The 70,305-nt window shown below is 48.1% G+C and overlaps 2 protein-coding genes across 7 annotated transcripts; one reads left to right on the top strand and one right to left on the bottom strand.

Moving 5' to 3' along the window:
• Positions 1-11,544: 11,544 nt before the first annotated feature.
• Positions 11,545-38,559, top strand: SLC25A42 (solute carrier family 25 member 42). Of its 5 annotated transcripts, XM_063147138.1 has the most exons (9): positions 13,725-14,029; positions 15,113-15,195; positions 23,851-23,975; positions 24,997-25,108; positions 27,762-27,787; positions 29,721-29,887; positions 30,750-30,866; positions 33,504-33,655; positions 34,649-38,559. In XM_063147138.1, exons 3-9 carry the CDS (start codon positions 23,889-23,891, stop codon positions 34,972-34,974), a joined length of 987 nt encoding a protein of 328 aa, XP_063003208.1. In that variant the 5' UTR covers positions 13,725-14,029; positions 15,113-15,195; positions 23,851-23,888; the 3' UTR covers positions 34,975-38,559. The 5 variants fall into 5 exon arrangements, with proteins under 5 accessions (XP_063003209.1, XP_063003208.1, XP_063003211.1 ...); XM_063147139.1 differs by lacking the exons at positions 13,725-14,029; positions 15,113-15,195 and adding an exon at positions 11,545-11,630; XM_063147141.1 differs by lacking the exon at positions 15,113-15,195.
• A 5,640-nt stretch (positions 38,560-44,199) lies between these two features.
• Positions 44,200-58,611, bottom strand: TMEM161A (transmembrane protein 161A). 2 transcript variants are annotated; one of them, XR_010026452.1, is made up of 13 exons: positions 58,531-58,611; positions 53,855-53,958; positions 52,603-52,683; positions 50,964-51,061; positions 50,221-50,377; positions 49,305-49,456; positions 49,164-49,224; positions 48,910-49,053; positions 47,532-47,645; positions 46,395-46,569; positions 46,194-46,290; positions 44,328-44,898; positions 44,200-44,291 (listed from the first exon to the last, which is right to left on the bottom strand). XR_010026452.1 is itself a non-coding variant. In XM_063147124.1 (12 exons), the coding sequence occupies exons 1-12, from the start codon at positions 58,531-58,533 to the stop codon at positions 44,618-44,620; spliced, it is 1,467 nt and encodes a 488-aa protein (XP_063003194.1). In that variant the 5' UTR covers positions 58,534-58,611; the 3' UTR covers positions 44,298-44,617. The 2 variants fall into 2 exon arrangements, 1 of the variants encoding a protein (XP_063003194.1); XM_063147124.1 differs by lacking the exon at positions 44,200-44,291 and having other exon boundaries at positions 44,298-44,898.
• Between the last annotated feature and the right edge of the window lie 11,694 nt (positions 58,612-70,305).

The following is a 70,305-nucleotide window of genomic DNA, read 5'->3' as shown; positions in this document are numbered from 1 at the left end:
CCACTCTGGTTGTAAGACAACTCTGTTTTATTGAGCATCATAGAGCTGCAGGGAGAGAGTCCTACAGACAAAGAACTTCTCAACTGGCGGTGTGAAAAGCAGGTCTATTTATACACAGAAGCACCTTAACCAATCAGCAGTTGGCAAAGTTCTAAAGCAAAACAAAGACACAGCAAAGAAAACTTCTTCATTAGACCTTATCAACAGGGGACCCATAACTCTTCTGGCCATGTCTGATTGACCTGGAGGGTCAGTCCTCCTTTTCCAGGTGATCACCAAGGTACACCATCCAGTCCCCAAAATTCTCAACCTAGCATACCCATGTGACATTACCCAGGGTCAGGTGACGCTCGGTTGTCACTGGCTGGAGTCCGGAAGTAAATGTAACAGCTAATGGTCTCATGTTCACCCTTTGATATCCCATGCACAGAAGGGCTGCCAAGCCTTTCTGTGGGGATGGCGTGGGAGATTATACAACAGGGGTGCCCAACGTTTTCGGCCCCAGGGGCCAGATGTCAAGGGGCCCCATGAGTGCACACATGTCTGCGATACCCATAGCCTTTTCCTCCCTAGTATTGCCGGTAATACTGGTACAAGAGATAAACAGTAGCGAGAGGTCCTGGGGGCCGGCAGTTTCTAAACCATACTGGGAGGGGTTCGGCCAAGAAATATTTTCAATCCCTGTTGTTTAAATTCTATTAATCCAGAATCAGAATATATGATCCTGTGGAAAGTCTGGCCTCTTGTTATCTATGCTCTGGGCTACTCCAGGTTAGACTACTGTAATGTGCTATCTGTGGAGCCGCCTTTGTAGACTGTTCAGAGAGTGTGGTTGGTGCAGAAAGCGGTGCCACATTACTAACTGGGAATAGGATTATGATATTATAATGTTTGTGTTGTGCCAGCTGCAATGACCTGCAGGCCTTTTCCGGGTCCAACGGGTTTGATTTTTTTAAGGCCTTCCTGGTTTAGGACCAGGACAGCTGAAGAATCGCCCGTCTCCCTGTGTATGTTAAGATTTTTCAACGAAAGGCCCTTTGCCATTGGGGGCGAAGTGGGTGGCGAACAGAGCCAGGGCCTTCTAAGTGGTGGCGCCACAGTTCTGAAGGCTCTCCCCAGAGAGGTCTGCGTAGCACCTACTACTATATCGTCCTTTGGGCATCAAGCAAAGGAAAGACCTTTTTAAAAACGTCTCTGTGGTTTTTAGATGCAATTTTAATCCACCTGTGTTTATACATTGGGGGCTTTTTGCTTATTTGTATGTTTTTATTTATATAAAGCGTAAACAGGGAGGGAGGGAGGGAGGAGCCACTGCTGGGCGCCCGTAAGCTGCTAGCCAACTGGCCACGCAGGTGGGGAGGAAGGTGGACGTGGCGGCGGAACGGAGAACAGCCAGCTGGCCATTCAGATGAGGAGAGTGGTGCAATCCGCCGCTCTTCCCATTCCGCACCGCCTGATACACCCACATCAGTCTGCTTCATTGTAGGGCCGGCCCTGCAAAGTATTTTGGGCCTGAAATGAATGCCATGTTTCTCACCCGCCCAAGGGTCTCGACTCCGTCTGTTTTCTCTCGCTGCCCCTCACGCCTGGAACTCTCTCCTGGAGCATTCGCAGACCACGAGTTCAATGACTGTTCTTTACAGCTCCGTTGAAAACCTTTTCTTTTTTCCTACCGCTTTTAGAACTTGGCTCTGTTCTTACTTTCAACACTGTTCGTTTTATTGTCCCCTGTGCCTATCTGGTGCGTTCTCTTCCCTCTCTTATTGTTTTATTATGATTTTATTAGAATGTAAGCCTATGGGGCAGGGCGTTGCTGTTTTATTCTTTTACTACGTACAGTGCCATGCACATTGACGGTGCTCTATGAATAAATAAACAATTGCTTTTGCAAAAGGCCTGCTCCTGGAGAGGAGGAAAACCGCTAGGACGCGTTTGTTGACGTAGGTCCACGCAATGGCCTGCGTTTTTTGGGACCGTCCTTGGCTTTGGGGACTGTTACGATGAGTGCCTGCACTTCCGAAATCGGCTTCCTTGGCTCAGCAGTTTTTGCACGTACCTCTCCCGCCGCCTCGGTGCTGTAGCAGCAGACGGTTAACGGGCCTGTCTTCTCCGGGCTCGGCGGCAGCGAACGCTGGTCGTGCAGCAGCGGCTTCAGTTCGGTCAACGTGGCCTGCTCCTCGTCCGCCAAGGTGCCTCTGTGCTTCCTCTTCTGAGGGGACTTTCTGGCCACGCCGGCCGGGGGCGGCAACTGCAAACTGTTCCGTGGCCCCGGGCCCTCTTTGGCAGGGCTGAGCCTGGCGCTCACCCTGGAGGGGGAGCTCCCAGGCGTGCGGGGCTTCAACGACCCCTCGTGCTCCTTCCGGTTTCCGCCAGCCTCTTGAGCGCCGTCTCCGTGGGGCCTGGCACGCCTGCTTCCAGGTCCTTCCAACTTCCTCCCCCCAGAGCCGGGCCTGGCGCCGCCGTGGGGCGGCCCTTGAGAGGAGCCGTGGAGGGCCGCCGCTATTTTAACCTCTCTCGAGTTATTGTTGGCTTCTGCTCCTCTCTTCTCCCTGACGGGGGATTCCTCCTGCGGGCACCCATCACACTGGACGCTGGCGTCGCAGGAGCTGCCTTTGCCCTGGGGCTGGCCGTCGGCATTGGGGAGCTGATAGCGGGGGAGCTCTACGTATGTTCGATAGCAGGGGAAATAGCCCGTGGAAGCGCTGGATTCTTGTAGGGGGGCTTCCTCGTCGCACAGATAGTAACCCTCGTTGTCCACGGGGCTGCTTTCGGGCCGGGCCGGATGGGAGACGCTGGTGCCTGGTGTGAGTTTTCCATTGGGCTCAAAGCTGTCTATCAAAGATACCTGGAAGAGAGAAGGAGAAGAGGTGATGGAGGAGGAGGAGGAGGAGAAGAGGAGGAGCACAAGAAGAAGAAGAGGTGGTGGAAGAGGAGAAGGAGAACCTCTCCAAAATGGAATTCAGCACCCCAGATTTAGTGACTGTCGCTAATACCCATTGAGAGACCTCCTGCTCCGACAACAATCACTTTTTAAAGCCATCTTTGCTAGCAACCGTTGCTGCATCTTGTTTCAGAGTTTATACCATTTCAGGCCATGGGTTCTGCCATTGCCCCGCGCTGTAGGGATCTGCTATGGATCCGTTCGTGAACAGGGGAGCGAGCGGGTCAGGTTTCTCAAGTAAAAAAGATGAGAAAAGAACAGCACCACGGAAATGCTCTGAGTGGTGGTGGGGGCTGGAAGCCTGACAGGGTTGTTTATATACTGCTCCAACAAGGAGCAGCTCAAGACGCAGCCTTAAGTAGCAAGTTGCATGACTTTAGTCTGTTTGGCTCTATGTCGGTATTGAGGCTTTGTCTCTTGAATGGGCCTGTCTTCTTTTTAGCCATCTTTGGCTTTGATAAAGCGGGAGAAACTGGGGTGTACCAATGTCCTCATGGCCTTGAGTCCTCAGAAATGGAGGACAGTAACATGACCTCCTTTGGATGCAGGGAAGCTGACTCCTGGTTTTTTTCCAGGGGAACTGGATCCTGGAGAGGGGAAAACCCCTCCTTGATCCATTAACTCTGGTGCCTCGTCTTCTGAGCACAATGCGTCGTGATCTTCTCAGGACAAGGGTTCTGGGTCAATGAGTGAGCTCTGTAAAAGAAAGATGGGTTTCTTACCTCGTTCACTCTGTGCTCCAGGTGTTCTTCCGTGTTGTCTGCAGGTGGGGGCCAAAGTCCTTCCTGAGCATCACACACGGAGTTCTTCGTGCACGTCCCTTGGCTGCTCACGTCTTCTAGCAAACTTCCGGTATTGTCTTGGTGAGCTGCTTCCTCCTCCTCTTCTTCCTTCTCCTGCAGCTGTGCGACCAAAATACAAAAACATGGAGAAGATTCAATAACAGAACACGATATGACAGTTGGATTCCCCAAACTGGTGCGCTCCAGATGTTTGGGAATTCAACTCCCATCAGTCTGTGCCTGCTTGATCCTGTGGTGGATGGACTCTGGGATCTGTCAATTCTGATGCTCCCTCCCCCTCTGACAAAGACTGAGTTCCCAGGGGTGGGGAGGATGATCTCTGCGATAAGCTCCTGGGAAGATTCCTCCTTGACTCCTGGAGAGTCTTGGAAGAATTTCCTCCCCCGCTTCCGATCTCGGCTGATCTTTTACTTCAGCCTCCGATTCGGAATCAACACCAGGGAGATGAAGAGGTGTCGTGTTTCCCAGAACGCTCGTACTTTCGATGGGAGGCAAATGACGAGGCTTGCTAAGTAATCCACAAAGCTTTTATTAAGCAGCAAACGTCTCTTCTACCTGAAGAGAGTCTAGCCTCTTGGAAACGTCCCCCTAGGCAAAACTAAGCAAACTAAGCAAGACAATTGTCCGTTCAAGAAGAAGAAAAAGCCACTTCCCAAATGCCCATAACTTCAGAGCACCTTGTGCGGAGGCCGGTTCTGGCATAATCAAACTGATTTTCTCACGCCTTCCTTCCGCCCCGTGTGTTTGAGCTTCCGGCGGACCCTAGCATCAGCTAGCTTGTCGGGATGCTCTCCTCCAGAAGAAGGCTTACTTCCCACCGAGAGTGTAGGATTTGGCCTTGAGGAGATAAGCTCTGGAGGGGGCTGACTTCCAGCTGGGGAATCGTCTGTGAGAGCTTCCTCCCCCACTGGTACAGGCTGGCTGGTGTCTGGCGCCGCTTCGTCTATTTCCAAATCTGATTCTGATTGAAGACCTGAACATCTTCTCCCAAAACAGGGGCAGTAGGGTTAGACATGACACGAATTAGCGCATGCAAGTGGCATGCTGATTTGCGTCCTACGGCCCCTGGCCCCAGAACATTTCATGGCCTGCCCTCCTCCCAATGGTTTTTGGGCACTGTGCGGCCGCTTACCCATCTAAAATCGAGCAAACTCATAAACTGTGGTTTCTGGTGCGGTTGACTGGATTCGTCTTCTTCCTTCGGGTCACTACCAGGCGCTTTCTCCGCCTCTTTGCCATAAACTTCTCCGCCGGGCCGACTTTCACCTTCAGAAGCCAACAGCTGGTACAGACGGGACGCAGCAAGGTGGGTGCGGAGAAAACCCCAAACGAAACCGGGAACGGAATGAAAAGGGAAGTTAAAGTGCCGGGAATGTTCTATCCCATCATCCCCTGGTTGATTTTTCCACATCATTGGCGCCATCAGATTATTTATTTAAACAGTTGTATCCCACCCTATTATCACTGGGATCTCTGGGCGGCGTACAGATAAAAATGAGAACAATCTAAACGTAAATAAATGACACAGCTGAAAATGGATTCAATTGTTAACAAATTAAAAACGGTAGGATTTTTTTTTTAAAAAAGCAAGACAGTTAAAAACAATTAAAACTATGTCTAATCATGGAGAATTTAGTCCTTCTGGACTGACGCCCCAGATGGTGGAATCAGTAAGAGGACCGCCCCCCCTCAATGCAGCAGGGCGTGTTTCGACGTTAAGTAAAGGGGTACGCATTGCCCCCTAATGTGGGGAGTGCTGTAAGAGCATTCAGTCCAGAGCCTAACGTCACCTAAATCATAGAATCATAGAATAGCAGAGTTGGAAGGGGCCTACAAGGCCATCGTGTCCAACCCCCTGCTCAATGCAGGAATCCACCCTAAAGCAGCCCTGACAGATGGCTGTCCAGCTGCCTCTTGAAGGCCTCTAGGGTGGGAGAGCCCACAAACTCCCTAGGTAACTGGTTCCGTTGTCGTACTGCTCTAACAGTCAGGAAGTTTTTCCTGATGTCCAGCCGGAATCTGGCTTCCTTTAACTTAAGCCCGTTATTCCGTGTCCTGCACTCTGGGAGGATCGAGAAGAGATCCTGGCCCTCCTCTGTGTGACAACCTTTTAAGTATTTGAAGAGTGCTCTCATGTCTCCCCTCAATCTTCTCTTCTCCAGGCTAAACCGGCCCAGTTCTTTCAGTCTCTGCTCATAGGGCTTTGTTTCCAAACCCCTGATCATCCTGGTGTCGGAGCGAGATCCCATTTGCAGATGTTAAGTGTTGCCTCGTAGAATCATAGAATAGCAGAGTTGGAAGGGGCCTACGAGGCCATCGAGTCCAACCCCCTGCTCAATGCAGGAATCCACCCTAAAGCAGCCCTGACAGATGCTTGTCCAGCTGCCTCTTGAAAGCCTCTAGTGTGGGAGAGCCCATGACCTCCCTAGGCAACTGGTTCCGTTGTCGTACTGCTCTAACAGTCAGGAAGTTTTTCCTGATGTCCATCTGGCTTCCTTTAACTTGAGCTCGTTATTCCGTGTCCTGCACTCTGGGAGGTTCGAGAAGAGATCCTGGCCCTCCTCTGTGTGACAACCTTTCAAGTATTTGAAGAGTGCTCTCATGTCTCCCTTCCATCTTCTCTTCTCCAGGCTAAACATGCCCAGTTCTTTCATGTCCCGCAGTGTCTCGTTTGCTGGTGAGGGGAGGCCTAAAACATCGGACATTGCATCTCAGCATGTTGCAAATAATAATAATAATAATAATAATAATAATAATAATAATAATAATTCTTACCCGCCTCTCCTATTGGATCGAGGCAGGGAACAACAGCAAGCATAAAATACAGATTAAAAACGTAGTATACACTGTTAAAAACATCCTAAAAGGAATATCTGCATGTTGCAAAGTGGATCACAGCTGATTCGGAAGCTCCGAATCGGCTTCTGAAATGGGAGTCCATGCACAGCCCTAATATAATATAATATCCGCCCAGTGGAGGCCAAAATGCTTAGCTTAAAACATATATTTTTAATACTCTCTTGTTAGACTTTCTGTCTCTCATATATATATATATATATATATATATATATATCGCTTTTATATTCAGTCTGTTTTTATACGTTGAGCAAAGTAAATATATTGCGTATATACAGCGGGTCTTCGTGGCGGTTGGATTTGTTTACTGTGCATCTGAGACCAGCCTAGAATTTATCCCAGAATCCTTTGCAACATTCGGAGGCTGCTTGGCAAAGACACAGATCTTGAGGTCCCAGGGTTCTTCTCATGAGAAGTGCGACGGTGGAATCAGCTACCCAGGGAGGTTGTGGGCTCTCCCACACTAGAGGCATTCAAGAGGCAGCTGGACAACCATCTGTCAGGGATGCTTTAGGGTGGATTCCTGCACTGAGCAGGGGGTTGGACTCAATGGCCTTGTAGGCCCCTTCCAACTCTGCTATTCTATGATTCTATGATTCTATGATTCATGTTCCTCTAAGTCAGCCTTGTTGAGCCCTTTTCAGGCTGAATTTGATTTCAGAGACATTCTAATGGCCAAAGGTAGAAGGGGAGAAGCCAAAAAACCCAGCATAGCTTAGGGCATTTCAACCTTTAAGAATGATGGGTGGGAGCATACAAGTGCTCAAAAACAACTAAATCAGTGGTTCCCAATTGGTGGTCTGTGTAACCACCCAGGGGGACCACGGCAACATTCACATATTCACCATTCATTTCTGGCGTCCACTGACAACGAATTCCCACCAGAAGTAAAATATAACATCCCTGAGCACCTGCGTGATTTAGCGACTAGCTTCAGAGATTCCTTCCCTGCACCTAATCCTGAAAACTCCTGGCTAAGGAATCCTTCTGAATGTGGTGATGTACAAACTAACAACTCTCTCTGCGGAAGAGCGAGATGCACTTGTTGACGTGACTTGTGGTGGTTCATTGAAATCATTTCCCAAAGAATATAGACTGGACCAATTCTGGGTGAAGGTTTCTCCTGATTATAAGAAGTTAGGTGAAAAAGCTTTGAAACATCTAGTTCCCTTTTGTTCCACATATCTTTGGGAACAAACATTTTGTTATATGAAGAACAAGCCTAGAAATCGGCTCGATGTTGATCCAGATTTGAGATTAAAAGTAGGAAATACTGAACCGGATGTGGAAGGGATTGTTCGGGACAAAAAGAGGCACGATTTCTCCCATCACATTTAGATTTAGTATCTGCTAGACAGGTCATAATTTGTTCAATTGTAAACGAGACGTTAGTAAAATTAAATTTGTCTTTATATTCCTAACTAAATCATTGTCATTTTTGCGTGGGAATATCATAAATTTTATAGGTCTGGTTTTTAGCATCCCTAAAATCCTTTGCTTATGAGGGGCTACCCCTTATTTTCTCCCAAAAATTGCTTCGCACAGGTAACTACCCTAGAGATAACAAATTTTTCAGAAGTAGGGGGTCCACAGCTTGGCATTTGAAAAACAAGGGGTCCGCAGCACTTAGCTAATTGGGAACCACTGCTCTAAATGACTAGTCAATGGGGCTAGTTCTGGCCCCTACTTGAGGTTCCCCACCTCTGCTCTAACATAGCTTAGACTTTCCACCTCTTGTGTTGCTCCATCCCGTACCTCCTTGAGTTCTGCCGAATCCGCCAAGTTGTCGCTGTCGCGGGATTCGATATCTATGCTCGGGGGACTCGCTGGCTTGACATCTCTTTGGGGAATGAGCTGTTTCTTTCCAGTTGGGGTCTTTTTGCACACATCCTCCGAGTCGCCGATATAAGTTTCGGGAAACTGCATAAAGGAAAAGTCGACATCAGCGGGGTTCAGAGATCTGGGGTGGCCGTTGGACGTGGCCTGTCCCAGAACTATATTCACACTGACTTTCAAAAGAATTTTGGCCTTGATTCTGCTCTGTTTATTTTATTTGTACCCTGCTTTTCTACCTGAAAATGGCAGATAAACACCGTTAAAACTGATCTTATAGGAATAATTCAAAGTCGGGGGTTAGCTGGTCATCCCTTTTTGACTGCCTTCCTGTTCAACCGATTCTCATGAAACACATTTCGTTGGAAAGCTCTTGACACTCGGATTCCACGAATAACAACGGCTTTCACTATAATTCACAGTTTGGCATTCCTCTACGTCCATAAAACAGTTTTTAAAAACAAGAATTAGGCTAGCTTCTATAACGATGTACTGTCAAGTTTTATTTTTAAGATCCAAAATGTCAAGTATAATGAAACAAACGTAATTCATTGCAAAATAAGGTATGAACACACAAAAAAGTCTCTGTTCACCTTTATAAACACAGGTGCAAGCCAAAGTATGTCGCTATGTCGGTTTACAGCTTGTAAAGAAATCACGAAGGGATTAAGAGACACCTACAGTTAAAAGTAGGGTGACCCGATGAAAAGGAGGACAGGGCTTCTGTACCTTTAACAATCATACTGAAAAGGGAATTTCAGCAGATGCCATTTTTATGCTTGCAGCCCCTGGTGAAATTCCCTCTTCATCACAACAGTGAAAGCTGAAGGAGCCCTGCCCTCTTTTGTATCTAGTCATGCTAGGCAGGGCTTCTGCAGCTTTAACTAGGCGGCGATGTCTCAATAGAAGCGAATGGAGCACACTTAGAGGGGAAGTATTCAATTCAAACCCCGTGGTCGCCCCTCTCCGCCCATGTAATACAGCCCATTGCAAACGTGCCAAAGAACCGATAGGTCTCTACCCTCAAGGAGCTTACAGTCTAAGACAAGGGTTAGCAGAAGGTAGATCTCGAAACTTTTTGGACTTTGACTTCCATAAGCCCCTGCCAGCATGGGCAAGTTCAGGGATGATGGGAGTTGTAGTCCAAAACATCTGGAGACCTATCTTCTTCCCAGGCCTGATCTAAGACAACAGAGAGGTCAAAAGAGAAGGATTACAGAGGAAAGAAATTGGGTAAATGCTGTTACATATACCTAAAGCTTCATGACAGCCCCATTTTGTGAACCACACAGAGAGCTTCGGCTATTGGGTGGTATAAAAATGTAATAAATAAATAAATAAATAAATAACAGTTCTAAGTATGGATCAAAGGGATAATCCTAAAGCCCCATAAAAGAGGTGGGCTTTCAGGAGGGATTAGAAGTAGGGAAGAGGCACGGAACCCCCTCACCCCGCAAACCAATTTCCAGATCCAAAGAGAGAAACATCCTTACCAATTTTCCAGCCATTAATCTGCCCTGATTTTCCTCTAACAATGCTACTATTGCTTTTCCTTCTTCTTTATATTTTAAGGTGGGCTTTTTTTGTTTTTGTTTTTGTTTTTTTAAATGTACCCCTTTTTCTCGGGGCCCCCAATGTTAAATTCTGCCCCACCAAAGCCAAGCCATCCGCTTCGCTGCTGACCCTCCGGCTGGGCTCCCAACTGAAAGGTAAAGCAAGATTCTGTACCGATGTCACAAACAGATTCTGGATCGGTCCTTAGGTGAAGGATCCGTCCCTACGGAGCTACTGTGGAAACCCACAAAGCTGGGGGGCGGGCGGAGGGGGGAGCCTTCATGGGTTACATTTCTTCAAAGGAACTGAGGATTTTCATCTTGTTCATAAATGATCTGGAATTAGGAGTGAGCAGTGAAGTAGCCAAGTTTGCCGATGACACCAAATTATTCAGGCGGGTGAAAACACAAAGGGATTGTGAAGAGCTCCCAAGGGATGTCTCCAAGCTGGGAGAGCTTCTTTACACAGCGCAGAGTTAAACTATGGAACTCACTACCACAAGATGTAGCGACGGCCACCAATTTGGATGGCTTTAATAGGAGGTTGGATCAATTCCTGGAAGAGAAGGCTATCCGTGGCTACTAGCCCTGATGGCTATAGGCGACCTCCAGTACCAAGGCAGTAAGCCTGGCTGCACCAGCTGCTGCATATTTTGCATATTGTTTTTAATGTTTTAATCTTTATAAACCGCCCAGAGAGCTTCGGCTATGGGGCGGTATAGAAATGTAAAATAATAATAAAAATAAAAATGTAATAATGGAAAACCAGTGTATAATAATGTAGTAATAGCTACAATATTGCATTAAATAATAATAATAATAATAATGGAACACCAGCATGATATAATAATAATGTAATAATATTGCAATAATAGTATTATTTATAATAATAATAATAATGGAAAACCAGTGTATAATAATAACAATATTAAATAATAATATTAAATATTATTTAATGCAATTAATATTGCATTAAATAATAATGGAACACCAGCATGATATAATAATAATGCTGTAATAATATTGCAATAATAGTATTATTTATAATAATAATAATAATAATAATAATAATGGAAAACCAGTGTATAATAATAACAATGTAATAATAACTAGAATATTGCATTAAATAATAATAATGGAACACCAGCATGATATAATAATAATGCCGTAATAATAATATTGCAATAATAGTATTATTTATAATAACAATATTATTAATAATAATGGAACACCAGCATGCTATAATAATAATTGCATTATTATGAATGCTCAACCTCTCTTTGCCCCGCCCAGCTCTGTGGGCGCGGCCTTCACCCTTGACAAGCCCCGCCCATTTCGCCTCGCCTCCTTCGGGACTCCTCTGCGCCCTCCCGCCTCTCTTTCCTCCCTCCCCAACCTGCTTCATAAACTTCGCTCTCTATTGGCTGCGGCCCCTGCCAGTCACGCGTACGCAGGTGTCCCGCCCATGCCGCGCCTGCCCTCCGTCCCCGCACTTTCCCTCCGCCCCCTTTTCTAATCCTCCCTCGCTGATTGGCCAAGACGGGGGGGCGTAAGGGGCGTGGCCCGAGGGGAGGAGCCCAGAGGAGGCAGCGACGACGGCAGCTGCGGCTGGACGAGCGAGCGCGAGAGACCCGAGGGGAGGGGGTGAGTACTCGGGGTGGCTGGTCGGTGGGGCGCGCGCATGCGCACTGCGTACCTGCACCCCTCCCCTTAAAGCGTGTGGGGTGGGTGGGGGGATCTCATATGGGTCTCTGATGTGGTTGGGGGAGGGGGAGGGGGAGGGGTTCTTAAAATTATTAAGGTCACGGGGAGAGTTGAAAGATTAATGCCCCCCCATATAGTCTGAAATAAGTGTGGGGTCTTAAAGACCCATTGCCCCCCCAGGCCTTAGTTTTATTTGGGGTGGGGGGGACCCTAAAGGCCCATTTCTCCCCCTCCCCACACTGGAGGGGGCAGGGGCAGAAGGCTACGGGTTAATTTTTGCCTCCCCCCTTCGTTTTGAAGTGGGGTGGGGGTCTTCTGCATTGCCCCCCTTCTGCCTTGGTTGTATTTGGCGTGGGGGGGACCCTAAATGCCCATTTCTCCCCCCTCCCCACACTGGGGGGGAAGGCCAAGGGTTAATTTTTGCCTCCCCCCTTCATTTTGAAGTGGAGGTGGGTTTTTTTTGCCCCATCTCTGAGATGGGGGGGCATGAATGCCCCCTATTTCTGAAATGGGGAGGGGGTTAAGTTATTAAGGTAGATAAGTGTGTGGTTTTTTTAAAAAAAAGCTTAATTGTTTCCTGCTACCTGAGAAAGGTGAGGTGAAGTTTAAAGGTGAATTTGCTCCTCTTTTTTTTTACACCTCCCCCTCCAGCTTCAGGGGGTGTCTAACCTCTGCCCCCCTCCTTGGAGTGGAGTTGGGGGGGACTTTTGACCATTGGCTAATATGCCTCTGAAATCAGGATGGTTTAAAGGTTAATCCCCCCTTCCCAGTTGACATTGACAGAGTTATTTATTGACCCTATATACCTAGGAGTGGGGAAAAGGTTGCTTATCCTCCCCCCCTCCTGCTTGAAAGGACGTGAGATCCTCCTTCTGTCTCTCCCCACCCTCCAAAAAAGCCAACCCAGGTTTAAACGACAAGATAAGAAACCTATAATTAAACTGGGGAGGTGGGTAAATAATAAAGCCTTAGCTTCACCCCCCCCCCCCTAAATAGGTAGACTAAAAACCCAGCTGTACCTGTGAAGGTGGGAGGCTAAGGGTTAATTCCCCCCCCCTTATTAATTATAACTTACTTGGTATAAAGCCGGGAGGGGAAAGGTTATGTTTGGATCTGACTCACCCCCAAAACATTTTTTTAAAAATATTTTTACTACCGCTTATTATAGTGGGAAATAAATATAATCAAATAATAAGTAAATATTATTTATTTCATTTCTACACCGCCCTATAGCTGAAGCTTTCTGGGTGATTTATAGCAAATAAGAAAAAATATGAAGAGCGTCCTGGTTTGAAATGTGTGTGTGTGTGTATGGGGGGAGTTCTTTGCCCTTCTCAGTTTTGGGGTTTTGGGAGAATAAATTGGGTTGCTTCCCCCCCCCCCCCCACACACACACCCTCCTTCAGTTGGAGAAAGGAAGCTGAAAGTTAACCTAAACCCCCCTAGTTGAATGGGGGAAAGAGGAAAAATAATAATCACACCCAGAGAATGAGGATGGATTCCCCAAAGTTTAATTGGTGGTCGTGGGGAGCTAAAATTTTAAGATCACAATCTTATGCCAGCTTAGACTGGGAAAAAATGTGGACAACTCCCAGGATGGCTGGCTGGGACATACTGGGAATTGTAGCCTCCCCCCCACACTTATTTCAGACTATATGGGGGGGCATTAATCTTTCAACTCTCCCCGTAAACTTGCATACGATTGCATCTTAAATGGATCTACAGCTTGAAAGGGGTGGGAGAAGCTTCAAGGGTAATCGTTCCCCACCTAGATATTAGGGAGAGGGAAGGGGGAGAGAGAAATATTAATTACCCTCACTTTTATTATTTATTTATTTATTACATTTTTATACCGCCCAATAGCCGAAGCTCTCTGGGCGGTTCACAAAAATACAAACCATTAAAAAGCGTAATAAAACAACCAACAGTCTAAAAAAAACCAAAACTTTTGCGGAAGGTTTGTAAAGAGGACACGCGGCTTTCCTTTCACCTACATTTCAAGGGGGAAATAACTCTTTCCATAGGGCCTGGAAGTCACCAGGGGGGTCATTGAGGTCCCTCCCCGTGGCTTGCAAGAGAGGAACTTTGGACCAAAATTGTTTTTTTAGTAGTTGGGCGGGGGGAGTTAAAGAAAAAAGTGTATTAGCTTTTTTTTCTCCTCTCTATTTCTCAAACGTTCTTCGATCAATCCAGTACTTGAACTGGAGAGTTGCTTGCCGTCCCATAGTTTGAGCTTACTGCGGGGAGATGTTAGTCCTTTCCCCCCGTTTTTATCCTGTTTTTCCCACTCAGGAGCTCGGCATCCGCCCTTCCGTTTTATCCTTGCGACGTGAGGGAAGGTGACAACAGCTGGGATTGTTTAGCTTGGAAAAAAGGAGGCTGAGGGGAGACAGGATAGAGGTGTGCAAAATGAGGCATGGGGTGGAGAAGGTGGACAGGGAGACGTTTTTCTCCCTCTCCCATAATACTAGAACCCAAAGGCGGCCGTCCCATGAAGCTGATGGGTGGGAGATTCAGGACAGATCCACAGAAGGAGAGTTCAACTATGGAACTCACCGCCACAAGATGTAGTGATGGCCACCAATTTGGATGGCTTGGACCAATTCCTGGAGGAGGCGGCTATCAGTGGCTACTAGCCCTGATGGCTATCTGCTGATAATAATAATAATTAATAATAATAATTTGTTTCTTACCCACCTCTCCATCCTGATCGAGGCGGGGAGCAACAGTAAGTATAAAATAAATAAAATACTGATTAAAAACATCGTATACGTTGTTAAAACTTCCTAAGAACATCCTAAGCATCCTAAAAGGAGAAGGCTATCCGTGGCTACTAGCCCTGATGGTTGTGTGCTACCTCCAGTATCCGATGCAGTAAGCCTGTGTGCACCAGTTGCTGGGGAACATGGGTGGGAGGGTGCTGTTGCACCGTGTCCTGCTTTGTTAGTCCCTGGTCAACCTCTGTGTGAATGGAGTGCTGGACTAGATGGACCAGCAGGGCTCTTCTGATGTTCGTAATCACAAATGGTATCAATGCCCTCCCGTGCAGCGGAAACGGCGGTTGACACCCTCAGGTGAAGTTTTTTTTTTTAAAAAAAGGATTACACCAGCTTTCCCTAATCTGTTGCCCTCCAGATGTGTCGGACTACAATCCCCATCATTCTAAGCCAGCTTGTTGGGCGTTGTAGCCCGGCGCACCTGGAAGGCACGAAGTTGAGGAATCCTGCCACATTTATTTATTTATTTTATTTATTTCATTTTTATACCACCCAATAGCCGAAACTCTCTGGGCGGTTTGCATGGAGTTAAATGATCAAATGCTTCAGGGATACTCAACCCAAACACAGACACCGTCTCCTATAGTAAGTCCTATAGTAAGGGGACGTAGCATTTCTTATCTTCCTCCCCTCTAACAATACAAGCACGTGCCTCCCTAATCACACCACGGCAGACGCGAGGAAGACAGCCAGGCCCACGTTCCGAGATCCTTTGGAAGGAGAAAAAGGTACAACGTTCTTTTATATTTCACCCGGAGCCCAAGGTTTGCGTAGCCTTTGGTCTACCAAAGCTATGCATAAGAAGTTGCTGCTTCACACCAAAGCCAGATCTACACCTTGTGTCAAATCGTTGTGAATGTGGAATAAAAAGCAGGAAATCACCCTATGAAAGCAGGGTACGGGTTGCTGATTGTGCCCCAACAGTGTTCACACAGTGGCCGACCAGCCATCGGCCAGGGATGAACAAGCAGGACATGATGCAACAGCACCCTCCCACCCATGTTCCCCAGCAATTGGTGTACACAGGCATACTGGAAATAGCACCCAACCATCAGGAGTAGTAGCCATGGATAGCCTCAACCTCCTCCTCCAGGAATTGATCCACCCCCCTTTGAAAGCCATCCAAATTGGCGGCCACCACTACATCTTGTGGCAGTGAGTTCCATAGTTCAACTCTGCGCTGCGTGAAGAAGTCCTTCCTTTGATCGGTCCAGAACCTCCCATGAATCAGCTTCATGGGATGGCCCTGTTGGGTTCTGGCATTGTGGGAGAGGGCGAAAAATGTGTGTTCTCCAGGATCGGACAGAGAAATTATTTGGGGAGATTTCTACCTTGGAAAATACCCATTCCGCCCCCTCTCAAATTCTCTCCCTGCCAGGCTGCCCTCCCTGTTGACATGAAGGCCTGTTTTACCATTCCGATAAAGGAATCCTCTCTGGTTTCCTCTGACGGATTTGCAACTCTGCAACTAGGAATCCAACTCTGCTGTTCTATGATTCTATGAGATCACCTTTCCAAACTTGAAAGTTAGCTCCCTTTACGTGGACCTAATTATGCTGAGTTTACGTCCAGAGTGCTTGTCGATCCCCGCTTTTCCCTAGGTGAGGGCTGCGTGTGTATTTATTTATTTTTTAAAATACTTCACAACCTCTGTCTATTTCTGGTATGCTCCATTGCACGGGCGGTTAGCGGCCGTGCGGCTTTCCAAAGTTCCAGAAGTCGAAACAAAACTGTGTTTTGTCCCGGGCCGTTTGCTTTTTAGCAGACGTGGTTTGGAGCCAAACTGCATTTCCACGTCGAGCGGCGAAACGCAAAAGACGAAGCGGAGGACGACAACGGAGCGTAGACTCACACACGCTGGGCCGAAAGGAACGGCGTCTGCGCTGTTCCACACACGGAAAACAAGCCCAGGGCCTTCTTGGAATTGACCAAAGAGCTTTATGCAGCCTTGTAAACAAGCGTGTTTAGGGCTCTGCTACATTTCTAAGTTGGGAGTGCACAAGGATGGGTTCCCCCCGCCTCTGGGAACCGATTTGGTTTTCCTCTGGTGGACGCAGGACGGCGGAGGGTGGGGGTGAAACTCCTGCGTGAAACGCCTTGTACTCGCCTACATAGAATTTCTTGTCACCCGTGGTGACCAGGCTACTGTTTAAGCCAGAACATCAGGCTGTACAGCCTTCCCCAGAACACTACACTCCTCTCCTTCCAACTTCTCTTCACGCAACTATACCTAGAGAGGTACGAAGAACTGGAAATCACGTTTTCATTGGCACAGAGCTATCAGGGCTAGCAGCCATTCATCGCCTTCTCCTTCTCTAGGAATTTCTCCAACCCCCTTTTGAAGCCATCCAGATTGCTGGCCATTACTACATCTTGTGGCAGTGAGTTCCATACTTTAACTCCATGCTGTGTGAAGAAGTCCTTCCTTTTATTTGCCCTGGATCTCCCACCCATCAGTTTCATGGGATGACCCCAGATTCTAGTATTTTGAGAGAGGGAGAAAAATGCCTTTCTGTCCACATTCTCCATACCATGCATAATGTTGTACACCTCTGTCATGTCTCCCCTTAGCAGTCCCAGCTGTTGCAACCTTCCCTCATAGGCGAGATGCTCCAGACACTTAATCATTTTAGTTGCTCTTTTCTGCGCTTTTCCCAGCTCTCCTTTGCTGGAGGTATTTAAGCTAGGCGGCCATCTCTCAGGGACGCTGTAGCTGCATTACAGATCTGGCATTGGACGGGGTGGACTAGATGTTCTCAAGGCTCCCTTCCTATTCTATGAGTCCCTGATTTTGTGTGGATCTCAGAGTTCTGGCAACCCTCTTTCAACTCCAGAATCAAACGAAAAACAAAGTTGATCCTGCAAGCCTGAATTCTGCCTAACTTTGCTGTAGGCGGCAGCGTATGGTTGGAAGAAGTGCTATGAATTTCCATCCCAGGAAGTGAGGCAGGGGTAGGAGGTTTTCAGGCAAGAAATGCCACCAGTCTCTCTTCCTGCCCCACATTTCCCCCAGCATTTTGTGCCACACTTGTCACGTTGATCTTTGCTCCTGGTGCCTTTTGCATTTAAAAGCAAATCTCCTGGGAATGCTCCGGCCTGGGCAAAATTGCATTTCAGTGTTGCCTGTTGAACGAGTTTGGAGGACGTTAATCCTCGCCGAATCTGGAATGAATTGTTCAGTGTGCGTCTCTGCCCCACCCATCTCTTGTCCGATACCGGCTGGCATGTTGGCTCAGATAGACTATCCTCCTGGCCCCTTGCAAAGGGCCATTCCTGGCTTTGTTGAAACTTCCCAGATGAAAAGAAGTTTTGTTTCTGCTTCGTTTTTAAAGAAATCCCTATTCTTTGCTAATTCCTGGTCTTCTCCGGGCATGGTAAACAGGGGTTTGCTTCCTCAAATAATTGAATTCACCAGCTTGCCTTCCCTTAACCCTTTTTAAGGGTTAACTTTACTCACCAGCTGTGTGGTCGCCTAGGGTGAGTTAAAGACCTTCTCCAGGCAACCAGTCTTCTCCCCCCCACTTTTTTTTTTTAAAAAAATTGGAAGATAGTTGGTTGTTCATCTCTTTCAGTCGATTGACTTGTGCCACAAGTCACAATAACAGACATTGGAGGCTATGTTTGTCCTTCTAGACTTCACCAACAGGCTTCTGTAATCGTCGCTGTGCTAGGATCGTGTGTCAATGAAAAAGCTGTGTTCTTCTACCTGGAGGACCTCTGGAAATAATCTCACCTTGCACATCTGATTCTTGGTTTTGACAGCATAAGGCAGGGGCTGGCAACTGCCAGATGTTTTGGACTACAAGCCCCGGGAGTTGTAGTCTAAAACATAGGGATTTGCAAGACATTTTTCTCTCGCTCTCAAAATACTAGAACCCAGTGGGATCATCCCATGAAGCTGATCGGACAGACAGAAGGATGTGGTGATGGCCATCAATTTGGTTGGCTTTAGAAGGACATATTCATGAAGGAGAAGTCGGCTACCAATGGCAGCTCAGCATAGATTAACTCCAGGATCAGAGGCAAAATGTCTCTCAATGCCTGTTACTGAGAAATAGAGATGTAAAATTTCCAGAAATTTTGAAGCCAAGGAAAAAAACCATTCTCCCCTGCACACATTCCTCCCCCCACCCCAGATTTTTTTTTGGAAATTTTCAGAAAAAATGCATATATTTTTTTTGGCAATATTAGCACTTTTTACAGATTGAAAGTCACTTTGTTACTTTAGGAACATGAAATGTAATTACGTCCAAATTGGTTTGGCATAAAATTGTCACAAGTGGAATATTAAAAGTGCAGTGTATTCACGCAATTAGTACAAATTGAATTTCCTGTTTTAAATTTTGGCTTCCGTTTCTTTTGTAACAGATGGAGCTGCAAGCCCCTGAACTGTAAGGAACCTCTTTGGTTTTGCCAGTTTATGAGGAGCAGGCAAAAGACAAAAGAAAAAACCCACAATTTAAAAACACACACACATAAGAAACCATCATTAGTAACAAAGAAAATTATTTCTGTCTAAAACATTTTATTCATCATGCTAAAACAAAACATTCCATGATCCATTTTTTTGCTTCATTTTGTTCCAATTTTTCCAGGGGGACACACACACACACACACACACACACACACAAAAAGGCTTCAGGGAAAAATGGGGTTTCCCCCCACACCCGAATTTTTCCGGTTTTTCCCTGAGCTTTCACATCTCTGCTGGGGAACATGGGCAGGATGGTACTGTTGCCCTCAGGTCCTGCTTGCGGTCTTCCTATTGGGGAAAGGATCCAGATGTTGTACTGGAAAGTCTTTCAGCCTAATCCCGTGTGGTTCTTACGTATATGTCTCTCCCTCTGCTAGTATATCTTTAACCAAAATAGCAAACCCATCCGCTCTTGTTTGCATTGAAATCAGCACAGGAGACAGAACTGTTGCAGAGTAAATGAATACTCAGCTAGCAGCAAAGGGCTTTAAGCAAGGGGGGGGGGGCACGTTCGTATATGAAATCTGAGACCAGGTGTGTGTGTGTGTTCCAGTATATTGCATGCCAGCCCGAAGGAGGTAAACTCCGCTTTTCGGAGCGTTCAAAGTTCCCGTGTTTGAAATGCATGCAATCGGGCGAATCAAACCCTGCATGCAAAACGTTTTTTTGACAGCTCCACCTGATGTTTGAACGCTGCAGCACATCTGTGGCTGGTTGTGTGTGTGTGTTTTTAAAGCTTGTGAATGCCTGCCTAATCCCACCGGGACGGACGCAAACACGCCCAGGCAATCTCCGTGATCTCTGTACGCGGCTGGAAGCACGAGGGGCGGTTTGCTCAGCTACCCGGGGGTTTAGGGGGAGTCTGGATTCTGCCAAGTTACTCCGCGGCCTCTCACTCTTTCGCCACGAATCCCGACGCTGGGCCCAGGCAAGGTCAATCTCTTTCTTTCTTTCTTTCTTTCTTTCTTTCTTTCTTTCTTTTAATAAACCCTCTTTCTCTCTGGTTTTGCATTTTGGGGAGTTGAATGCACTCGACGTCTGGGCAGAGCGCGAAAAGACGGGGCAGGCTGCCAAGTTTTTATAAGCATCTTAAAACCCCGACCCACAGAAGTCCTGTGTTTGAGATTTAAATCTCAATTCGCAGCCCGTTGCACCGCAGAATTAAAACGAACGACGGCCCCTTCGTTTCTCTGCTTGCCGGCTGTTTATTCTTGTCCGCGTTCAACTCTCACCCACTTCTCTCATTTTTCTCTCCTCGGGACGGGTTCGTTTGAAGTTTTGCTTCTGCTCTTTTAAAAGTATCTTGGGCCACGTTCTGAAACGCACGGACCAGGGAGAGATGACCCATTGAATCCGGTGGGGCTGACTTGGAAGTTAAGGGGCGCAGGGGGTTTAATGCTGGGTACGGTCCCCAAGGACGGGTCCCCAGGGTGGAATTCCTCAGCAGGGTTGCTGGGAAATGCATCCTTTGCAAGCAGTACTTCTCGGACTTCCAGGGAGTGTAGAGGAAACCCCCCCCCCCCAAGGGTCTGCGGTGGAGACCCTGTATATGTCAGGGGATGGAGAGTCTTGAGAGAAGGAAGGCAGGGCCCTCCATATGCTATGCGAAAAGCCAGCTCCACCTGGCTTTACCTCTCCCCTGACCACCTTCCAGCAGCCGTTCAATCAGGCTGCCGCAGAGGGAGAGGAGAGAAGTCAAGCCTCTCCTTCAGCTCAGCCAGGAGACCAGCCACGCTGGGCTCCCTTCTCTTTCAACAGTTTCTTCTGCTTGTGCGAAGACAGCCATGGATGCCTGGCGGCCGCACGGGTTCAAAGTGGCTTTCCTGCTGGCCTTTGTTAAGGACAGTGTGCCTTTAAGAACTGGCGCCTGAGTTGCTTTCCTTTGCCCTCCGCGTCCCTTCTTCCTCTTGTGTCGTGCTGTTTTTGGACTGTACGCCTGAGGGCGGGGACTGCCTTTTTGTATTGTGGCTGACTCGTAAGCTTCGCTCGGGAGTCTTCCTGGCTGAAGAGTGGGCAGTGCATGCCTTAAATAAATATTGTGCGAGGGCTCAGCCACACCCTGGCTCCGTAATCAATCCAAGGGCAGGAACTGGAGTGTCACAGAACCAGCAATCCCTTGTGACTGTGCGTCGGCCTCCCCCAACCTGGCACCAGCTGGTTGTGTTGGGCTACAACCCCTATCATCCCCAGCTGTCTGGGGATGATGAAAGAGATCTCGGGGTCGTGATGGACAGCTCAATGAACATGTCCACCCAGTGTGCAGCTGCTGTAAAGAAGGCAAACTCCATGTTAGGCAGGATAAGAAGAGGAATTGAGAATCAAACTGCCAGCATCGTACTGCCTTTATACAAATCTAGGGTGAGACCACACTTAGAATACTGCGTGCAGTTCTGGTCACCACACCTAAAAAAGGACATTATAGAGCTGGAAAAAGAGGCAGAAAAGGGCAACTCAAATGATCCAGGGGGCTGGACCATCTCTCCTAGGAGGGAAGGTTGAAACAGCAGGGATTGTTTAACTTGGAAAAAAATCGGCTGAGGGGAGACCTGATAGAGGTGGACAAAATTCTGCATGGGGTGGAGAATGTGGACAGAGAGGCATTTTTCTCCCTCTCCCATAATACTAGAGCGCAACGGGGTCATCCCATGAAGCTGATGGGTGGGAGATTCAGGACAGATCAAAGGAAGGAATTAAACTCTGGAACTCACTACCACAAGATATGGTGATGGTCCCCAATTTGGGTGGCTTTCCAAAGGGGTTGGATCAATTCCTGGAGGAGGAGGAGGAGGAGAAGGCTATGAAGGGCTACTAGCCCTGATGGTTCTGTGCTACCTCCAGTAGTAAAATCAGTAATCCTATATGCACCAGTTGCTGGGGAACATGGGTGGGAGGGTGCTGTTGCACCATGTCCTGCTTTGTGGTCCCTGATTGCCAGCCAGTTGGCCACTGTATGAACAGAGTGCTGGACTGGATGGACCCTTGGTCTGATCCCGCAGGGCTCTTCTGGGGGAAAAAACCACTCTAGGCCCAGCACATTTCATGGATGAGCCCAGGATGGATGGTTCAACTCCAGTTGCAATCAGCTTTTTGGAGGGGGAAGTTTCAAAAGGGGTTGTGGGTTTTTATAAAAAGTTATTCGTCCTGGAGCAAGGCCAGCTTCCTTGTTCTGCTCGTCACGTGGGGAGACCTGATTTCGTGCCTGCTTTTGATTCCTGCATCTGAGCTCGGGACCGTCCGGCCATCGTCGCTGTTCTGTCCTTGGCGCTGGTGCATTCCGGACGAGGGGACGTCAGGCAGCGTTTGCAACGGGCAGGCTTCTCTCCCTCCTCCTCTCGTGGCCAGAAATAAACCAGGATGGAAAAGGGATAAAGGATGGGAGAACAGCCAAGAGCAGCTGCCTTTCTGTTTTTGGGTGCTAGCTTTCTGCCAGCGGGGCCTGTGTCTCTGGCTCGGCTCAGACGACACGTTTCTCAACGGTGGTTTTAGAACTCCACGGTGGAGTTTTTGCCATCACCGTTGAGACACGTGTAGTCTGGTGGGAAAACTCCATGTAACGGTGGAGGGTTTTTTAGAGAAACCCTCCCTGCAGAATATCCACGCTGTGCAGAGGAGAGTTCCTGCACAACCATTGTGTAGAAGCTCCGTGGAGTTTTCCATTGCGTTGGCATTTCCCGCTGGCTGCGGAGTTCCCCGGCAAGAGCGGCGAAATTATTATTATTTATTACATTCATATATCGCCCCATAGCCGAAGCTCTCTGGGCAGTTTACAAAAGCCAAAAACAGTGAACATTAAAAAGAAATGTACAAAATTTAAAACCATAAAAAGCATAGAATACAAACAAAAACGGACAATATCCATTTAAAAAACCAAATATTCTTGGGTCAGTTAAAAACTCAGCTGTTAAATGCCTGGGAGAAGAGAAAAGTCTGGACCCGGCGCCGAAAAGATAATGTTAAGCCTCGTCGGGGAGATCATTCCAGAATTGGGAGCCACCACTGAGAAGGCCCTCTCCCTTGTTGCCATCCTCCGAGCTTCCCTCGGAGTAGGCACTCGGAGGAGGACCTTAGATGTTGAGCGCAGTGTACGGGGAGGTTCATGTCGGGAGAGGCGTTCCGTCAGGTATGGTGGTCCCAAGCCGTGGAAGGCTTCATAGGTTCAAACCAGCACCTTGAATTGGGCTCGGAAACATACAGGCAGCCAATGCAAGCGGGCCACTCTAGGAGAGCCGCCGGGATTGCTTTTTTCAGCAATGGCTGATGGGATACCGTTGGGAGGACCGGGGGAAGGAGAGAGGGCGGATGAACTGTCAACCAAACGCTGCGTTGACTTTTACTCAACTCCACGGTAGCCCGCGGTCCCACGACGGCGGAGTTGGAACATGTTCTGTTGGGAGCATGGGGGAAAACCTTGCCTGCTAGATTCATCCCCACCAAGCAGGATATTCCACTATGAAAGTGGTATGGAAAACGCAGGAGCCACACGACTGCTTTATAGTGGTATTGAAGTGCACTGAAAACAGTTGGGGGCTCATTGACTCATACAGTATGCCGCTTCCATACCGCTCTATCCTGCTTGGTGCGGCTCCTGCCTTTTATGTACCGCTTTCATAGTGGATTATCCTACTAGGTGTAGGTGAGCCCTCTGTCTCTCCCTGTCAGGGGTGGCGCTTCTGAATTAAGAAAGCTTACATTTTTGCCCTCTCCCCGTTCGAACCTGGTAGAACCCAGGAAAGACTCCTTGGCGCGTGGCTGCTAAAAGCATGGCTCTCTTCTGCGGAAAGAGGCTGGTAACCAACGAGGCAGCGGTGAACGTTGATGTTCCAAATTCGCCTTGTGGCTTGCTTCAAGAGCTCTTAAATCGATTGCTTAATCTTTTCCCCCCGTTTCTTTCTTTTCTCTGCTGCTTCAGGAGACGGATTCTTTTCCTAGCCAGCCCCTGAACCTGGTATGGGTAATGGTCGAGCGGCGGACGGCCAAGCGAGTTTGAAACGGAACGATGCCGAGGCCGTACGCCACGGACGGAGCTTGCCGGAGGTGAGCGGAAGTGTTCCTTTCTGGGACGGGACGGATTCCACCTCCGAGTCCCTCTCGGGGGCCGCGGTCCCATTGTGGGCGGGACTAAATGCAAAAGAGTCGGAGTCAAAGGGGGCATGGGCAAAATACTGGCCTGTTTTAGTTTAAAGCTCTTAGGGCTAGAGAATGGCCTTCTCTGCGGTGGCACCCAAACCCTCTCCCGTGGCTCATCTCCTTGATTGCTACTTTTTAGGCACCAACACGGCTGCAGAAACGCCTCTCCTAAGACTTAGTTACTAGCCACAAGAGCGTTAAACTGAAACAGGCTCTTAGTGTGCCACGGACGTGGCAACCAACAGATCGGTGGCCCCCCTGATTCTCATTCCAGCTCACGTGGTTTGAATCCCACAGGGGCAAGAGAAGTTGCGTCAGATCCACCGATACTGACGGATCTTTTTCCTGGTCCTGGTCCGTCCCAGTTCTGTTGAAGCCTATATTCATTGAATCTCTGCCTCCAAATTTAATCTGTGTTTGCCTGCTACCGCTTAGGTGGGTCTCCTTAGATCGGAGTGTTGTGGAGACCCTCACAAAATGGCTGCCGTGGGGGCGGGTGCAGACTGAAGGAGCCCCTCCCCCCCAAATGCCTTGACACAAAAGAGACCTGCTCATTGGACGACCGCGACGTCTTTTATTCAAAGACCGATGCGTTTCGGGTTATAAAAAAACAACACCCTTTCTCAAGGTCGTTCTACGCCAAAGAGAAACGTAAAACCGTGACTGAACACTTTGTACATGAATCAACCCTGATTAAAAACGCATTTGACGGGACTTATTTCACACATCCCATCCGAGCAGTGCAGAGGAACCCGATACCCAAAGGACAAACTGTATTCGCGTTGATCGAAACTCACGCGAAAGCCTTTTCAATATAAGAACGTAAGAAGCTCAGTTGTTACTCGCCGTAGGAGATTAGGCAAATCACTTGTGGTCTTGCGGGTTACTTGGCTGTTGTCCTCCAACCTGGGTTGGTCTTTTGTTCCAGAGTGTCCAAGAGAAGAGGAGTGTGATCCATTCCTTGGTATCTGGGGCGTTTGCCGGCGCCGTGGCCAAAACAGCTGTGGCGCCGTTGGATAGGACGAAAATCATATTCCAAGGTATTTGGGTGGGTGGGGTGAAGAGGAGCCGAAGACTTGCTTCATCTCTTTCTGCTCCTGAGGCACATCTGTATAACTTCTGCATTTGAAAGAGAGGGGGGGTCTGCATGAAGGAAAGGACATTTCTGTGACATGTATACATTACAAATTGCCTTTCCGCTGTTTGTATAGATGACTAAACAGCTACGTAGCCCTGAGCACTCTGCTACCAGAAGGATTAGAAAGTTGGGGCGTTGTTTATGAAAGCCACAGTCCTCAGGAAGCTAAATTCTGCAAATCCAGAGCATGCACAGGCCGCAATTCAAGCGTTGGGCCAAGCGATGGTCTGTGCTAGCCACTGTTTAACATTTTGGAGCGGCTTCTCTGTGTTCCGTTTCCATCTCCTCAGCATTTTTGTTTCTTGATGTGGCGGCCTTTGGAGACAGAGTGATGTGCCGCCCACGGCCTCCCTCGGTCGTTGGTTCCGTTGTCGTACTGCTCTAACAGGACGTTTTCCCTAATGTTTTGCTGTACTGCTCTAACAGGACGTTTTTCCTGATGTTTTGTCGTGCTGCTCTAACGCTCAGGAAGTTTTTCCTGATGTTTTGTCATACTGCTCTAACAGTCAGGAAGTTTTTCCTGATGTCCAGCCGGAATCTGGCTTCCTGTGACTTGAGCCCGTTTTTCCGTGTCCGGCACTCTGGAGTTGACGCACCATGAACTCCGTTCATAGAATCATAGAGTAGCAGAGCTGGAAGGGGCCTCTAAGGCCATGAGTCTAACCCGCTGCTGAATGCAGGAATCCACCTTAAAGCATCCCTGACAGATGGCTGTCCATCTATGCTTTAATGTTCTGAAGAATTCTGGCTTCCCATTTTGTGAGAATGTAGCCGAAGTCTTTCACCATGTTGAAGGGCCTGCATTCAAGACCTAATTCCCCAATGTGCCATCATGGGCGTCTGGCAAGATAATAATAACAATAATAATAATAATCTATTTATTTAAACATTTCTTGGCCACTTTTCAGGGCAGAAAGTGGCTTACTGCAAAACAATTGCATAAAAAACCCCACAGTTAAAACATTAAAAACAATAAGAATATAACTGCAATAAAATAGCAATTATAAACAATAAAAGCTAGCAGTAATAATAGGATGATTGATTGTCACCCAAAAGATAATAGTCTGGACTTTCTTTGAGAGCTTCCTCACGGGATTAACATAGCGGGTTCTGGATAACCGTTCTGTTTGGGAGGAATTGCAAAACTGGAATTACCCAAAGAGCTGTCTTAAAGAACAGATCTGTGCCCCCCAACAATGGAACGGCCCAAATTAGATCGTTGGCCGGAGGGGAGAGGAAAAAGGATTAGGTCGAGTGATGAATTAATGCTGTGGACTTTCAATTTATTTAGGAGGGTGGAGAAATTCCGAATTCCAAAACTGGTTTGTGGCCTGGATTAAAGGATCTCTCTCTCTCTCTCTCTCTCTCTCTCTCTCTCTCTCTTGTTTATTTGAGGATTAATCCTCAAATGAGGTTTTGCTGGAAAGAGATTTGGCTTGATATTTTTTTGTTATCTGCTTATCTCTAGCCTGGAACAATTGGAAGCGGTGTAGAGTTGAACTGAATTAGGAGGGGCAGCGGTGAACACTGAATTGTGCAAAGAGAACTGGAACAGAGAATTGGGTTTCTCCTTTTAAAGTATACATTACATCAAAGGGTTTATTTTATTTTATTTTATTTATTACATTTTTGCTTCTGATCAATAAGTGTCCAAATCCTTTTCTGTTTTAGTTCTCCTGACGCGCATAAAATAATCAATCCGGGCTGTTGATGACTCATGAGTTCTAGTCTACTGATTAAATTTTCACGTTCTAATATAGTGGTACCTGTATCATTAATCTATAGTGTAGTGTGGAGTAGTGGTTACAGTGTTGGACTGGGAGTCAGGAGATCCGGGTTCTAGTCCCCGCTTGGCCACGGAAACTCACTTGGGTGACTTTGGGTCAATCGCAGGCTCTCAGCCCAACCTACCTCACAGGGTTGTTGTTGTGAGGATAAAAATAGGAGAAAAGGAGGTTTATGGAGGGGAAAAGGGTTTTAGTCTTCGTTAACGATCCAGAGATAGTTATAGAAACGTAATCAGCACAATGAATCAATCAATCTGGAAACAAAGCCCTATGAAGAGAGACTGAAAGAACTGGGCATGTTTAGCCTGGAGAAGAGAAGATGGAGGGGAGACATGAAAGCACTCTTCAAATACTTAAAAGGTTGCCACACAGAGGAGGGCCAGGATCTCTTCTCGATCCTCCCAGAGTGCAGGACACGGAATAAGGGACTCAAGTTAAAGGAAGCCATATTCCAGCTGGACATCAGGAAAAACTTCCTGACTGTTAGAGCAGTGCAACAATGGAATCAGTTACCTAGGGAGGTTGTGGGCTCTCCCGCACTAGAGGCCTTCAAGAGGCAGCTGGACAACCATCTGTCAGGGATGCTTTAGGGTGGATTCCTGCATTGAGCAGGGGGTTGGACTCGATGGCCTTGTAGGCCCCTTCCAACTCTGCTATTCTATGATTCTATATGACAGCACCCTTGTAAGACTTCCCTTTACGTCATTGGTTGGCTTGGCCACTTTAAGCCTCCAGGCTTACGTGTGTCTGTGGCTTTTTCTATTTCAGTGTCGTCGAATCGGTTTTCTGCAAAGGTAAGGCCAAACGCTGTTCACCCTGTCTCCTTAAGATGTGCGGGGGGTGTCCTTAAATCCTACTGAGTTCGCCCCAGGGCCTGGTCTGACAGCCGGCGTGATGGTTGTTTGTACCTTAAAATTAAGCCTGGCTCAGTCTTTATTTTACACACGTTCGTCAACGCAAGGTGAAAACTCCACTCAACGGTTGAGTTTTTAAGGGGCATTCTCATGTAATCAAATTTATTGATTGATTGATTACATTTATATATCGCCCCCAATAGCCGAAGCTCTCTGGGCGGTTTACAAAAGTTAAAAACAGTCAACATCAAAAATATCAAAAAAAATTAAAACCATCAAAAACAACAGTATAAATACAATTCTAGGAAAGGAATTGTATCGCGTTGGTAATACAAAAGATTTAACTTCGGAAATAACGTGTTACTTCCACAACGGAACCTCTGAGAAAAATCATGTTTGATATTCTTCTAAGTAGGGGTGTTGTTTTGTAAACTTATATGGTATTTGTATTATATTTTGATTGTCGCTCCTGCTGAAGGATCTTTGCATCTGAAACGTCGACCTTTTTGAATCTTTTACATAAAAATCTTTTTTTTTTTTGGCATTACCATAAAAGACTTTTTATTCTACACAGCACCTGAGCCGGTCTATCCTTTCATACCAGACAGTGGTGTTTTTATCTCCTCTTTTTCTCATCTTCATTCCAGGGAACTCTGTAGCCAGTGGGAAAAGTCAACGCAACAGAGAATGCCACGGAGCCCTCCACCCAACACAACAGTTGTGCAGGAACTCTTCTCTTGCACAGCATGGATATTCTGCGTGGCGTGTTTTCCAAAAAAACACCGTTGCGTGGCGTTTTCCCACCAGACAACACCTTTCTCAACGGTGGTATAAAAACGCCACCGTGGAGTTCTAAAACCACTGTTGAGAAACGTGGTGTCTGAACGGAGCCCCTCTGTCCTCTTTCTCCATCAGCAACTAACAATCAATAGGCCCACCGGAACTAACCTAGAAACAGATGATAAATTAGCGAACCGCTAAGTTTTGCTCTCTGTTTTCCTCCTCCCTGCCCAGCCCTTTTCGTTTTGTGTCGTGCCTTTTAGATTTTAAGTTTGAGGACAGGGTCTGTCTTCGAATTTAATTTTTCCAACTCATCCCAGGTGCCCTCACTCAAATAAAGCTCATGGAGCGGCTCAGTTAAACAAGACTGTTGCTGCCCGCAGGCTTACAATCTGAAGAGACGTGGCACGCAAGGAAAACGGGATGAGGAGGGAAGAGGGGGGAAAAATGAAGTCTTTCATCAGGGGTGGTAGAATAACTTTGCTTCCTCCCTCATCGCCAACTGTAACCATTTATTTATTTATTACATTTTTATACCGCCCAATAGCCGAAGCTGTCTGGGCGGTTCACCAAAATTAAAACCATAAAAGCAACCAACAAATCTAAAAACGCAAATACAAAATACAATATAAAAAACACAACCAGGATAAAACCACACAGCAAAAATTGAGATAGGTTAAAATACGGAATTAAAACAGCAAAGTTTAAATTTAAGTTAAATTAGGTGTTAAAATACTGAGAAAATAAAAAGGTCTTCAGCTGGTGATGGAAGGAATACAGTGTAGGCGCCAGGCGAACCTCTCTGGGGAGCTCGTTCCACAGCTGGGGTGCCACAGCAGAGAAGGCCCTGCTTCTAATAGCCACCCGCCTCACTTCCTTGGGCAGGGGCTCACGGAGAAGGGCCCCTGTGGGTGATCTTAAGGTCCGGGCAGGGACATATGGGAGGAGGCGTTCCTTCAGATAGCCTGGCCCCAAGCTGTTTAGGGCTTTGAATGTCGGTACCATGGTGAATACTAACCAGGTTCCCTCTTAAAGACAGGGCTGAGTCCTTCAAGCCCCGCCTCTTTTATAACCGGGTTTCTGCCCTGTCCAGGAGGCTTACCGGCTGATCTACCGCACCTACCTCAATGAAGGCTTCTTCAGCCTGTGGCGCGGGAACTCCGCCACGATGGTCCGGGTGATCCCGTACGCCGCCATCCAATTCTGCGCGCACGAGGAGTACAAACAGCTCCTGGGCAGCTACTACGGCTTCCAGGGAAAGTAAGAATCTGCGGTTCGGGTCCTCTTAAGAGCCTTGCGGGATGGAGGTGGCGGGAGAATTGCCAAATAAGCTTTTTTATTTTTAAATAATCTGACCAATGGTTTATTGAGCTGCTTGGGATTAATTACAGCCCCCCCTGTTCCTAGCGCACCCTTTAAAATTAACTTCTGGCTTTGCTAATATATGACCGTCTTGTTCCTCTGCCCCTGGCAGGAGACGAATCAGAGGCAGAAACAGCCTTTCTGGTTTTAGAAATGGCCATCCGCAATTGCTTCTTTATCATAGAATCCTAGAATAGTAGAGTTGGAAGGGGCCTCTAAGGCCATCAAGTCCAACCCCCTGTTCAATGCAGGGATCCACCTTAAAGCATCCCTGACAGATGGTTGTCCAGCTGCCTCTTGAAGGCCTCTAGTGTGGGAGAGCCCACAACTTCCCTAGGTCATCGGTTCCATTGTTGTACTGCTCTAACCATCAGGAAGTTTTTCCTGATATTTTGTCATACCACTCTAACAGTCAGGGTGTTTTTCCTGATGTTTTGTCATACCACTCTAACAGGGTGTTTTTCCTGATGTTTTGTCATACCGCTCTAACAGTCAGGACGTTTTTCCTGATGTTCTGACAGAATGTGGCTTCCGGTCACTTGAGCCCCTTATTCCGTGTCCTGCACTCTGGGATGACCGAGAAGTCCCACCTGATAACGTCTTGTCTAAAAATGGCCTGGTGCCGGCCACGTTCCCTTCTGCAGTAAAGACATTTGTTCTGCTGGCAGGAAAATCTTAAGGAGATCTGTAGCAGCCACCTTTTGAGAATGAGGGGTGGGGGGGAATCCTGCCTTCTAAAAACGATTTCTTTCTGCTTTAGGGCACTCACTCCCCTGCCCAGGTTCATCGCAGGTTCACTTGCCGGCACGACGGCAGCCATGCTGACGTACCCCCTGGACCTGGTCCGTGCACGGATGGCGGTGACCCCAAAGGAAATGTGAGTGGTCAACAGCGACGCGTGTGTGATTTGGGGTCTGCGTGTAGCTGGATGGGGTTGCCCTCCCTCTGAAAGCTGAGGTGCGTAGTCTGGGGGTACTCTCAGATCCGTCCCTGTTGCTTGAGGCTCAAGTGGCCACGGCGATTCGGAGTGCCTTTGACCAGCTTCGGCTGGTTCGCCAACTACAGCCTCTCCTGGACAGGGGTAGCTTGGCCATGGTGGTACAGGTGTTAGTAACCTCAAGGCTGGATTACTGCAACGCGCTCTGTGTGGGGCTGCCCTTGAAGCCTCTCCGGAAGCTGGAGCTAGTGCAGAACGCTGCAGCTCGGCTGTTGCCTGGAGCTGCCCCTTTCCAGCATGGAACTCCTCTGCTGAGGGAACTGCACTGGCTGTCTATTCGCTACCAGGCCAGGTTTAAGGTTCTAGTACTGGTGTAGAAAGCCCTAAACAACTCAAGACCAGGATCCCTGAGAGAGCGCCTTCTCCCCTACCAACCTGCCCAGTCCCTGAGGTCATCCGAGGCCATGCTCCTGGTGGTTCCACATAGACCCATCCTCCAACTGGAGGCCACCAGGGAAGAGCCTTCAGCATGGTGGCCCCCCTCCTATGGAACTCCCTGCCTCTGGAGGTCAGGCAGGCTCCAATTTTGCATTCCTTTCGGCGCCTCCTGAAAACACTGTTGAACCAGGAAGCCTTCCCTTCATGGCCAGCCGCCGTTCAAAGCATCGATTTAAAGTATCAAACTTAAGCCGCAATATAAAGCCACAATATAAAAGTACAACCAGGATAAAAGCAAGCAGCAGTGCAGAGATTTAAAACGCAGAGTTAAAACAGCAAAGTTGAAAGACTAAAGTGGTAAAATGTTAAAATACTGGAGAAATAAAAAGGTCTGGCATTGAAAAAAAGTATAACGTAGGCTAAAGGGAGCTCATTCCACAGCCGGGGTGCCACAGCGGAGAAGGCCCTGCTCCTGGTAGCCACCTGCCTCACTTCCTTGGGCAGGGGCTCGCGGAGAAGGACCCCTGAGGATGACCTTAGGGTCCAGGCAGGCACATATGGGAGGAGGCGTTACTTCAGATGACCCGGCCCCAAGTCATTCAGGGCTTTGAATGTTAATACCAGCACTTTGAATCGGGCTCTGGACCTGGACTGGCAGCCAGTGAAGCTGAAAAAGGACTGACATCATGTGATCTCGTTGGCCAGTCCCTGTTAACAATCTCGCTGCCCAGTTTTGTACCAGCTAAAGTTTCTGGACTGTTTTCAAAGGCAGCCCCATGCGTAACGCATTGCAGCAATCGAATTAGGGATGTCGCGGGTGCCCAACTGGGTCCAAGTGTCTGACAACCTCTCCCACGTCCACCTCCATTCACGCCGTTACTCTCGCGTAAATGGGGCCTTTTCGGCAGCCATTTACAGAACGGGGGAATTTCCGGATCCTCCGTTATCGTGCACAACAGAGGCTCCGGACGACGTCGGACGCTCCCCGGGCCACAAAAGTTCGCCCGGAAGAGGGAGCGTCCAACGCATCAAACCCCCCCCCCGTACCCCCTGTGAGTTCGCCCATCTCTACAAGAGATTCATCTCGAGCCGTGGCCGTCCGTACAAATTGCGGAAAGGCTTTGATTGAAACTGCAAAAAAGAGATTGAAAGATTTCGGACGGACGGCTTCCCCCGGGGGAGGGCGGGGCGTCTCGAAGAGTCGGTGCAGCTACTGAGAAGGCCCTGCTCAGAGTCTCCGTTTAGGAAGGAAATCGTGCAGGTTTCCAGTGCCCAGGCTGTTTTAAAAAAATCCCTGGGGTTGCCTGTAAGGAGTCCTGCTGGCCCGGCCTCTGGTGTAGGCCCGGCTTACCCTTCCTTGATGAAGCTATGAGCTGGGCTTGCCTCTGGGTTTCTTTTCTCTCCCCCTCACCCAAATCCACGCACAGCTCTTTCCAGGGCTTAAAAATAGCACGGGTTCCTCCTGGTCACACGCCGTGCCAAAAACAGCTGCGACATGGGGTCTCTCATTCCCTTTGCGCGTGTGCGTTTTCCTCCGAGTCTGAAAAGCACACACAGGATACGCGCTGAGCTGGAGGTAGAAACGGATCTTCGGCGCCTTGAAGGAAAAGGCAGGATGTAAATGTAAGCGATAAATAACGGATCACTCTTTCGGCTGTCCCTTGGCCCTGAGTTCTCTTTGAGTCGTCTTACCGCGTGCACTGTTCGGCAAGCCGCTTTGGGGTTGGTTCAGACGAGGAGCGGTATGTAAATATTGTTGAAAAGCAACCGATAAATAAGCGTGGTCGGAAATGAACGCCATGAGCAAAGTCTTAACGTGCGTCCATCTTGGAGTAAACCCACTGAAATGTATGGGACGTAAATGAGTCATGATTACCTTAAGTTCCATTGATTTCAATAGGTCTACTCTAAGTCAGACTTCGGTTGGATTTTGCCCCATGTGGCCACACTTTGAAGGACTCTTCAACCCTGGAGTTCATTCTCCCTCTCTCTCTCTTTTTCTCTTCCTCTTCCCCCCATTTATTTATTTAATTTATTTATTACATTTTTATACCATTTATACCCATGTAAACACGGATCTCCAGTCCCCGGCTCCTTGCACACAGGTGTGACCCGATCCCTTCCATGTCTCCCTGGCAGGTACGGCAATATCGTTCACGTCTTCATCCGGATCTCCCGGGAGGAAGGGCTGAAGACGCTGTACCGAGGCTTCGTGCCCACCATCCTGGGGGTGATCCCTTACGCCGGGTTGAGCTTCTTCACCTACGAGACGCTGAAGAAGCTGCACGCAGGTAAGGGCCGCGGGGACGCATGCCAAGCCCCAGGCGGTGGGGATCTGTATTTTAAGCATGTCAGAAGAATCGTGCTGGATCATACAATCATAGAATAGCACAGTTGGAAGGGGCCTACAAGGCCATCGAGTCCAACCCCCTGCTCAATGCAGGAATCCACCCTAAAGCATCCCTGACAGAGGGTTGTCCAGCTGCCTCTTGAAGGCCTCCAGGGTGGGAGAGCCCACAACCTCCCTAGGTAACTGATTCCACCGTCGCACTGCTCTAACAGTCAGGAAGTTTTTCCTGATGTTTTATTATGGGAAAGGGAGGAAAATATCTCCCTATCCATCTTCTGCACGCCATGCATAGCAGCCTTCCCTAGGGTGACCCTGTGAAAAGGAGGACAGGGCTCCTGTGCCTTTAACCGTTGTATAGAAAAGGGAATTTCAGCAGGTGTCCTTTGTACGCATGCAGCACCTGGTGAAATTCCCTCTTCGTCACAACAGTTAAAGCTGCAGGAGCCCTGCTACCTGGTCGCTCTAGTATAGCTCCTGCAGCCTTAACTGTTGTGTTGTCCCCTGCCTTGATCCGGAGGGAGAGGCGGGTAACAAATACATTTTTTATTATTATTATTATTGTGATGAAGATGCTGCATGCATACAGTTTGCCTTCTGGTGCATTAAGTGTTTTTTTTTTACTGCTCCCCCCCAGCGGCAGCCATTTTAGGAAGGGCCAACGTGCCCCCCCCCAGTATCCATTTTGTATGAGCGCCCACAACATTCGAAATGTGCCCAGTGATCCCAAAACGTTCCGTGGCACCACACCGGACCTTCTTCGGTTGAGCTGGAAAGTCGCACCGTGAAGCGGGGAGAGTTTGAAAACAATCCCCCTGCTTTCCCCCCATGGCTGCGATCATTTCCCCTCTGCCGTTTGGCTGCGGCTATGAGGCTTTGGGGCACGCTTGCCCGCATGCGTAGAGCGCCTCTTCTTTCTCTCCCATCTCTCCTGCAGACCACAGCGGGCGGCCGCAGCCGTATTCGGTGGAACGTCTTATCTTCGGGGCGTGCGCCGGCCTCATCGGACAATCTGCCTCCTACCCTCTGGACGTGGTCCGCCGGCGGATGCAGACGGCGGGGGCGCTGGGGTTCACGTACGGCTCCATCCTCGGCACGATGGGAGACATCATCCGAGAGGAAGGACTCGTCCGGGGACTTTACAAAGGGCTCAGCATGAACTGGGTCAAGGGGCCCATCGCCGTGGGCATCAGCTTCACCACCTTCGACCTCACGCAGATCCTCCTACGGAAGTGGGGGCACGGCCCGAACGTGGCCAGGTAGTGGCCTACCCCCGTCAGCTCCCGGTTTATTGGCGGATGAACGAGCGATAACAGGGTGCAAATGCTGGCTACGAACCCCCTCCTTTTTGACCCCCTTCCAAACTCGGACAGGGTCCTTGTGGTAGAACCAGAACGACCCAGGAGAACACACTTGTGACGGTGACAGCGTCCTCTCCCGTTTCCCGAGGATGGATTTTGCGAAGTGAAACAACCTTCACGGCCTGTATTTCCACGAAGTGGTCTAGATATCTCTGAATTCGCTAAGGAGGGGAGAAAGGGAGGGGGCGCCTCCCCACCCCCACTAATCTCGAAAACCACGAGTGGTACCTCGTTGCCGATTTTTGGCAATGCCGTCTCGTTCACAGCTGCGCCTTTGCGGGGCCTTGCTGTCGATCCAGTTTCATCCGTATCTCAGCCTGTGTTTTTGAAACGGGACTTAACCAAGATTTGAGACCTGCTCCCCGCGCAAATATTTTTAACGCAATCGGTTCGTTTTCCAAACCCTGGGATCTACTGGATGGATGCTCCCTCTCTCTTCCTCACCTCCTTCCCACAATTCCCATTGCACAAGATAATCTCCTGAAACAAAACCAAATACTGGAGCTTTTTCGGCAGGACAGGAGGCGTCTGATTTAGAACTTCTGTGGGCACATTCCGGGGAACTCCTGGTTTGGAAACTGGATCGGAATCAACAGTGTTAGCTCGGTTGCTCTTCAGAGCAGCATTTAAATGTTACGATTTTGAAACAACAGCGTTATTCCCTGGAACGGGGACGCTCCTGGGTGAGTTTCAGCGCCGTACGGCGCTCTCGTGAGCTCGGAACGCCGACCAGTGCTTTCTTTCAGTATTACCGTTTGCTGTAGAATTTACAAGGGGGGAAAAACCGCTCGAGGGGAAACGAGAGGCGTCCGGAGACCCTATTAAGTGCCTGAATTGAACGCGCTTGAATACCCGTGGAGAATCGCAGGACTTGGCAAGCAATTGGAAGCCGCCTCGTAACGTTTACGTCAGGCCTCTGTGTAGCTTCATCCCGAATTAGATCGAACTGTTCCTGCTCTTTTGCTCTTCCCAGACCCTTCCGACCTGTCGGACTACAACGCCCAGGGTCAACTCCCAGATTCTGGAAATGGTAGTCCAACCCGTTTGCAGGGTTTGGGACGGTTGCGCTTTTAAACCTCTCTCTCTCTCGTCCGTTTTTGATTTCCGCGGCTTCGCGACCCGGATGCAAACGCTGCGGAAAGCGTGACCTGTTGACCAGGGGTGAATCGCACGCCCCGGTCGCCTGCCCGCTTCATGACGATGCAAAGAAAGGCGTGACTTAAACGGGGACCCGGTTCCGCGCAGCGGGCCAAAAATTTGCCCTCGTCCCTTTTTAAAACCCAAATGATTCTCTCTGTGCCATTAAGTAGTTGTCACGGGTTGTTGGTCATGCACCTTCCGGGGTTGTTTTAGGTGGTTTGGGGGGTTTCTTTGAAGATGGGAATGCTGGAAGTCGGCTTAGTTCTGCAGTCTTTAAAAGATGCTTCTGCACTTTATAGTTGTTGTTTTTTAAAAATAGCTCATCTGAACAGCCACAAACCATATAGTCTCGATGTACGCAATCCAGATCACAGGGTTGTCTGCAGGAGACGTCGCCTATGCAAGGGACTTGTGCTGTCAGCATAATATCTCACCTCTCTTCTCGTGTTTTTTGTCGTTAAAAAACACTTCCCTAACACCAGAGATCTCCAGCCTGGAGCCCTCTGGATGTGTGGAGTTCAATTCCCATCATTCCTAGCCGGGAATGATGGGAATTGAAGTCCACACATCCAGAGGGGGCACCAGGTCGGAGCACGCTGCCTTATTCATCCGCTCGCACGCCGAAATCGCAACCGGGGAAATCCCAAAGTGAACAACACAACTAATCCATCCAGAGAGCGCTGTTCTATCGGGAGAGGCCGTCGGCTGGCCTTCCCCAGGCACGTGGGATCACAGCTCCCATCACCCGCATCCTTGGGGGTGATGGGAGTTGTAGTCTGACTGATCTCGAGGATGTCTGCCCTGAGGAAGGCTGTTTCGAAGAGAGGCACTCGTTCCGTATTTTTCCCGGTGTCTCCACGGCCACTCCCGACTTGCTAAAAATGAAATATCCGAGCTGCTTTTATCTCTACAACCCCTCGCCGCTGTTGCCTTCCCAACAAGCCATAGACCCTCGATAGTTCCGAGACCGGCCTCAAAAACATTTCGTTCTTTAATCGATGTGTGTCCGCTGCAAGCCACCCCTTGACCCTTGACGTGCGTTTCCCCCTGCCTTGAATTGACCGGAGCAGTGACGGGTGGACAATAACTCTCCAGAACTTTTGGACTTACAATCCCAGCATTCATGGCTGCTGGCCAGGGAGGCAGGCAGGCAGGGGCTCATGGGATCTGAAGTCCAGAATTATTTGGACGTCAAACCTTCTGCTCACGTCTGGGCTAGAAGACCGTTTCCCGGGGCATCTTGGGGTGTGTCTGTACTTTCAACACTCATCCCCTGCTCTTCATGGGGAGCAGCGTGAATTTTTTGGAGCAATGGTTCTGGGACGGGACCTTTCCCCCCATGGAATCCAGCCAGGGGTTCCTTAACAAAAAGAAAGAAATTAGGGTTCCCCCCACGTTTCTCTGCTGCTGCCAACCTTCCCCCGTCAGATGAAGAGGCGACAACGGCAGCTTCGTAGGTTGCTTTTGCGTAGTAACGGGACCCACCAGATTGGGTGGGGGGCTGCATTAACTCAATGCGCCTTTAGGGGGCGCTGTGGTATTCTTTCCATCAGGGCTGCTGAGGGCCTTTCTAGCTTTCTACCAGCGTGGGAACATTCCCCATGGAGATATGGCCTATTTCAGATATAGTTGGAGATATGACCTATTTCAGCCTTCCCTGAACTCGGCGCCCGCCAGGTGTGTTGGACTACAAATCCCATTAGCCCCCAGGCAGCAGGACCGTGCTGACTGGGGGTGATAGGCATTGTAGGCCAACATATCAGGAGGTGAAAAACTGTCACGTACATTACAGAAAATCCTGGTGGCACGTTTCAATAGGGAGCATCCAGGCTGGATGGGCGCCGCCATTTGCTCTGTGCGAATGGCGTTGGTGATCCCAGGATATCCACAGCCAATCTCTTGCATGTCTGCATGCTAAAGTGTGTGGAATCGTTAGTGATTGGGTGAGTGCTCTCCAGGGAGGCGCATCTGCCATTATGGACATCCTCAAAGCTTTCTGGAAAATGTAGCGGTCCCCGGAGAATCGTCCGCAAACTGCACATTTCAAAGGAAGCGGAATTAGACAGCCGACCAGTCAGTGTGAGGAAGGATTCTGGGAGCCAGATAACTCCACGCACAGGGACACGCCGTTGTAAAAGGCTGCTTTGCGAATCACACACACACACGTCCGTGTGCAGAACGCCGGCCACGACAGCTCTCCGCGAGGTTCCGTGGGTTCAGGGGGGGCGGTTTTTTTAATATGGTGAATGACCCATTTGTTTTATATAAATGTTTATAGTGACATCATTGTAAAGCTCTGTGCCAAGAGGAGGTATATTTAATAATAATAAAAGTGATTTATCCAGTTTCTGGTGCGCATCGCAAGTCTCTCCTGAGGACCCTGGAAGTGCTCCCCGAAAACGTACAACTGTCGGGGGGGGTCAAAGGTGAGGCCTGGAAGTGCTTTAAGTGGAGGTGATGTTGGCAGGGCAGGGAAAATAACTCCTTCCCCAACTCAAGTAGCTCTCTCATTGTAGATCCCCTATGTAGATCCTCAAAACAAGTAGCCCTCTCATTGTAGATCCCCTATGGTTACTAGGGATTTATGGCTCTTTAGATGATCAAGTACCTCTCATTCTTTCACCCAGTCGTTGGCAGAATCTTGGGGTTTTTTTTCCAATTCCCCAAATTTGCACAAATTCACACTGGCAAAAAATGCGCAAAACCCCACCTTTTCATGTTTTAGCCCACGGGAGGAATGCACATTTTCAGCAGAGCCTGTCTCTTGTTTGACTGATGCGGGGGGGGATAAAAATGCAATAAATAGGGCACCAAACACTCAAAAAATGGGCTTCAGTTGGAAAAATATGAATAAAGGCAGAGCACTGTATACACTGAATACAGTTAAACACTTAACAAAAACATGAGGTGTCTGTGTACGCTCCTATACATGTAAATTATTATACCAAATACAGATTAAAGTTGTAAAAGTATTTAAAGCAAAAATATATTTAAAGCAAAATACCCAGTTATATTAACACTCAAAGTGATCAGTCATAAACTTGACAAATTGCATATACACATAACAGAATTCCTATACATTAAATGGGGAAAAAAACCTCCTTGTTGCGTTCATGTGTTTTTGATATACAAAAGAAATAATGTTTTTGTTATGACAGGAGTCCGGTAAACCAACCTTGTTTCATCTCATACGATTTCATCAGATAAATAATCTTATAACCTGTAAAGCAAACAAACAAATGCTACATATATTTTAGGGTTGTGCACGGACCCCCCGCTCACCCCGCGGGCCGATCCAAAAATTTCGGATCGGCCCGCTCCGCTCTGCGCCACTCCGCCCATACTCTGCTCCACTTCGCCGCGGAGCTCCGGCTCCGGCTCCGAATCGGAGCCCCGCAGTGGAGGGGAGTGGCGCCAGGTAAGGCCGGGAGAGGAGGGCGGGGGGGAGTTACCGGGCCCTGCCGCTGTCGCCGCCTGTGACCAAGGGGGAGGGGGGCCTTACCTGCCTCCGTCCACGGTCCGTCGGCTTCTTCAATTGAGGCCATGGTTCAACCAGGAAGTCTGGGCCGCAAGTGCGGCCTAGACTTCCTGGTTGAACCGCGGGCTCAATTGAAGAAGCCGACAGACCGCGGACGGAGGCAGGTAAGGGAGAGGAGGGGTGGGGTTACCGGGCCCTGCCACTGTCGCCGCATGGGCGACAGCGGCAGGGCCCGGTAAACCCCACTTACCTTTCCGGCGGAGCTCTGGATCGAGGCGAAGGATCCGCCTTCACCTCAATCCTCTTCGCCACGTTCCGCCAGCCCCCCAATCCTCTTCACCTCCGCCTTAAGGGGAGGCGAAGCACCCCGCTCCGCTTCTAATTCGCCGGTCCGATTAGAAGCGGAGCACATCCCTTATATATTTGTTATGTTTATGATTCCATTTAATGTATAGGAATTCTATTAAGTGTATATGCAATTTGTCAAGTATATGATACATCACTTTGAGTGTTAATATAACTGGGTATTTGCTTTAAATATATGTTTGCTTTAAATACTTTTGCAACTTTAATCTGTATTTGGTATAATACCGTATTTCTTCGATTCTAAGACACACTTTTTTCCCCATATAAACATTTCTAAAAACGGGGCGCATCTTAGAATCGTGGGTGCGATTATTATTCTTAGAATCAAAGCTTTTTTTCTGTTGGTGGTACTGAAATTTGTGTGCGTCTTACAATCGATGGCATCTTACAATCGAAGAAATATAATTTAGAGGTATAGGAGCGTACACAGACAACTCATGTTTTTTTGTTTGTTAAGTGTTTAACTGTATTCAGTTGGGTGCTCTTTGGGTCCTGTCTTTATCATAAATAGGGCACCTCCATATTCAGAAGCAGTCTACCACTGAAAAGCTGGAGGGGACAAGTGTACCGTGGAGGAAAAGAGTCACCCTGATGGCTGTGGACTTCCCAACAGCTGAACAGCTGGTAGAAAGCAAACTCCCATTTTTGCTCTTCGGGGTTTCGGACAGAGAAGCGTCTTGCCTATAATCTGCTCCTGGATCCTTTAAAAAAAAAAAATCAGTGCGAGGGATTTAATTTATGCAGGCGAAAGAAACGCCCTACGGCTGAACGGCCATCCGGGGAAACACTTCCGAACCTGTAATCTCGTCTCGCTTTTCCCCAGAGGGACCGAGACGGAGACTAACTGCCTCATTATAATTAAGACTGAATAGGTCTGGCTTGCTCACCCTCCTGCGACAAACGGCTTTCATAATTGCTCTGTCTGGGTTGCTGCTAACCACAGCAGCGTCCGGGGCACTGAACGAGCACGCCGGGGCACGTCTCCGGGGAGGCTGCTGTTGTGTCCTCCACTGTTAATGCCAAGGAGGTTATTAGGCAACAGATTCCTCTTGTTTAACCCCACTGGCTCCCTCAAATAAGCTAAACACACCCACCGGGAGGGGGCAGAGCTTTGCGACTTAGAAGGATGGGGCAGTGGTGGTGGGGAGAGATAATCCTTAAGCCAGTTATGGCTGAGGGGTGTTGAGAATCCGGCAAGCTGGAAAAAGCTGCCTTATGCATTGAGCAGGGATTGGACTCGATGGCCTTATAGGCCCCTTCCAACTCTACTATTCTCTGATTCCATGATACATCTAGGAAATAGAAACCAAAGGCACAGTTACAAGATGGGGGATGCTTGGCTCAGCAATACTACAAGCGAGGATCTTGGAATTGTTGTAGATCACAAGCTGAATATGAGCCAACAGTGCGATATAGCTGCAAGAAAGGCAAATGCTGTTTTGGGCTGCATTAATAGAAGGATAGCTTCCAAATTGCGAGAGGTCCTGGTTCCTCTCTATTCGGCCCTAGTTAGGCCCCATCTTGAGTCCTGCATCCAGTTCTGGGCTCCACAATTCAAGAAGGACGCAGACAAGCAGGAGCGTGTTCAGAAGAGGGCAACCAGGATGATCAGGGGTCTGGAAACAAAGCCCTCTGAAGAGAGACTGAAAGAACTGGGCATGTTTAGCCTGGAGAAGAGGAGATTGAGGGGAGACATGAGAGCACTCTTCAAATACTTGAAAGGTTGTCACACAGAGGAGGGCCAGGATCTCTTCTCGATCCTCCCAGAGTGCAGGACACGGAATAACGGGCTGAAGTTACAGGAAGCCAGATTCCAGCTGGACATCAGGAAAAACTTCCTAACTGCTAGAGCAGTACGACAATGGAACCAGTGACCTAGGGAGGTGGTGGGCTCTCCCACACTAGAGGCCTTCAAGAGGCAGCTGGACAACCATCTGTCAGGGATGCTTGAAGGTGGATTCCTTCATTGAGCAGGGGGTTGGACTTGATGGCCTTGTAGGCCCCTTCCAGCTCTATGACTCTATGATATTACAAACCCAACCAACAACCTGGAATTCCCTTCCACATCGTGCCTTGCACCTAAAAAAGTCGGAGAAATCCACAACTGATTCCAATGAGTTTAGATTTCTATAGAGCCAACTGGTGGATCCTGAAGCAGTCCGGCTTTTTACATAGATCCCACAGACCACTGGGCCGGTTTTTCACTTTTGGCGGAAGGAGGTTTTCTGCTCATTTGCACCAGCGTACCGCTAGGATGAAACTCTGGTCTAAAAAATCCAAATGAGGTGAAAGACGGCTGACAATCCAGGTGGGCCGGAGTTAACAAAATCCGTGCATCCTTGCTTGAATCTTCCGGGCAGGACTTTTAAGAAAGCCTCAATGCCATCTTTGTTTATTTATCTGTTTCCGCTGCCTTTATTGGTTTGCAAGTTCCGCTGTGAGGATACACAAGCTCTGAAAGAGCAGGCTATCGATGTCTTGACTAAGAAAATAAGTGCAACTGGGGTGCCACAGCAGAAAAGGCCCTGTTCCTGGTAGTCATCTGCCTCACTTCCTTAGGTAGGGTCTCCCGGAGAAGGGCAGCTAAAGATGATCCTAGAGTCCAGGCAGGTACGTACAGGAGGAGACACAAGAATATAAGAAGACCCTCGCTGCATCAGACCGAGGATCCATCTAGTCCAGCACTCTGTCAACCAGCTGTCAGCCAGGGACCAACAAAGCCGGACACAGTGCAACAGCACCTTTCCACCCATGTTCCCCAGCAACTGGTGCATACTGGAAGTAGCACATAGCCATCAGGGCTAGTAGCCATGGATAGCCTCCTCCTCTTCCAGGAATTGATCCAACCCCCTTTTAAAGCCCTCCAAATGGGTGCTACATCTTGTGGTAGTGAGTTCCATAGTTGAACTCTCCTGCCTTTGATCTGTCCTGCATCTCCCACCCATCAGCTTCGTGGGACGACCCAACGGGGTTCTAGTATTATGGGAGAGGGAGAAAAAATGTCTCCCTACATCCACGTTCTCCACACCAGGCTTCATTTTTTCCAGTTCTATCATGTCTCCCCTTAGCCTCCTTTTCCCTTAAACTAAACCATCCTAGCTGTTGTCACTTTCCCTCCAAGGGAGACGCTCCAGCCCCCTGGATCATTTGAGTTGCCCTTTTTCTAGCTCTACAATGTCTTTTTAGACACGTGACCAGAACGTTGCCTCATTTGCCCTGCTCCTGTTCCCCTTTCAGAACACAGTGCACTTCTGCCAGGGCAAAGAGATATTCAAGCCACTGTACCTTTTGCTAGCCCGGGGCAAGCGCATGTACAAGGCATAGAAGCCCCACGAGTCAAACTGGCTGCAACTGCAGCCTGCGTGTCTCCCTGTTTGAATAGGCGTCACGGACCTTGCCTTTTTTTTATTTTTCGGGCAACGTTCGGAAATGCCTTCCCGCCAACAGTGCGATATGGCTGCAAGAAAGGCAAATGCTATTTTGGCTGCATTAATAGAAGTATAGCTTCCAAATCGCGTGAGGTCCTGGTTCCTCTCTATTCGGCCCTGGTTAGGCCTCATCTCGAGTATTGCATCCAGTTCTGGGCTCCACAATTCAAGAAGGACGCAGACAAGCTGGAGCGTGTTCAGAGGAAGGCAGCCAGGATGATCAGGGGTTTGGAAACAAAGCCCTATGAAGAGAGACTGAAAGAACTGGGCATGTTTAGCCTGGAGAACAGTCTTCAAATACTTAAAAGGTTGTCACACGGAGGAGGACCAGGATCTCTTCTCGATCCACCCATTGTGCAGGACATGGAATAACGGGCTCAAGTTAAAGGAAGCCAGATTCCGGCTGGACATCAGGAAAAACTTCCTGACTGTTAGAGCAGTACAACAATGGAATCAGTTACCTAGGGAGGTGGTGGGCTCTCCCACACTAGAGGCCTTCAAGAGGCAGCTGGACAACCATCTGTCAGGGATGCTTTAGGGTGGATTCCTGCATTGAGCAGGGGGTTGGACTCTATGGCCTTGTAGGCCCCTTCCAACTTTGCTATTCTGTGATTCTATGATTTTTTTGGGATCTCCCCACCCTGTTCCTGACTCTCTGCAAAGCACTTTCAGAGGGCTGGGGGAGCTGCCATCAGCACCATCGACCCATTGTAAATCTGGATCCCATGAGGTCTAGAAACTTGATACATATTTTTAATGAAAGCTGAGGTGCTCAGGCAGCAGCTGCCTGCCGGTTAATAACATACTCTTAGTTTTTCCACGACTTTGCAACACACACAGGACTCCGAAAGAATAGGGTCCGACCATCGGGTAACAGCAACCAGGGTCCTCCCGGAATTTACCACTAGTCTCGGAGTACACCAAAATTGGCAGCAAATGTGAACCCAGTCAAATGTGGGGGGTGGTTTCCCGGAGGCCATGTTTTTGAGGAAAGAAAAGGAGTCCGCCGACGAAACCCTGGTTGCAGCGCAGCAACAGACCAAGTGTTGCAGCGTGTCGTAACCGCAAGGGGAGTCCAAGGTCCCGGCCCAAACGCAGGCCGTGCAGCTAAGAGTAGTTGGAGATCCGTGTCGTTAGGACGCGGCCAGGTGCTGGTGGAAATAAAGGCCAAAGAGGGTGGAGATGACCTGGCAGGCGGCCACCCACCAGGTGAAGAACGAGAGCAGCCCGCGATAGAAGAGCGGCGTGAAGACCGTTCCAAACGTGCCGAGAGCTCCCGTGATCTGTTCCACGGTAGCTTGAATATCGTCCTTTTCGGTTTCATCGGAGGAGGTGGAAGCCTGAGGAACGGGGAACGCATCAACCGCTGGAGACATCAAGGCAGGTTCTGGGTAGAACCCCCAGGAATATTCCCCTTCAAAACAAAACAAAAATCATTTGTTTGCCATCTTCCTAACAAAACATGGCACTCAAACATCCTAGAAGGGAGATCACATGTACAGAAACCCGAATTGCCATTCTGACACAAAGGCCTGGTTCCCACATAACGCTAACCCATGGTTTCTTTAATTCATGGTTTGTTGCCTTAACCAGGTTTTGTCCTGCAGACAAACAAACCGTGATTCGTTTTCTCAATCTTCGCGCTGTTGGTTTCGCCTGATCTTTCCCTGTACCCGCGGAATGATTTTGTGGTGAGCAGTTGGGTTTGTTTGTTTTACTGCCTCTGTAGCCTAGGTGAAACAGCCCACAAACAACACACAGTTATGAGTTAACATGTAACGACAAACCATGGTTTAAACAAACCAGAGTTCACTACCCAACAACAATTCATAACTCTCTTTCTGGTTTGTTCGTTGTTCACAGAACATGTTGTGTTTCTCAGAACACTCCTACTTTCGATGGGAAGCAAATGACGAGGCCTGCTAAGTAATCCACAAAGCTTTTATTAAGCAAGAAACGTCTCTTCTACCTGAATAGAGTCTAACCTCTTGGAAACGTTCCCCTAGGCAAAACTATGCAAACTAAGCAAGACAATTGTCCGCTCAAGAAGAATAGGAAGCCACTTCCCAAACGCCCGTAACTTCAGAGCGCTTGGTGCGGAGGCAGGTTCTGGCGTAATCGAACTGACTTTCTCACACCTTCCTTCCACTCTGTGCGTTTTAGCTTCCGGTGGATCCTAGCATCAGCTAGCTTGTCGGGATGCTCTCCTCCAGAAGAAGGCTCACTTCCCACTGAGTGTGTAGGATTTGGCCTTGAGGAGAGAAGCTCTGGAGAGGGCTGACTCCCAGCTGGGGAATCGCCCGTGAGAGCTTCCTCCCCCACTATTCCAGGCTGGCTGGTGTCTGGCGCTGCGTCTCCTAGTTCTGAATCTGATTCTGATTGATGACCTGAAACATCTTCTCCCAAAACAGGGGCAGTAGGGTTAGCCATGACAGTGTTGTTACGGCCAACTTAGCTTTCTCCTCCTCCTTCTGTGTCGTCTCCTCTAGATCGCACGCCCGAAGGCAGGGGACTGTCGTGACGGGGACAGAATTCACAAAAGCCGCAGCAGGAGGGCTCATGGCTGCAGCGCGGCGTGAAAATGACTGAAATGAGTGAATACATCGCCCAATCTCCAACCCCAAAGCCAACAAAGAGCGTTTTGGGAATATATATATATATTTTAAAAAATAAACGTTTGATCGGGGCGGAGAATAAGGCCCGGCTTACCCAGAGTTTTGAGGAGGAAGGTACAGTGCAGGGTGAGGAGGATCGGGGCGAGATACTGCAAGCTGACCACCGTCACGTAGCAGTAGATTCTGGTGACCTGGAAGAAAAGGAAGAAAAGGCGTGGCCCAAATGCAAATGAGGAAGCAAAGCCCCGCCTCCCAAGAAGGCACCTGGGGCGCGGAGCGTGCCCTGCCCACGTACCTTCCGCTGAATCTCTAGCACCGTGATCCGGCCAGCCTCCCGCTTCATCTGCTCCACCCATCGCTCGGCGAGGTTCAGGTAGGCTTGGAGATGGTGCCGGGCGACGGACAGGCGGAGGAGGCACAGCGCCACGATCGTCCAGAGGCGCACGGAGTTGTAGGTGGGGTCGGACATGCTACGGCCGGGAGAAAGGGGCGGGAATTAGCTATGGGGTGGGAGGGAAGGATGTCTCAGCAACAGCTTTCAAGCGTAGGCTGGAATTCATAGAATCATAGAATCGTAGAGTTGGAAGGGTCCTCTAAGGTCATTGAGTCCAACCCCCTGCTCAATACAGGAATCCACCTTAAAGCATCCCTGACAGAGGGCTGTCCAGCTGCCAATTGAAGGCCTCTAGGGTGGGAGAGTCCACAACCTCCCGAGTCAATTGGTTCCATTCTCGTACTGCTCTACCCCTCAGGACATTTTTCCTGATGTTTTGTCGTACTGCTCTAACCTTCAGGACGTTTTTCCTGGTGTTTTGTTGTACTGCTCTAACCTTCAGGACATTTTTCCTGGTGTTTCGTTGTACTGCTCTAACAGTCAGGAAGTTTTTCCTGATGTCCAGCCGGAATCTGGCTTCCTTTAACTTGAGTCCGTTATTCCGTGTCCTGCACTCTGGGAGGATTGAGAAGAGATCCTGGCCCTCCTCTGTGTGACAACCTTTAAAGAGTGCCATCATGTCTCCCCTCCGTCTTCTCTTCGCCAGGCTAAACATGCCCAGTTCTTTCAGCCTCTCTTCCTAGGGCTTTGACTCCAGACCCCTGATCATTCCTCAGGAGCTGCCTAAGAATCTCAGTTTGCATTTAAAAGAAAGGGAGGGGGGAAATCAAGTTACTAGCCCTCAAGCAGAGAGTGAGCGAGAGAAGACAATTTCTGCTGGGAATCGCAGAAGGCGTGGGGTGAATAAAACTTCTAGCGAATTTTCTCAGTTCTGTTGCGAGCTACCCCCACAAAGGCAGGGCGGACATCATTTTAATAAAACAAAAGTTATAAATAAAAGAAACAGGCGCAGAAGAAGCTGAGCTAAAGGAAGCAGGCTGGTCACTGCGCTCTCTGGTGTGGTAAAAGAACCGAGTCACAATCAGGGTGCAAACTTACATCTGCACGGTCTGCTTGCCCATGGGGGCATGCAACAGGAGGTCCCGGGAAATGGGCTTGATCCACATCAACACCACAATCACAGGGGCGAGAAAGCTGGCATGGAGGACAAGCCTGTCGGAGAGAGGAGGGGAGACAGAACGTGACCGTGTGACGGTGGCACACGCACTCCTGCCTCAACTATCTGGAGTTGGATATGGGGCAGCCCCCCCCCCCCCCCGGACAAAGTGGGTTGACTTCTCCCCATCCACGGAGACCATGCGCCCCTTCTACAAATCTATGGCGCGGCCACGCTTGGAATACGGCCTACGGTTCTGGTCACCGCACCTAAAAAAGAAAGGACCGCATAGTCTTGACAGCGCAATGGTGTGTGTTTAAAATGCAAAACTGCGCATGCACAGAGTACAGTTCTGGTTACCACACCGAACAAAGAAGACGTCATTTATTTTAGTTTTATTTTATTGCATTTATCTCCCGCCTTTTTTCCTCCTTAAGGAAGTCAAGGCGGCGCACCTAATCTTCCTCTCCATTTTTATCCTCACCACAACAACCCTGTGAGGTAGGTTGGGTCGAGAGTCTATGACTGGCCCAAAGTCACCAGTGAGCTTCCATGGCCGAGCAGGGACTCGAACCCAGATCTCCCAACTCCCAGTCCAACACTAACCACTACACCCCACTGTCTCTCAAATTCCCACTCGGTTAGGAGGCTCACAGCTTGATTTGGGGACAATTTCTGCCTTCCTTTCTAGCCCACCTCGTATAAACATTTATTATCATCATCATTATTATTTTATTATTATTGACAATAACATCCTCGTCATCATCACCTTAGTAATGTTGTCATTAGTTATTAATATCACCGTCTCTCCTTTAAATGTCTGCTCCTTCTCCCTGCCCCCTTAATTTGCATGGCTCCGCCCTACGTTGTTGCTTGGTCACACCGCAGCGTGACGGAATACGGAGAACGGGGCGTCCGTGCGGAAGACGGCGTCAATAGATGCATACATGTGCACCAGTCCCCCAATGACCGCTTCATCCTGCCTTCCCCCAACCTGGCGGTCTCCAGAAGTGTGGGACTCCGCCTACCATCCCCAACCAGCATGATAGGAGCTGTAGTTCCTCCACATCCAGAGGTTCCTGGGTTGGGATACGGCTAGGTGAACCCTACGCCGATGCCTTGACTGTCATTCATTCCTACACTTCTTGATTTCAGCCCTCTGAATGCCCCCGTTTTCCCCAAAAGGTGTTTCAAGCAGGGCGGGGGGCTCATCCACCCCACATTTTAGGAGAAGCCGGTGGCAGCTCTTCCTCCGGCGTTCGACCATTCCTCCCACCCTTTCGCCAGGTTTCGGAGGCAAGGAAGACGCCGTTACGCAACTGGGTCAAGGGCCGGTCCGCCGTCATCTTCAGGGCGTCTAGGTGGGTCTGAGCCAGCCGCAGCCCCGGGAAGGTCAAGCAGCCCCCGACGAAGGAGCACAGGGCCACGATCCCCAGTTTGATGGTCAGCTTGCTCACAGGGATCCTGCGGAGAAAGGCAAACGTCCGGTGAGGCCAAGACAGCTGGCACCTTGGGCACAAATTTGAGCATCCGGGGACGAAATTCGGATTTCCGCTCACGGCGTTCTCACTTACGTCCACTCCCATCCCTGATCCTTTAAGAAGACCTCCAGGTTATCGTAGACGTTAGTGAGCCCTGGGCAGAGGAGAAAGCCAGAGTGAAAATTTGTGGCAAATTCGGCGGCCATTCCTATCCTAAGTGAGCAGCTCCCGCACCTGTGTCGAGGCCGAATTCGAGATAGTCTTCGCGGACGACCAGGACCAACATGGCGATCAGGAGGAAGAAGAAGGCGAACGCCAGGCACACGGAGCGCTCGCCCCCCTCCTTGGAGCGGAAATAGTGTCGCATCACCATGAAGAAGATTTTGCTGAAAACTGCGCTAAGGGGAATCACCTTGGCAATGTCGCTTCCCGGCTTCAGAGAGCGCGACGGTTTTTATTTTAACGTCGGGGATTATTTTGAAAACTGAAGTACAACCCCAGATGTGCACACACGCAAACTTTGCTTGCAAAACTGAAAAAAAGCATGGCCCGGTTTGAAAGGCCTGGTCTAAACGCCTGCACTAGAATGAGGTGGTAGAGGCCGGTAAAAGGTAGAGAGGGCTGTACCACTTCTTCAGGTTACAGGTAGGAGGATGCCATCTTTGTTGATTGCAATTCGAACCCCTATCCAGAGAATAGAAACAGAAAGTGTTTTGCTTCCCACACCAGAATTTTCTCTCGGGTACAATATTTGACACCACGAGAGCCTTAACTTCCTTTAAAAGAAAAGGAGGGGGGGAATTAAGTTTCTAGACCTCATTGATATATAGAAAATATACTCTCTTTTCCTGTCAACTGCACCACAGCAAAGCCAAAAATCTAATATGGAAGTGGTCAGTCTTACGGTAAAATATATTGGAAAGCTATATATTAAACTAAAACTGAGTAGTTTTAAAAACATATTTTGAGCTATATTTTCCCTTGGCGGAAGCCGAAACATTTAGCTCAAAACATATTTTTTAAAAAGACTCCATTGTGAGTCCTTCGATCCTTCTTATAAATAGATGAAGCATTATACAAAGGCTAATTATTAGTTAATTGTTATTAGAGTGTCCAAAAGGAGAAAGAGGCCACGGGTGGAGAAGGATACATGGAGAAAATGACCGTCAGAAGACACCAGAGGATTCCAATGTTCGCTTCTTTCCGGGGATCCACCAAGCAGTAGTAGCCTTCCGTGAAGAGGTAGACCAGAGTGGAGTAGGCCGCAAAGTCCACGTACCACTGATACTCCAGGAAATAGCAGAGGACTACGCCGGAAGGAGAAAGGTATTCTCGTTACTACGGGAGGCACGGCTCACCAAGGGTAGAGTGGTCACGTTTAACAGGGGTGTTGAACCTTTCAGCCCGAGGGCCGGATTGGGTGGAATGCGGCCCCCGAGAGCTCCCACCACCCGTTACTCAGCTGTAGGAGAGGCATTTCAACCTATTAGAACGAGGAACAAACTGCCCCACATTCACGAAACCACTGAACATCCAGGGGATGGAGTCAGCGGAAGGGGGGTGCGTCCATTTGGGGAACCCCAAATGTGAGCAGAGTTTGGGGGCACGCTCTACACTCATTCGCCGGAGCAGGGGCCACGCCTTAGGGATCAATTGTGAAAAATCCCACACGCTCTTCTTTTCGTCATCTGTGCCATAGGGACGGGAAGCTTACTTCTTGAAACGAAAGCTAAAATTGCACAGAAAGGTGCGGAGGAGACATCCCCTCGAAGGCTCCCTCTTTGCCCCCCAAAGTTATGGAGACACCCCCACCCATCCCGAGCCGTTCAAGGCCAACCCTCTGTGACAAAGACGCAGCTTAGGGGGAAAAAGATCCAACCTCAACGCATTTACCCAGAGCATCCACGGCCGTGATGGTGCTGCTCTCCAGGTGCAAATCGATATCTCTGGGAACAGACGACGGTTTGTCATCCGCCAGGCCGTTGAGCCTCCTGAGGGAGACAGACAGGTCACGATCGGATAACCCGAGGGGAAACGGAAGGATGCAAAGCAACATTTCTCCCTCCTGAGAGCACGTGCCTGCCCCGCCCCGAGCGAGAAAGAGGCGGCCAGTTCAGAACCGACAGAATGCAGCGTTCACCGGCGGAACTCACTGCCACAGGATGAGGTGACTGCCATTGAACAGGAGTCCCCAACCTTTTTGAACCCATGGGCCTGCTGGGGAATTTGAGAAAGTGCCGTGGGCACGGGCACAAAATGGCTCCCGTGGAGGGTGTGGTTAATCCCAAAATGGCTGCCACGGGGACCTGGCGAGTCAAGAGGTGGAAAGGGAGAGAGAAATAGCGAGGTGGTGGAGAGGTGTAAACGGAAAGAGTTGCTTCCCAGCCTGCCCACTCTTCCGTCCACAAGGGCTTTATTTATATCCTGCCTTTTCCCCAAAACTGGGACTCAAGGCGGCTTTACAAATTAAAACATGTATGGTTAAAATGAATAGAGGTGTACAAAAATGAAAACAATCATTAAACAAGCGACAATATTAAAACATTTAAAACAAGATTATTATTATTTTTAAAAAATCCAATATATAAACAATATATAATCCCAGTTTTTTTTTAATATTAAAATTTCCTTTTTGGAAGGATGCAGAGAATGAAGAACTTTCCGGCCGCTACGTTAGGGACCCCTGCCGTTGAAGGTTTTAGAAACGCGGGTGGGATATGGAATTTCCCCCGCCGGTGATATTGTACGAAATAATAACGGTGCGAATTTGGGCGACGGAAACCGTTTTGGGCCGTGCCTTTCATACGCAGAAAACGTCGCCTGCTCTGCAACTAATGCATTCTTTTTTTAAAAAAAATGCAAGGCTTTTAAAAATTGCCATGCAAGGGAAGGTTTTTTTTGGACTCCTTCCCCAGCACATGGAAAGGGGAGTGGAGGTCTGCCCCACAGGATGGAGGTTCCAGACCCCCTGGTTTAAATACGAATCCTTAAAACCGAGGATAGGAGTGTTTCAAGAAAACTAGCCGGACTAGGGCTATGGAGACGCACGTTCCTAACCCTACTCAGCTGTGAACCTCGCTTGGTGGCGTCAGGCCGGTCACCGTCCCTCAGGCTAGCCAACCTCGCAGGGTTGTTATGAGCATAAACTATGGCATGGGTGGAAGGGAACAATTTATACCGCCCTGTGGAAGAAAGATGGATAAAAGCACAGTAAATAAGGAAGTTCACAGCTATTCGGCACGCTAGCTAGATGGAACCTCCATGGCTAAGGAGTGTCCACCTCTAAATACGACTGGCGACACGTTTTTAAGTCAGGGTGGGCGGCACGTGTCCCGCCAGCTATTTCGGTCTACAGCGCCCTCCTAATTCCAGACAACGAGAAAAGGCTAACCTCTTTCAAAACAAGCCGCTCCGGCCGTCTGGGCCATTTGCAACCGGATCTCTTTGGAAAACGATTGTGATTTATTTTACCCTCAGCACCAATGGCCAACTTGACAGCCAAAATGGCCGCCCTCTCGCCAACGCAACTCACCGGTCCCGCTTGCCTTTCGGCTTCTGCTTGCCCGCCAGCGCGAGGAGTTCCTCTTCTGACGGATGCTTGTAGCGGCGCAGGCTGGCAGGATGAAGGGAAAGGAAGGAAGAGGTGAGGCAGCCAGAAGAGGAGAAGAAGAAGAAGAAGAAGAAGAAGAAGAGGAAGAGGCGCCTTGCATGCGGGCCACTTCGGAAAGCCGCCCCGATTTTTCGTCTTCGGAATGCCTGCCGGCGATTTGCTCGGGAACTGGCATCTTGGGTTTATTTTTCCATTTTGAAAATCAAAACGAAAAACCAGGCAGGGGGAAGAGGCATTCTGCATGAAAAGAGAGGGGAATGCCTCTTCTACCCATGAATTTAGGAGTACATCTATTCCAAACAACGAACAACGTTCTTGCTTCTGAAGAATATATATATTTATATATCGGCTGCTTGATTAATTACAGGGCAGATTTTCAAAGGGATATCAACTCAACACTGAAGCCTTACCCCGGAAGTAAATTCAACTAATAATAATAATAATAATAATAATAATAATAATAATAATAATAACAACAACAACAACAGACCCCTTGAATCTTAAAGACCTAGCATTTTATTTAATTTAGTTATTTAGTACATTTCTAATCCGCCCCAAAATTGATGTTCTCTGGGCCGATTTTAGAGACATAGTTCTAGGTTATTATGACAGTTTTATTGTTTTGCATTATATTATATTTTATTCTTTTAAAAATCTGTATTGCATTTTATATTAACTGTTCTTATGGCATTTTTTTTAACTGTTTGTAATCTACCCAGAAAACATTAGTTATTGGGAATAATAATAATAATAATAATAATAATAATAATAATAATAATAATTCAATTTATGGGTTTCCCTCTAGCTCAAGCTCTCAGGGAAACATACGTAATAACAACAAATACAAATAAACCAATGATAAAACACATATTTTTAAAGGTTTGAAAGCAGCAACAAACATTCAAAATGATTTGAAATGAAGAGGTAAATATCCAAGCAGGTGAAAACGCGGAAAAGCAGAGGACCGAAAAATGCAGAATTAAACAGCTCATTAAAAAATGAAAGAAGCCGCGATTAAACATTCTTTGAAAAGGATCCCTCAAAGATGGGTCCGGAAGACCACAGCTGATGTAGCTAAGAGGCCACGCTGGAACCGCGTCGGCGGAAACGGCCGAAGGTAATTTGGCTACTGCTACACGTTTGCGGGAAAAAGCTGCCCCATGGTTTGCCGTACCTTCCATTGCAAAGTAGCCACCGGGCAAAGGACCAGTGGGGTGCCATCTTCTGCATGACGCTGGCCACCAGCAGAGAGACCACGAGCTGCACGCCCATCACCACCTGTTGATCGGAAAGAGACACACAAGCTCAGCACCAGGAAACACACCGCCCAACCAGCACCCACGTCCGAGGTTAATAGCCCCCGCTATCCACCTCAAAAAAGCAAAAGCCGGGAATCTTTCCTCCTTACACCAAATCCAACTTGGCGCACGCCCAACCGTCTCTTTATTTCCGACGTCCAGGTAGTGAGTGACTTCGCTTAGGTGGCCAAAACCCACGTGCGAAAGGTGAAGGGTCAACGGGCGCAGGCAAAGTGCATCCCTGATGCACCCACCCATGTTCCCCAGCAACTGGTCTATACTGGCTTACTGCCTCTGATACTGTAGGTGGCATTTAGCCATCAGGACTAGTAGCCGTGGATCGCCATCGCCTCCTCCTCCTCCTCCAGGAATTGATCCAACCCCCTTTGAAAGCCATCCAAACTGGTGGCCGTCACTACATCTTGTGGCAGTGAGTTCCATAGTTTAACTCTGTGCTGTGTGATGAAGTCCTTTCTTTTATCTGTCCTGAATCTCCCACCCATCAGCTTCACGGGTTCTAGTATTATGAGAGAGGGAGAAAAATGTCTCCCTATATCTACCTTCTCCACACCAGGCATCATTTTGTCCACCTCTATCCTGTCTCCCCTCAGCCTCCTTTTCTCCAAGCTGTACAATCTAACACCAGCTGTTGTCACCTTCCCTCGTAGGGGAGATGCTCCAGCCCCTTGATCATTTTAGCCACTCTTTCCTGCACCCTCAAAGGTGGCCGATAAATCTTCTACATAAATAAAATAAACTCTGAGGTTTGCAGAATGGTGTATATGTGTGTGTGTTCATGCGTGAAAGACTCCTGCAAGCATCCCATGGAATGCAATCTGGTGTAGGAGGAGAAGGGGGCAGGAACGGAGTATCGTGGAAAAGGGCACCGCTGGCTGGCTGGCTGGCACACTGGAATGGAACACACCACGCTGCAACACTTCTGTTGCAGCTCCCAAGCTGCATTCTATAAACAGAAGGACGGCAACATGGCAGTTACTCTGGGGACTGTTTATAAAATGTATACCTGCATCTACAATCATACAAGAGTCACCGTTTATTTTTTAGATTTGAAACAAGAAACGCCGTCAACAACAAACGCTACAGCGAATAAATGAGAAGCTAAACACAAAATCACTCAAAAATCATTGTGGGTAATTTAAAAGTGTTGTCTGATGGCAGCTGTCCATCAGTCCAACGTATTATAATAAGATTTTCCACCTTTCCCCACAAAAGGGCATTTTTTAAAACCACAACCACGCTGTATTTAATAAAAAAGACAGCCAGGTTATTATATAATGTTTTGCAGTTTCTAATAGTTTACGGCTAGATCTGTTTAAATCAACTGTCGCCCTAAATCAGCCTTCCTCAACCTGGGGCGCTCCAGATGTGTTGGACTGCACCTCCCAGAATGCTGCAGCCAGCTGGCTGGGGCATTCTGGGAGTTGCAGTCCAACACATCTGGAGCGCCCCAGGTTGAGGAAGGCTGCCCTAAATAATAATAATAATGTTATTATCTTGCTCCAAGTAATACATTGCCCGGCAATATTCCCTGCTTCGATTCCACACATTTTCTGAAACAACTTTTCTCCCACACCACTCTGGCTTCTCTAGAGCTGTAGCTGAAATGTGGACACCATATAGGGTGGCAAAACATTGGCCTCTTTTAAATCCTGTTCTATTTTTAAGAAGAGAAAGGTGATCTGGTGTGCTCCAAAGCTGCTGCGGAAGGATTAGCACATCTTTAAAAAAGAAAGGGCTGGTTGCTAACAGGGCTACGGGTGGAGACCTTCCCGGAGCGATAGGGGTTATTTTTGTGTGCGGGCAAAAGTGGCAAATTCTAGGATAAATCTTTCTCCTCTCTAAAAGATAGTGCAAAAGGCCCTCACTACACTGCCCTGCGTGTCGTGGGTTTGCTTGAGAAGCAGGCAGACCCAGGCACAGTTGACGGGAAAAAGGAAAGGAACCGCGAATGGAAAATGTCCCTTTTCAAGAAATAAGCAGCAAGGCGCTAGTTCTCATGGGCCAGCAGAGAGGGGAGAAACAGATTTTGTTTTTTTTCAAAGCCTGCCAACAGCATCTGTGGAAGGGGGCTAAGGTGACCCTATGAAAAGGAGGACAGGGCTCCTGTATCTTTAACAGTTGCACAGAAAATGGAATTTCAGCAGGTGTCGTTTGTATGCATGCAGCACCTGGTGAAATTCCCTCTTCATCCCAACCGTTCAAGCTGCAGGAACTATACTAGAGTGACCAGATTTAAAAGAGGGCAGGGCTCCTGCAGCTTTAACGGTTGTGATGAAGAGGAAATTTCCCCAGGTTCCCCATATATGCAAATGACACCTGCAGAGATTCCCTTTTCAATACAACTGTTAAAGATACAGGAGCCCTGTCCTCCTTTCCATAGGGTCACCCTAGAAGGGGGCATTTGTGTGTGTGCGCGTGAGAGAGATTTGCAAGTTTGTTGGTTGCTGCATTTGTTTGGGAGAATAATTAACAATAAAACTACCAGGACCTGTATAAAAAAACAACCCAGCGCCACTAATGTTAAAAGACTTCTCTTACGCCGTTAAGAGTGAGGGAAACTCTTAAGCCAGTGTTGAAAAGGTGACAATGTTAGCGCCCGGTGGACGTCCTTGGGAGGAGTGTTCCACAATTGAGAGGCCACCGCTAAAAAGTCCCTCTTCCTTGTTGCTGTGCTCCAAACCTCTCTTGGAGGAGACGCTCTGAAGGATGGCCTCAGGCGTTGATTATAGGGTATGTGTAGGTTCATATTGGGAGAAGGAAGACTGAACAACAAAGTTCTATTGCTAGCTAGCACGGTTGATAACAGATAGCGCTAGACACATCAATACTATACTATAGGTCAAGCTATAGTAACATCCTCTCCCTAACCCATTTTTTATTTTATTTAATAGATGGCTAACCTGCCTTTCAGAGTATCTACCCTGCTTGCAAAAGAAGCAGTATAAATAACAACGTAATAAGAGTACAACTGATCTATTCTGGCAGGCCTATCCAGTGAAATTTTAGAATGTTTTTAGGATGTTTTAATCATGTATGCTATGTTTTTGAACAGTTTTCAATGTGTTTTATATTCACTGTTGTTCCCCGCCTCGATCCAAGTGGAGAGGCGGGTAAGAAATATATTATTATTATTATTATTATTATTATTATTATTATTATTAGCAATAAAATACCAAGGAAGACCCTGACTCTGAAGCAGTTGCAGCAGATAAAAGAGTCATTACTAAAGACACAGCACCGGAAAATCTCCCCTATGCTGGCAGGATTTCCCCCACTAAGTCATTAAGGCTCTTTTAAAGATCAAAAGAGAAAGAGTGTGTGTGAGAGAGCGATTTGCATTTCTCTGGGGAAGTTATTGCAAAAATAGGGGGCCACCACAGAGAAAGCTCTGACGCTTGTACTCGCCGACCTAATATCTCATACCATGTGTGCGTGTCTGTATGTCTCTGTGTATGACTCGTGAGGGAGGGGGGAGAGAAAGCCTGGGTATTTTGCCAGTGTGTGTGTGTGTATGATGGACAGGGAAGGAAAGTGGTGTGTGCGTGTGTTTATGTGTAAGAGAGAGAGAAGAAGGGGGTGACATATAGGGGGAGCACCAGAATAGGGGCAAAATAAATAAATAAAATAATTGCCCAACACCCGTTATAAATGCTCAGCTAGCCAAGCCGTGCCACTGTTTGGGGAGAGGGGTCTTAATTCCGCAGCAGGGCACCTGCTACACGTGCAGATGGTCCCAGGTTGAATTCTCAGCATCTCCCATTAAAATAAATAAATAAAAAGGATCAGGTAACAAAGGATAGGGGAAGTCCCCAACTTTCAAACACAACCCTGAGCAAATAGAATGTCCCAGAATCATACCTTTGCTGTTTACCTCCCGCCACTAGTAATCAGAGGTAAACTACTCCTGAACAGGGAAGCTCTATCTAGCCGGCCATGGTTTAATTTCCACAGAACTCTAGACCAGCCTTCACCACAGATTTGTCAGAGTACAAAGCCCGTCATTCCCAGCCAGCCTGGCCATTCCCCCCTCCAGGTATGCTGGACTACAAAACCCATTGTCCCCAGCCAGCCTGGCCATCCCCCAAGTGTCTCCCCAGACCTGTCGGACTACAAACCCCCAACTTTCCCAGCCAGCAAGGTCATTCCCCAAGTAGAGCCTCCCGACAGGTGTCGGACTACAACTCCCACCATCTCCCAACCAGCTGGGGACGATGGGAGTTGTAGTCCGACACATCTGCAGCGCCCCAGTTTGAAAAAAGGCTGGTTTAGACAGGGATTTTGATCTTCCTTGAGAAACTGACCAGAGAAAGAAGCTTAGTCAATTTCTTGCAGGAGATCAAACTGTCCGTTTAAATGCAGCGTGTCTAAACAAGATTTCTTTTTTTAAAAAATAAAGTAATTACAAAAGTAATTTAAAAGGCAGAGTTCCCCCACCCCCAAATGTCAAATCTTTTGCTGAGGAAGGGGAAGCACATTTTAGTTGCATGAGCATTTTAGCACATGCAACTGAAAAAAGAAACATAAAACTCACCATTTCGATGCAAGATCGCTTGCAGGAAAAAATAAATAAAAGTGGGGGAATTACAGCAATGGGGGGAAAAGGAAGAGAGTTTTGCTGGGACTAATGATCTTGTAGCAAAAAAGGGGGGGTGCGGGTCCCTCCCAGCCAATCACAAGCAGGCTTTGCAACGCCATGGCCCGGATAGCCAATGACAAACAACTTCCCGCCCTCCCCGGTTTCTTTTTTCCCCCTTTTAAATGCAAACGTCCACCTGTTTCCGCTTTTCAGACGCTTTGCATCTTGGGGCTTGTAGTTTGCGTCCCTCTAATAGCTCAATTAAGAGGAGATGCAAACTGCAAGCCCCAAGATGTTTTATCCTCTGCAGGAAAAGAGGAGAAAGTTCAGGCAACAGTTTTCCTTTCCTTTCTTTCTTTATTACATTTATTTATTTATTGAATTTATATACTGCCCCATAGCTGAAGCTCTCTGGGCCGTTTACGAAAGTTAAAAACAGTGAACATTAAGAAGTATACAAAATTTTAACGCTTTGACGCCCTCCATCACTGGAAATCACACACACACACACACACGCACACTTCTACAGGAGACCTATGAGAGTGCCTTCTCCCTTAACCAACCTGCCCAGCCACTGAGACCATGCTCCCAGTGGTCCCACATGGTCCTTTGACCTGATAGAAGTCCACCATAAGCAGAGCCTTCAGTGTGGTGGCCCCTTCTCTTTGGAACTCCCTGCTGTTGGAGATCAGGCAGACGCCAACATTACTGTTTTTGGTGCCGCCTAAAAACATTCTCACTCCAAGAAGCTGTCCCTGAATGACCGGTCGTGCTTCAATCAGTAGCTGTTCTTTTGAAACGTAATTTTGAAGGATGATGATGATGATGATTGTCTAGGTGCTGGCTGTTCATATTTTTGCATGCCCTTTTCCTGGTAGCTATCCTCCTCTTTTCCTAGTGTCTGGATTTCCATTTTTCCTTCTCCCTCCGAATCCCCTTTCCTCTTCTGTCGTGCCTTTTAGGTTGTACACCAGCAGGCTGGGCCTGTCTCCCCCCCCCCTCCTTATCTTTGCAAGCCACCTTAGGAGCTTTTTTGGCTAAAGAGTGGGATAAGAATACTATAAATAAATAAATAAATAAATAAATAAATAAATAAATAAATAAATACGCAACTGACCTGGTATCCGTCTGGTTCAGCACTCTGTTCACACAGTGACCAACCAGTTGTCGACCAGGGACCCACAAGCAGGACGTGAGTGCAGCAGCACCCTCCCACCTATGTTCCCCAGCAACTGGTGCACACAGGCTTACTGCCTCTGATACTGGAGGTTGCACTTAACCATCAGGACTAGTAGCCATTGATGGCCCTCTCCTGCAGGGATTTGTCCAACCCCTTTTTGAAGCCACCCAAATTGGTGACCATCACTACATCTCGTGGCAGTGAATTCCACAGTTTAACTCTGCGCTGTGTGAAGAAGTCCTTCCTTTGATCTGTCCTGAATCTCCCACCCATCAGCTTCATGGGATGACCCCCGTTGGGTTCTAGTATTTTTATTTATTTATTTATTTATTTATTACATTTCTATACCGCCCAATAGCCGGAGCTCTCTGGGCGGTTGACAAAAGTTAAAACAATAATAAAACAACCAACATGTTAAAAGCTCAATTACAAAACACAGTATAAAAAGCACAACCAGGATAAAACCATGCAACAAAACTGATATAAGATTAAAATACAGAGTTAGAACAGTAAAATTTAAATTTAAGTTAAAATTAAGTGTTAAAATACTGAGAGAATAAAAAGGTCTTCAAGTGGCGATGAAAGCAGTACAGTGTAGGCCCCAGGCGGACCTCTCTGGGGAGCTCATTCCACAACCGGGGTGTCACAGCGGAGAAGGCCCTCCTTCTGGTAGCCACCTGCCTCACTTCCTTTGGCAGGGGCTCACGGAGAAGGGCCCCTGTAGATGATCTTAAAGTCCGGGGAGGTACATATGGGAGGAGGCGTTCCTTCATTATAGGAGAAGGAGAAAAATGTCTCCCTGTCCACCTTCTCCACACCAGACATCATTTTGTCCACCTCTATCCTGTCTCCCCTCAGCCTCCTTTTCCCCAGCTGAACAATCCCAGCTGTTGTAACCTTCCCTTATAGGGGAGATGCTCCAGGCCCTATGTAGAGTTTGATCCAGATTAAGATAACTGACATAGATACCCCTTTATATGCATTAAGTGCCAGACAGAGATCATTTTACAATCAGGGGCCACCACCGAGAGGTCCCTCTCCCTTGTTGCCATCTTCTGAACCTCTCTCAGAGGAGGCACTGGGAGAATCCTCCCAGATGTTGACCGGAGTGTCCAGGTAGATTCAGGTCAGGAGAGATGCTTCTCTCTTTTGGCGTTTGGTTTTATGGGTATTTTAATGTGACTTCACGTGAATTGCATTGACCGATGGTTATAAGCGGGTAAAGTTTATGAACAAGAAGTTGTTTTAGAAATCAAGTTTCGTAAGATTTTCTCACCTGTAAAGTGACGCGGCTCTGGCGGTCCCACAGAGGTGTACAGAATTATGCCTGGCGTGGAGAATGTGGACAGGGAGATATTTTTCTCCCTCCCTCATAATATTAGAACCTGGGGCCATCCCATAAAACGGAAGGGTGGGAGATCCGGGACAAATAAAAGGAAGGACTTCTTCACACAGCGCAGAGTTAAACTATGGAACTCACTACCACAGGATGTAGTGATGGCCACCAAACTGGATGGCTTTGAAAGGAGGTTGGATAAGTTCCTGGAGGCAAAGGCTATCCATGGCTACTAGCCCTGATGGTTGTGTGCTATCTCTGGTATTCAAGACAGCAAGCCTGTGTGCACCAGTTGCTGGGGAACATGGGCGGGAGGGTGCTGTTGCATTCATGTCCTGCTTGTTCATCCCCGGCCGACGGCTGGTTGGCCCCTGTGTGAACAGAGTGCTGGACTAGATGGACCCTTGGTCTGATCCAGCATCAGGGCTCTTCTGATGTTCTTATGTTCTTAACCCTTGCTGTGTGCCTGCCTGCCTGCCTGCCTCAACATCCTGTTTGGGTACCCTCAGTTCTGATTGGCTGGCAAAGATGCAGGGTTGCCATGGGTACGCCTCAGGGTGATGAGAGGTCCTTGCAGTGCTTCTTCACCAGGGGGAGCTTCAATCCTTCTTTTGCTGTGAAGTTTAGAGCACTACAAACAACTTTTCCCCCCCAAAAGTGTGTGCGTCTGTGTGTGTGTGAAAGAAACACGGTGACTAAATATCCCACCACGGCAACAATTCAATGGGAAACTCTCAAATGTGTGAAAGGATTTTTTAAATTATTATTATTATTATTATTATTATTATTATTATTATTATTATTATTATTATTACATTTTAAAATAAAATTAACACTTCAAACAATTTTTAACAGTTTTTGTTCTCTTTCTGCCTGACTTCCTCCAACAGCCTCTAAACCCCCCCCCCCATTCCATTCTAGCCTCAGCTGTCAGCCATTCCTCCATTCACACTTCTGTTTCAATGGTACAGTAAGGCTTTTACATAAAAATCATCAACTTTATTCAGTAATTCCTGCATCACGCCAGTCCTTTTTTTTAGCTTCATTGGTTGCCAGTCCAGGTCCGGGCCGATTCAAAGTGCTGGTATGGACATTCAAAGCCCTAAACGGCTTGGGGCCAGGCTATCTGAAGGAACGCCTCCTCCCCATGTACCTGCCCAGACCGTAAAGTCATCCCTCAGGAGTCCTTCTCCGTGAGCCCCTGCCCAAGGAAGTGAGGCAGGTGGCTACCAGGAGGAGGGCCTTCTCTGCTGTGGCATCCCGGCTGTGGAACGAGCTCCCTAAGGAGGTTCGCTTGGCACCTACATTATATTCTTTTAGACGCCAGGTGAAGACCCTTTTATTCTCTCAGTATTTTAACAGTCTATAAATTAATTTTAACTTTGCTGTTTTAAATTTGTATTTTAAATTTATATTTTTGCATTGCTGCTGTTTTTATCTTGGTTGTGCTTTTATATTGTATTTTATATTATGGTTTTATATTGTTGTTTTGTTTTGAATTGTCTTAATTTTGTAAAGCACCCGGAGAGCTTCGGCTATTGGGCGGTATAGAAATGCAATAAATAAATAAATAAAATCTGTCTTGGACTGTTGCAGCTTAGTTATTACAGGAAAAAAGATCTCATAAACTTAAAAGGCCTTAAGGGGAAAAAAATCCGCTTGGCACTGAAAACCATTCATGCAATCACTAGGTCAGCCTGCCTGGGGACAAGAAATCCCTAAGCAGGGAGCCACAACTAAGAAGGTCCTCTCTCCAATTATGTCCTACCACACCTCAGACGATGTTCAAAGATTGCCATGTTAATAAGGAACTAGGCTTACGACTACAACTCCCAGTATGCCTTGGGCAATTGAATTCATTTAAAAGTTAACTCGCAGGCCTAGCACCGGCTACTACTTTAAGATGATGACCTCGCAGATGTATATCTTAGGGTAGGGTGACCATATTTGGGAAACCAAAAAAGAGGACACCTAGTGTGTGTGTGTGTGTGGGGGGAAGCAGCTTTCTGAGTCCTGCAGAAAGTACGTTATTCCCCCGCCACCTTAAAGAACCCGATTGGAGTGGAGGAGGGGAAAGGATTTCATTCTGCACCACCACCATCCACTCCAATGGGGGCCTTTTCTATAATGTCCACGAATGACCCACTTTCCCCTTTAAGACCTCAATTGGAGCTCGGGGTGGGGGAATGATGTGCCTCAAGAAAGCATGTCATTCCCTCCTGCCATGCTAATGGCAGCCTTAAAGGGGAAGGTGTGTCATTCCAGGACATTATTGAAAATGATAGAAAATCCCCCCTGACACCATGGAAAGAACAAAAACCAGGACAAATCCTGGGAAATCCTGACAGTTGGTCACCCTATCTTAGGGGGCTTGAGCAACGCTGGGTATATCAGCCAGTTTTAAAACAAATTGTTAACTCTTTTAATCCAATTGTTTTCTTAAAAATACGTAACTGCTTAACACTGCAAGGACATAAGAACATCAGAAGTGCCCTGATGCTGGAGCAGACCAAGGGTCCATCTAGTCCAGCACTCTGTTCACACAGTGGCCGACCATCTGTCAACCAGGGACCCACAAAGCAGGACATGATGCAACAGCACCCTCCCACCCATGTTCCCCAGCAACTGGGGCGCACAGGCTTACTGCCTCAAATACTGGAGATAGCACACAACCATCAGGGCTAGTAGCCATGGATAGCCTTTGCCTCCAGGAATTCATCCAACCCCCTTTTAAAGCCATCCAGATTGGTGGCCATCACCACATCCTGTGGCAGTGAGTTCCATAATTTAACTATGTGCTGAATGAAGAAGCCCTTCCTTTTATTTGTCTTGGATGTCCCACCCATCAGTTTCATGGGATGACCCCGGGTTCTAGTATTTTGAGAGAGGGAGAAAAATGTCTCTCTGTCCACATTCTCCACACCATGCATAATTTTGTCCACCTCTATCATGTCTCCCCTCAGCCTCCTTTTCTCCAAGCTAAACAATCCCAGCTGATGTAACCTTCCCCTGTAGGAGAGATGCTCCAGACCCTTAATCATTTTCGTTGCCCTTCTCTGCACTTTTCCCAGCCCTATAGTATCCTTTTTTAGGTGTGGTGACCAGAACTGTACACAGTATTCTAAGTGTGGTCACACCATCGATTTGTGTAAGGGCAGCACGATCCTGGCCGCTTTATTCTCAATTCCTTTTCTTTTAACGCCTCGCATGGAGTTTGCCTTCTTAACAGCGGCCGCACACTGGGTGGACATTTTCCTCGACGAATACCGAAAGTGATAAAAGAGCGTGATTCTGAAAATCTGCGAGAAATGTAGGTTGCCGTTCCGTATGGGGAGAAGGATGAAGCTATATAGCTACATCGATATTCTTCTCTCTTACGATCATCTAATAAACTTATTTGGCAGTAGATACGGGACTGATAAAATAAAATTCAGCAGGGGTGACGGCTGCAAAAACGTCCATGGAAGTGGGCATGCGGTTTGTGGATCCTGCATTTGTTGAGGGAACCAAGTTGCAGAAGTTGTTTTGGTGGCCTTGAGCTGAGATGTCTCCTTTAAAAAATCAACAATGACCACACAAACTCATGGCCCAGGGTTGCTCTTAGGCTTGATTGATATAAATGGAACCTTCATGGTCGGAGACAGTGTACCTTTGGGGACTGGACACCAGCGGACAAGAAAAGGGAAGCAATCCCGAAGACCCTGTTTCCAACTGTGAAATGGTGTGTGTGTGTGTGTGAGCTTCATTAGATAAAGGGAAATCACATTTCTTACCAGGGCTTTGCTTCCTGCTTCTACTGCACTGTTGTAATGGGCTGCATTACACGGGCGAAGAGGGACGTCCATGTAGTCTATAATGGAAAACGGTTTTGTAAACCGCCCAGAGAGCTTCGGCTATGGGGCGGTATATAAATTTAATAAATAAATAAATTTCTGACTCCTGATGGTTCTGCGACAGCAGGAACAAAATAGCTCCCCCACCCCCTAAATTATACTAGTAAAATGAAGAAAGCTGGGTGCATGTATTAAACGGGAGTGTATTGTTGCTTGAAGCTCTATGATCTCTGTTTGGTTAGCTGGGAAAGGTGGACCTACCAGGAGAAGAGCCTTCAGTGTGGTGGCCCCTTCTCTTTGGAACTCCCTGCTCCTGGAGGTCAGGCACCCGGCTGCTCCCGGCGCCTCCTGAAAACAGCTCTTGTCCCAGGAAGCCTTCCTCAACCAACCAACCACGTGGTGTTCTTTTTTACCAGCGTTCTGTTTTTAAAAAGCACAATTTCAATTGGCCGTTTTAATCTTTGAAACGTTTTACGGTTTGGGTTTCGTCGTATGTTCCCCGCCCCGGAATCTATTTAGAGAGGGATATAAATATTGTCCATAGGAATCAATCAATCAATCAATAAAGAGGTGTCGTCCTGGTACTTGGGAACATTCAGTTCCTTGTGAGCAGTCCAGGGTGGTACAGTCCCATCTCAGAGAGAGCTAGTCCACTCTTGGGCCATGATGCATCGTCCTTGGAACTTGGCGACCTCTACCTCCACACCGCCCGGCATTGACCTTTCCCCTCTCTGTCCGGACACCCGGGCTGGTCTGGGCCCACGACATGCCTTCACCCCGCCATGGCCTTTGCCGTGTGACGGCGATATATTTCCCGCCGCACCTGGCGGCTGGCGCAATGGACTCATGCGCCCACCCCCTGGCGCAGTTTGGCTCAGCTCAGGCATCTGAGAGCCACGGCACCCATCATTGTCTGAGGCCTTCTGACATTCTTTCAGGAAGGGGAGGGTGAACAGCTGGCTGCATAGCCGTACAGGGCGGCCCGCGCCGTCGGGGGAGGCGCACAGTGTGCGGCTGGGCGCGCCACACGGCAGGCGTTTAGCATGACAAAGCCAGAGGGCCTGTGAACTCCTTGCTCTCCAGACCTCGTGAATGGAGACCTCTTTGGGTTTAGCATAACAAACTGAGGCCGTGTCCCTTCCCCGCCACCCCCCCTCCCCGGTTTCTTTCCACATCCAATTCTGGAGTGGTTGGTCGGTCAGGCCTGCCCGTTGCAGGGCTGACTGGGTCTTTCTTCTTCTTTTTGACATTTAGTTTTGGAAAGTTCCAGACGCTTCCCTCTGGGAGATGGGACGCGGTGTACTCTGTGTGTGTGTGGCATGGGGTGTGTGTGTGGGGGGGGGACTGCTTTGAAAACATCAGCAAAAGAAAGAGAAATTAGAAAATATAAATCAAAACAATGCCCCATCTTTCATCCTTTCTAACTCCCAATGTCATTCCTTCTCTCCTTCCTTTCCTAACACTTTCTTTCTTTCTTTCTGCCTCAGTTTACCTCCTGGTGTCTTTCTTTCTTTTGTACCCTCCTCTCCAGGTACATGCCTTCTCTCTCTGTCTCTCTCTCTCTCTCTCTTTCTCTCTCTGCCTCAGTTTACTTCCTGGGGCTTGTCTTGATGAAGGGTTTGCCCCGGAGTGGATGACCCAGCTGCCATTGCAAAACCATCCGGGGGCAAAGCCCCAAAACTCCGCTGAAAAAAAGTTGGGTATTTACCCCGACTTTTTGGGCTGCGGAGGCGTGTCACAGCCGATGGTGCCCCCCTGATTGGTCGCTATCGGCTGGACAGGGAAGGGGGTGGACCTCCAGGGGCTCAGGAGAGCCCCCTGTTCCTCCCCCCCCTGGTTTTTTTAAAAATTTTAAAATCTGTATCTGCAAAGCTGCGTTTTCAAACTTCGTTCATTATCTCAGGCCAACTTGGACGCTCGGGTGTACCCAATGTCCAGATGTGCCAGATCTGGTGTGCCTGAACTGCTCGGTCCCGTGGGGGGCGTCAAGCACACAGTCAGCCGCAGACTCTGCGGAAAGTCGGTTTCCTAGAAATGAGCGCTAATCTCCCGGCGGCACAGAGGGCCGCGGGAGTCGGGGGAAGGCGTTTTGCACCACTCCGCTGAAGCCCGGCTAAATCTTTAAGTCCCTTGTAAGATCTCCTCGCATTTGATAGGATATTAGGGATATCGTATGGATGGCTGCTCCTTCTCTGGGTGGTCGGCGGATAGAGTTAAAGATGGATTAACTCCAGGAATGGCCGGCCTTTGTAGCTGGCCAGCCAGCCAAAAGGGAAGAAGCTGTACGCTTTCCTCTCTCCCACCCGATCACCCATACAACTTTTCTCGGGGAAATAATTAAAGTCCGCCCCACCGCGTGGCGTGAGGCTCCTATCATCCCGTGGCTCTTTAAGGACAGGCCTGCACTGAGAGAGAGAGAGAACAAGAATGCAATCATTGCAAAGGTGCTCACATGTTTCGGATGAAGGCTGCAAAATTTGCAGCGGAATATAAGAATTACCTGCCAGGATCAGGCCAAAACCAAACAAAACCCAGTTTCCTGTTTCCAGCAGGGGACAAGCTTCCTGTGGTTTCATCTCAGTATCTGATACTCAGGGAAGTAGATGTGAAACAGCCCAAAACCTCCTTTCTTGGTTTATTTGTATTTATGAATTAATGCCAACACATCTATTCTATTCAACCCACTTTCTCCCCGTCCCACCTTTCTTTAAGCATTCAAAACACACACACACACATCTATTTTAATGTTTTTATGATTTGTATAAAACATTACAACGTTTAGATGTAAGTGGTTTATCGATACTTGTAAACAAACGATGAAGAAAAAAATGAACAAAAAAACAACCCAACAACGTTGGAAAGTTTCATTGTTTAAAATAAAAAAATCTGTATACATAGTATATTCACTTCCGACGGAACAGCCATCGAGGGGTAATGAATTTTGTGAGGAAGTTCTCTTCTCAAAAAAGAAGACGTCCCAAGCGTGCATTAAAATGCATATTTTAAAGATAAAACACGGGGGAATATTACATTTGGGGGGATAAAAGGCACACAAAATGTGCATATTTTAGGATAAAAGGCACAGGAAAAAAATGCATAATTAATGTGAGAAATAATTGATGTGGAACAGAATCTTTTATTTTTTAAAAGAAATAATCACAGATTGCTAAGTGAATGGAATGGAATGCAATTATAAACTAAAATATGTGACTCAGACCGGACATAGACTGATTAATTCACTCTTACCAGTGGGCTTCCTTTGGGAGAGAATTCCATAAGATTGGGGCCATTTTAGAAAAGGCCCTGCTCATCCTGGATCAAATCCCATCATCCAGTAGACCAACATCTTAACTCCCCTTTCTAGATTCGCTGCTTGAAACAGGTGTGCTTCACCCACATTCCAAGAGCAGTGGAGGTAATTTGACAGCACTTCCACTCCGTTGGAATCAAGCTTTGTCTGGGCAAGATCTGGGAAACCTATTTCTGCAGCCTTTCAGAGGGGTTCTGTTTGAGTAAGGAAAGCTAGCTGGGGAAGGATCCTATTGGCAAACACCTGTGCCGTCACCAACTCAGGACAAAGCCGCTGCCTCCTTACCCCAAATCCTTGGCTTACCAAATTTATTTCAAATTATTTGTGAATACTTCGGGTGTGTGTGTGTAAAGTGATAGTTGATTGCATTTGCAAATTCATATAAGGCACCTATTGGTTAGCACCTGTGTCATCACCGACACAACACCGATCAAGTTTTCAAAATGTTTGTGAATTTTGGAGGGGTGGTGTGAAAGATAAACGTACATATATAACCCATTGTGTCCTTTCCCAATGTCCTGCGTCCATCTTCACCCCGAAAGTGATGATTGATTTCATTTGGAAATACAACTCAAGGAAGAAGATATCCTCTAGCCTAGAGAGTTCTTTGCAGCCTGCATTCACTGGCAATCCTGATCCTGTACCCTGTGTACAAAAAAGAAACAGCAGAGAGTTAACGACATGGCTGAAACACAGCTGTGTGTGACTGTTGAATTGCTCTGGACAGAACTGAAAGTTAACTTTAGTTTTCCTCTCCCCTCTGCATCCCTCTTTCCTTGTGCGTCTCATCTTTTTAGATTGCATGGCTGCAGGCAGGGACCATCTTGTTCTACTGATTATACGGAAGCTGCTCTGGGAGGGTTTAAAAACACCCTAAACAAAGCAAATAAATATTTGTGGGTTGAGATTTTCGTTTTGCGGAGTGGGGGAGGGAATTTCACCAAATCTCTCCAGGGGAAAGAGAAATTCTCCAATTCTTTCTCAGGGCTGGGGTTTATCAGCAGCAGATAAAAAAGTGCAACTTCTTTCTCTATTGTTATGGTGTGTGTGTGTGAGAGAGGAGAATATTAAGAAAAAATTAAAATCTGTATTGGAGACAAACTGTCTCCGATAACAGAGGAATACAGCCACTTCTGCAAAATGGCATTCTTCTGGGATGTGGGTGTGAATGTGGAAATAGTTACTGTATTTCTTCGATTCTAAGACACACTTTTTCCCCCATATAAATATCTCTAAAAACGGGGTGCGTCTTAGAATCGTGGGTGCGATTATTATTCTTAGAATCAAAGCTTTTTTTTCTGTTGGTGGTACTGAAATTAGTGTGCGTCTTACAATCGATGGCGTCTTACAATTGAAGAAATACAGGACTATACTTTTAAGAGTCCATCCCACCATAGTGCAGAAGGCTGTGACCAGGGGTTTTCCTACATGAGGCTTTTTACTCTGCTTCCCGATTCTTTACGGGATTGATATCAGCCCCTTTACACGTGTGTGTTTTTTCACCCCTCCCCGGGGTCTTTCTTTCTCTGCCTTCCTGTAGGTTCCATTCCACAGCCACTAGGTGGCCCTGCGGTATAGCAGAACCGCGCAAATGCACGAGGCTTCTGTAACGCCGAGAAAAATACCAGACTTTCCCCGTTAGGGAAAAAAGCCGTGAGAACGGTCGCAAAGCACGGGAAAGGACGACCACGACGTGTGGAGGACCCGCAAGCGACCATGAGCGCACAATAATAGACAGGTGTAGAAAAGCTCCAGGTGAGCCTTGTGCCTTGAAAAGTCTGCTTTCCAGGTGCCGTTGCTACATTTTTAGGGTTCCTTATATTTAAAACGGACTTGAACCAAAGAGCGCTTCAAATGGACGACGCCTTCAAAATACAGAATTGCCCTATACAGTGGAGGCTGGCGTCTCTGATATCAGTGAGGCAGTGAATCCGCTCTGGGTTTCAGACAGAACCTGTCGGAACTCCAAAGGCGCTCCTTTGGAGTTCCGACAGGTTCTGTCCGAAACCCAAAGCGGATTCACCGCCCCGCTTTTATCGAAGCCACCAGCCTCCACTGGTCCTATGTCAAT

This window comes from Elgaria multicarinata, chromosome 23 (genome assembly GCF_023053635.1).
Source record: "Elgaria multicarinata webbii isolate HBS135686 ecotype San Diego chromosome 23, rElgMul1.1.pri, whole genome shotgun sequence".
NCBI lineage: Eukaryota > Metazoa > Chordata > Lepidosauria > Squamata > Anguidae > Elgaria > Elgaria multicarinata.
This window is presented reverse-complemented; position numbering and strand designations above follow the sequence as displayed.

Excerpts from the sequence above, each read along its gene's own strand:
- SLC25A42 (XM_063147139.1), top strand. The coding sequence starts at position 23,889 with ATGGGTAATGGTCGAGCGGCGGACGGCCAAGCGAGTTTGAAACGGAAC. Across the intron at positions 23,976-24,996 it reads ACGGACGGAGCTTGCCGGAG|AGTGTCCAAGAGAAGAGGAG; the intron begins GTGAGCGGAAGT and ends CTTTTGTTCCAG. Across the intron at positions 33,656-34,648 it reads GCTGAAGAAGCTGCACGCAG|ACCACAGCGGGCGGCCGCAG; the intron begins GTAAGGGCCGCG and ends TCTCTCCTGCAG.
- TMEM161A (XM_063147124.1), bottom strand. Across the intron at positions 49,225-49,304 it reads CGAATTCGGCCTCGACACAG|GGCTCACTAACGTCTACGAT; the intron begins GTGCGGGAGCTG and ends TCCTCTGCCCAG. Across the intron at positions 49,054-49,163 it reads GATCAGGGATGGGAGTGGAC|GATCCCTGTGAGCAAGCTGA; the intron begins GTAAGTGAGAAC and ends CTTTCTCCGCAG.